Source organism: Lissotriton vulgaris, chromosome 8, assembly GCF_964263255.1.
Source record: "Lissotriton vulgaris chromosome 8, aLisVul1.2, whole genome shotgun sequence".
In the NCBI taxonomy this organism is placed as follows: Eukaryota; Metazoa; Chordata; class Amphibia; order Caudata; family Salamandridae; genus Lissotriton; species Lissotriton vulgaris.
This window is the reverse complement of record NC_141696.1, coordinates 1426143294-1426215382: the sequence shown is the minus strand read 5'-3', so window position 1 is coordinate 1426215382 and position 72089 is coordinate 1426143294. Positions and strand designations below refer to the sequence as shown.

Sequence of the window (72089 nt, the reverse complement as noted above, 5' to 3'; positions counted from 1 at the left end):
ATCGACACCGGTCCTTCTCTGACTGCCGTTATAACATGTGGGAGGGCGCCATTAAACCAAACGGCATGCTGCCAAGCAGAAATCAGAACTTCCTGTGTCCTATATGGCGCGTACGCCACAGGCACGGCAGACGGAGTGTAAGAGTCAAATACACCATCACCAGCATCATCACCAGGCCATAATTGGCTCGAGAATGGACTATTCAAACGTCCTTTATCTTGGCTTGCCGGAGTATCTTTTGCAACGGCTGCAGGTGGTCCAGAATTCGGCAGCACAGGCCATTTTTGGCCTCCCCGGCCGAGCTAGAACTTCGGGCCTCCTGCAGTCACTTCATTGGCTGCCCATCCAGAAGCGGATAGTTTTTAAGGCCTTGACCTTGGCCCATAAGGCTCTTCACGCTTCTGGAGAAAAATATCTCCAAAAGAGGCTAGCTTTCTATCGCCCTGCCCGTTCCCTGAGATCTGAGTCTCTGTTTCTCGCTGTGGTCCCCCGTGTAAAAAGGGCACATACTGGGGGCCGGTCCTTCAGGTTGCTGGCACCACATCTTTGGAATACTTTGCCAGTGGCATTGCGTAGTACCTCCAACTTGCTGGCTTTCAGGAAGGGCCTGAAAACCTGGCTTTTTACTCTTTAGATATGAGTCTTGGCTTTCTGCTTTTTGGTCTTTTATTTCCTGCTATTTTCTTTGTTATGTTTTCTTGGTACAGGTCAGCAATAAAGCGCCGGGACACTCTTTGGAGTAGCCGTGCGCTATAAAAGACAAATATAACACAACATAACATAACATCAACTGCAGGAAACATGACCCATGAGTAAAACAGCTCAAATAGGTATGCTGATCAGCAGATACAAGAAATCAACTGCCTGTCCTTCCAAGGAGACTAGGAAGTCCTGCAACACTGCCAAACGTCTGTGTACTGGGATATCAACCACAGCTATATCGACACAGTGAAAAAATAAGCACAATGCAATACAAAAAGCACAACTGGGTAGCAATTCAATAGAAAACCGTTTTATATTATCAAGCTTGAACAGACCTATGTAAGTATAGGTAGGTTGTATCCATCACCACTGTCAACCGAAAACAATAGTGAGGGGGTCTTGGACTGATATACCCACAACTCGAGAGTCTCACAATAAGACCACACTCATTGGTGGTGCCATGTTGCAAGGATCCTGCTCATACACAGAACTATGCACAGAGACCTAGGACATCAGTGAATCGTGGTGTGCCAGAAACTCACCTCAGTACCTAGATAAACCCCAACCAGCTAACATCAGTGTCACATAAGCTCTTTGTCCTATAGCAAAGTAACCAATGATTGGACAACCTAGAACACGCAACTTAGTACAAACTCAGGAACGGTGGGAAATGAGAACACTCTTTTGTTATACTCTCATACCAGTCCACAACAGGAGTAAAGAAGAGACACAGTAAGGTTAAAATATTTCTTTTAACGACTTGATCTCAGGTGCAGTATCTTAGCCAACATAATCAGACCTTTGATTAAAAATAATATGGTCAGCATGGTTACAATTTCATAAAATACAAAAGGAGAAATCATATTACAATGATGGTGAAAACAGGTCCTATAGTGCCTAGTTTTAGCACCCTCCCTATATAGGAACTATGTATTATAAACTAAAGAAGGTTTCTTATGCTTGTCTGGGGGACCCCATTACCTTTCCGCTCAGTAAGAGTAAATTACATCTGGATCACCATAGGCTCTCTGCATCCATGGAAACGGAAATCTTCCAAGTGTGTGAAATCTTGGCAAGTTTGGGTATAATAGGAGCGCCAGAATCTTAGTTGGCCCACAGCTGCCAAATTGTTGTGTCTAGAAAGCGTACTCGAACATGCTGAAAAACAGCTACCATGTTTTGATAACCTTGATGGCTTCAGCACTCACTGTGTAGACTAGGCGCATGATGTAAGTCTAGAGATGTTGAAAACAAAACCTTTTCTCATGTGTAGGCCTTTGTGAAAGCTAATTTACAAAAACAGCTATGCAGTGTCGTGTGCAAAAGCAGCAAAAGGTAAAATGATGATTAAACTTCTAATAAGCCATGCCACATAACATGCGCGCAAAGCAAAATCCTAAACTTAATCCCATTTTGGTATTCACCGAAGGCACTTACTCATTTTGGAATTCACAGAAGGCACTTACTCATTTCGGTATTCACAGAAGTTAGGAGTCCTAACTTTAGGACTCCTAAATGCCTTCAGTGAATACCAAAAGTCTTAAAGTTAGGATTTTTCTCAGTTTGAGAGTAGTAAAGTTAGGACTCCTAACTTTAGTACTCCTAAACTGAGAAAAATCCTAATTTTAAGACTTTTGGAATTCACAGAAGGCATTTAGGAGGCCTAAAGTTAGGAGTCCTAACTTTACTACTCCTAAACTGAGAAAAATCCTAACTTTAAGACTTTCGGTATTCACAGAAGGCATTTAGGAGTCCTAAAGTTAGGAGTTCTAACTTCTGTGAATACCGAAAGGAGTAAGTGCCTTCTGCGAATACCAAAATAAGTAAGTGCCTTCTGTGAATACCAAAATGGTAGTAAGTTTAAGATTTTGTCCTAAGTTAGTTCTGTGAATCGGGCCCTCTGTTCCTACTATCAGATCTTTGTAAGCCAATGATGGATTGGCATTGGAAGCTACATCAGGTGATCAATCAATTGAGAGCTGTGGGAAAATAAGTATTTCTACAGGATCCTGAAAGACTTTAGCTCACTAAAGATCGACAAATGCAGATTTGCTATACTGAATCTGATACAGTCCAGATTCTTAGACAATGGCAGGGGTAGTGGATTCCCTCCTGATGTCCTATGCTATTAACGTATGTTTTTCTACTCCCTTTTCATAGGTAGTATTGAGTCAATATGGTCTTTAGTCTTTAGTCTCATGTGCCCCCCAGGGTTTATTTTTCAGACCTTAGAGGCATATGTTTGTAGGCGTTTGCGAATCGCAAACGGCAAAATTCGCCGAATGTAGATGCCACTTAGCAAAATAAGGAATCGCAAATATTGCGATTCCTTATTTTGCTTATAGCGTTCAATGAATCGCAATGTTGCGATTCCTTAAATGGTATGTTGGGGTGCTTTAAAAATTGCGATTTTTACATAAGGAATCTCAAAATACCACCTACTTCAAGTAGATGGTATTTTGCGAATTCCTTCAAAAATGCATTTTTTTTATTCCCTAAGGGCATGTATGTGTGCACATGTACTTTCAGGCACATTCCAGGGGTGCAACAGGTGTCCTTTGGACACCCTGGCACCCTTGGAATTGCGATTCTCAAATAGCGATTTTCTCATAGGAATGAATTGGACACTCATTCCTTAATTGCGATTCGCAATTTGGTAATCGCAATTAAGGCATGTTAGAGATTCGCTAAAAAAATTCACATTTTTACCTACATTCCATTTTGCTATTCTCAAATAGCGATTCCATCAAAATCGCTATTTGGGAATCGCAAAATGGAAATTACCTACATATGCCCCTTAGACTCGTATTTCTAGGGAGGTTTTTTTCTGCTATGAGGCATGGAGCAGCAACCCACAAAGACTGTTTGGTGATCTGACAGCTGTAGGGGAGAGATTATTTTTTTCCAAGTCACTGGGAGCAAATCGGGGAAGGGAATCTGTCACTTAACTTTGATATCTGTTCAGGGTTCTTTTATTGTGTGGGTTCTTTTGGGGGTTGACAGGGAGCCGGGGAAAATGAGTTGGAATGATTGCATGGGTACTCTGGATATTGATATTAGCCCTGTTATTGATATTTTTCAGAAATGCTGGATGGGCATTCTCTGTGTTAAGGAATATTTACTACGTCTCAGCTTAAGCTAATGTGTTGGAATGTGGCCAATCTTAACTGACCTGTTACTGGCCTCAGGTGTTGTGCATAACAGAGACCCACCTTTGGTATAAAGACCGGTCTCTTTTGAGGAAGCTCTGATACAACAACATCATTAGTACCAGGCAGTTGATCTCTATACATGGGGACAACATACTTAGCTCTAGACACCTCTATTATACATTTCTTAAAACTACCTCCGACCCAAAGGGTAGGTCGGCGATTGCACAGATTTCTTATAAGAAGTTTATTGCTTTTACTGTATACGGCTGAGTTTAAAACTATTAGGGTGCTTGGGGTATCTACTACTTATTGGTGGCCTTAATTACATAATGAACTATGTAGCTGATCCGACCAATTGAACTTTCCATCCTTGGATGGTCGAAACTAGAGCATATTTCCCCAAGATAGCTCAGGTGCATGGTTTAGTTGGTCTGTGGAGGACTCCATATCCTGTGAAACCTGGTTATACATTACTCCTTGCCTCACAAGCAGCATTCTAAACTCGATATGGCTTTCATCAGGCAAAGATTAATTCAACTGGCCAAGAACAAGGTTTGCCCAACGATAATTGTAGACCTTACCCGGTCCTGTTGACGTTGATGTTGCCTAACTCTGGCAAGGATGGGCGTTGGTTTATGTCCCTCCTTTAACCCCTTCCATGCTCATGACGAACCCCAGCCGTCATGCACTACGGTGCTCGTGTGCTGATGACGGCTGGGGTTCGTCACGGCCCGCCCCTATTCGTGCTGTTTACAGCACAGCAGGGGAATCGCGGCCGCATCGAAGGGGTTAAGGAAAACGGGTTGCATTTAAACAATATATATATTGCCTTATTTTAAAGCAATCAAGTCTGCTGACCTCAGCAGGCCACCATCTAAGTGATTTTAGCAGTAGACAAGGGGTTGCAAATTGCAACCTACCTCATTAATATTCATGAGTTAGGCTGATTTGCGACCCATAAAGAATTGCTAAATGAAACTTTATTTTTCATATATTAGGAATACCCTTATCTCATTGCGGTTAGCAGAAATTCGCAATTAGGTAATCGCTATTTCCAATATTGATACATGTGGCCCTATATCCTGATTAGGATTACAGACTGCCATAAGTTTGAACACCTAAAGTTAAATAGGAAATTGAAATGCAATCACAATCCCTTTGAGGTAATAAATCACATTGCTACCGATCTGTAACAAATACAGAATTTAAACTACAACTGAAGCTTGGGAGGCAAGTAAGAATACAATAGAATCTTGCATCCAAAATGGAAGACTGGAAAGAGGACATTTCTGCTGGGGTGATCTCCACACACAGAAAGTAAATGGAGCAAGCAGGGAGACCATATTATCCGTATACAATCTCATGCTGAAATCATTTACCCCAAATTGTCTTCACATTTAGCACTTTCAAAAAATGTTAGACTAACCAAAAGAACTCTGAGAAGATGGGATGGTTTGAGGCAGAATGTTAGATATTGAAATTAGAACTACGAGGTGTGCTCCAAAGAGAATCCAACAGGACATAAGGTTGGCAAGACACAGTAACAACTCACGCAAATTTCTTTACAAAGTGTGCATACAGGCCTTTCGAAGGAAGATTAGGGAAGGTTTGGAGTAAGGAAAAAACATGTAGAAGCCAACATCTCTGAGGCTGCATAGGTAAAGTATTTTAACACCGTTTGTAATGCTATGGCTGGTCCATGCCAAGAGTCAATCTTCCTCTGTATCACTTCCAGAACCAGTAGCAGTGTGCCTAGTCTATGCCACCTGGTATTGTTCACAAAGACAAAATAACGGAAGGTATTAAAAGCCTTTATAGATAAAAGACCCCAGGCCCCAACATGATCCCCCTGGAAATGTTTCTTGCAGGCTTATATTGATGGGCATAAATCCTCACAGTAGTTTTTAGGGTAATTGTAGTATTTTAACACTACCCCAACTCTTGGTTAAACAGTATTATTGTCCCACTATATAAGAAAGTCCCACAAAATGACCCAAAGTCATATAGAACGAGAAGTATACTTGACATGGACTGTAAAAAAAAATCTGAACTGGTATTTATGGCCTTTGATGAGTGGGTCTGTAATAGGAACATCCTTTCACCCATTCTAGGTTGTTTTAGACAAGGGCTGTCCACAATTGACCAGTTTTCTACTTTTCTGCACTTAATCTACAGGACCAGTACAGTGAAAAAATGCCCCAGTATGTGGCATTTTTAGAATATTAGTCTGACTTTTGTCTGGTCTCAAGAAGCCACCTTTGGGAAAAACTGTGCATATTGGCCCTAAAGCCAGACATTTAGCCTATAATTCAAGTGTTATATTCTGGAGCTTCCATTCAGCTGAGACTAAGTCAAAGGGGGCACATTAGCAGGACATAATACACAAATAGGGGAGTTGAGAAAGGCTGCCTTCTAGCACCTCTTTTGTTCTCTCTTTATATCAACAATATATATGAAGAAGTAATGAAAGTGTCTGTTAGAAATGGGGGTTTCTAGTTGGCAGGTTGTTACCCGGTCCAAGTGGGGACCCTTCTTCCTAGTCAGGATAGGGGAGTTACAATTCTGAAATAACCCCTGCTCACCCCTTTGGTAGCTTGGCATGAGCAGTCAGTGTTATCTCAGAGGTAGTGTGTGAAGCATTTGTTCATAACAAACAGTAATACAGTGAAGACACTAGAAAAGGACGCCACACTAGTTTTAGAAAATAAGCCAATAATTATTGTGTAAAAAAAACCTAAAACAATAAGAATCCAACATACAGTTATTCAAAATATTCATAAAGCAAATATAGACTTTAAAACCAGTTGCTTGAAGTCGATAGCTCCATTCAAGGGCACCACTGCATCATGAACACAAAAATCCACCAGTTCTGGGCAGCTGCAGCGTCGGGGGCCAGCTATGGTGTTGGAAAGACCAGCAAAACAGTAGCTGCAAAAACAGGAAATATATGTCAAAACATTACATGGCCCCACTAAATCAATACCCAGTTTCTTTCAAGGTCCAGAAGGACATTGAATAGGTTTCAATGGTGGTGTGGTCGTTTAAAGAGATATATCAGACATGGAACACACAACACAACTCATGACTAAGAGATTAATTTAACCATCCATTTGTGGCCACCAAATTGATTCACGCACCCTTCGTTTTGTCACCGTAGCCCCTAAACGTCTTCATGCACTTTTGGCAGTATAGTGTCTCAACTCAATTGGAGTTATCAATTTGTTACCTCTCAAACGCAAACCATCCTAAATGGTTAACTCATCCAACACAAAAAGGTTGTAGATTCAAATCCAATTACTTCTTTCTAGGCCACCCTGCTGTAACATGTTCCATTACGTCTTTCATTACCCAGTACATTATCAAAAAATTTCCATACCTCTTCAGTGAACTGACTGACATTTTCCACCTTGATTGCTGCAATCAAACAACAGTCATCCTCACTCTCTCTCGCCTGTCACCTCTTCTTTCCCAACAATTGTATTTTTTGACAAATAATCAGCCCTCACATTTCTCCCTCCAGAAATGTGAACCACTTGAAAATTTAATTGAAGTAACCTAGCTGCAAATCTTGCAATTCTGGGAGTGCAACTTTTACAATTGGTGCCATTCAAAATAGAAACTAATGGTTTGTGATCCATTTACAAGACAAAACTTCTCTCCGAGGAGATAGCACTTAAATTTTTCTATGCCCCACCAACAAGCCAAGAGTTCGATTTCTATCACAGAATTGTGGACCTCAGCATCTCGGAGGACTCAAGACGCAAACCCAAGAGTGTTTTCTATGTCATCAGCTCTATGTGTCAACACAGCACTAACACCAAGCTTGCTCACATCCACAGTCAACCAACATTTAGGGTTATTATCATAAGGTTTAAGCGCACTAATGGTGATCAACTGCTGTTTGATGTCATCAAAAGCTGCCATGCACTCATCATTCCACTGAAATTCCATTCTTTCAACACATTTAAAATAATCCTAACCCTGAAGGCAAAATCTGGTTGCAAAGACCCAAAAGGATTTCACCCCTGCTTTATCCACCAGGGAGGTGCTTCAAGAATGGCTTCAACAAATCCCGGTTTAGGACATACACTATCCTCCGAAACAATGTGTCCTAAGTATTCCACTAAAGGGTTTACAAATTGACATTTTCCCCTCTTGAGCACTACACCAGTTTATCAAAAGCAATACGCACTTGCCTCTAGATCTGGTCATGCTCCAAGCAAAAATTCGTAATGGATCAATGCATCATCCTGAAAAACAGAGACATTGGAAATTCCCTTTAGTAATTCAAACTTTAGTCTCTGGAAGATGGAGGCTGCTGCTGACAAGCAGAACGGCATGCTGCAGTATTGGAACATACCCAAAGGGGAAACAAACGCTGTGAACTGGCGTGATTCATGTGCCCATTCTACTTGATGGTAAGCAGATGCTAATTCCAATTTGGTGAAAAAACTAGCCCCAGAGATTGTTGACAACATCTCACTGATCTTGGGAAGAGGATGTGATTCTACCCATATCTCTTTGTTGAGTGCTATATAATCCACCCAAACTCTCAACTCACCATTCTTCTTCTTGGTGACTTCCAGGGGTGGAAGCCACAAAGAAGACTCAACAGGCTCAAATATTCCTTTCATCCGTAAGCCCTCCAATTCCTTTTTCAAACTCACTACATACACTGAAGGGACACCCCTCAACTTATGCTTCACAGGTATAGTATTTACCTTTGTTTTTAATTTGTGTTGAAATCCTACAATTTACCCAAGTTTCCCTAAAAATACTTTAAGAGATTTCATTCAACAAATCCTCAATGTCATTTGAATCTCTGATCTCAGTGACCTGTTCATTTGTACCTGGGTTCAGAATCATACCAATGAATCCTTGGTGGAACCATCCTAAGATGTTCAACCCCCTTTAAAGCAGCATACATTTTTCCACAACTGCATCTCCCTTTAAACACTAAACTAAGATAAAATCCTAAACGTATTACTTTTGGTGTTCACAGAAAGTATTTAGTAGTAGTAAAGTTAGGACTCCTAACTTTAATACCACTAAATGCCTTTTGTGAATACTGAAAGTCGTACCGTTAGGATTTTGTCTCAGTTTGATAGTACTAGTGAAGTTAGGAGTCCCAACTTTACTACTACTAAATGCCTTCTGTGAATACCAAAAGTAGTATGTTTAGGATTTTATCTCAGATTAGTTCTGTGAATCAGCCCCAATGGTTTTGTCAAATAAACCAGGGAGATCGATTTTTCTACCCTCATAAGAAAATGGAGATCTATCAGGTGTAGACAATGACCGCCAAGGCCAATTCTGTTGAAAGAGCTCTTTGGTGATCATGGTGATCCTAGCTCCAGAATCTACCAAAAGATAACGTTGTTTTTCTCCCACCTGCACGTACGCATAAGGGTCGCCACACATGGCCCACGACAAAAAATATATCTTGGACTTCACTCAATAAATTCTCGACATCAAATTAACAACCATCACTCACAGCTGAAATTATGCTTCCTTTGTGTATCACACTTGGACACTCCTTGGCAAAATGCTCAGTTTTTGCGCAAAGTCTACATTCAATTTTTTTTGCCCAGTAAGCCCTAACCCCCCTTTTAATGTGATAGATGTCGGCACCTACAGCACATGTTATTTTGTTTGAAAAACAAGCTCTGCTGTGCAGGAATATAAGGTAATGATGCTGTTGCAGCAGACGCTTTTTAAACATTTTATTTTTCTCATCTTTGGAGTGCACTGCATTAACCTGTTCAACCGTTTTGTTCTCTAGTTCTCTTGCTGGCTCAATGCTCTTAGCGATCATGATCGTTTCAGTCAAAGAAGGATTCCACAAGTAAAGCAACTACTGTTTCATGGACTTATCGGTGCAGTGGCAAATAAACTGATCTTTAATAAGTTGCTCTGCAAAATTCTCAAACTAACATTCTGCTGTCAACTTGCACACAGCAGAGATATATGTATCAACATCTTTTCCTAGCTTTGGCTCTCTTTTGAAGAACTTGTGCCTCGATAACACCAGACTGTGAGCAACTTCAAACCTTTGTACAAGTTTCTTTATGGCTTACTCATAGACATCCAGCTCATCTTCCCAATTAACTTGAATATCAGGTAGATGTTTAAACGTGGATCTACCCTCAAAAACGAAGGAGTTTGAAAGTAGATATCTTTTCCTCTCTGATCTAAATCTGGAAGCTGAATTGCTCCCAAATAATTCTCAAAGGCATCATGCAACTGCCTCCACTGTATAGGTGGATCTTTGGTGTCTCCAAAAAAGGAGGTGTTGGATTTACTGACTGCATAGTACTCAAAAGAAACTTGAAGAACAATACATGGTGAAAGTCACAACTAATTTATATGTAAATGTTCTTTTATGAAAATGTATATATTATCATTAGTATTTTTTTAACATCTAATATATATTTTTCTGTAGCGCTAGGTAGAAGTCAAAATTGTATATACATTGCCTTAAATATTTCTTATCATGCCTGATGCGTACGGTACGAAAAATGTCACACTTCAATGAAATTGTAGCACAACTGTCCCAATTGTACAAAATGACTGCTATTTCTTTCTTTTTTCTGTAGTCGATAGGCATTTTCCTGGATGATACAATAATCCAGAGACCTTCCCAATCTATAAATATTGCTGCTGTGTATATTCTAATCTTTAAGGCCGATAGAGGGCCCTTACTTAGGCCTGGTCCAACGCTCCTCCTCCCGCTAATAGCTGCCGGTTCCTGCCTTCTTTCTATGGGAATGGATATGGTCATCTGACCCTCTCTTGCCCCGTGCAGTTGAACTCGCAGGAGTTCCTGCACAAATTTTCCTCATGTGGTACGGCTCACCAAATCTGTTCCCCGAACCAGGAGACAAACACTGGAACCATGCTTGCTGCGGCATCTGGCTGAAACACACACATGATGCGGGTAAGTGCCTTCTCTTTCGATATTGTTAACCAGTCTATGGGTTCTCTTTTTCGAGTGTACACCGCCCCATCCTTGTCGCTACGTGTAAAAGGTGGCAAACAACGTCAATGTAGATAAATGACTTTAATAAAGACAGGTCAAAGTACCTTCGACCGCTCCAGGCAGGCAAGTTGAAACCAACCACCACTCTCTGGAACACACAACATTACTGTGTTCAGAGCAGAACACAAAGGTTATAAGCAATACACATAAACGGTGCACTATTAGAAGACTATAGTACGGTAATATTTTCAGAATTGAACCCAGGTACAAAGGAACAGGTAATTTTCTGAATTGTAAACAAAACAGGTGATGGACAGAATGTGGATCAATGCCACACATTCACCCCAGTCCAAAGATCTGGGCCCAAATCCATCGTTTTTTTGCACTCCACACCACCCTGGGTTAGACAATGGCGATATGCAAATCAGCCCTGACCCTGTGCCCCATGGGAACAGTCCAGTCGGAACTACAAAAGCCATGTCCTTCCCAGAACGGATTCAAGCATCCGAGGACCGGATGCTTGATTCCGCAATTGCCGCCATAAGTGCGCTGGGGATGCTCAGACGTGGGTCCCAGGCACTCCACACCACTGGAGTCAAGCTAGCCGGGCTGATGAGGGGTGTTACCTCGAAACCGGTCCGGTCCTCGGATGCTTGATTCCGTTCTGGGAAGGACATGGCTTTTGTAGTTCGGACTGGACTGTTCCCATGGGGCACAGGGTCAGAGCTGATTTGCATATCGCCATTGTCTAACCCAGGGTGGTGTGGAGTGCAAAAAAACGATGGATTTGGGCCCAGATCTTTTGACTGGGTTGAATGTGTGACATAAACCACATTCGGTCCATCACCTGTTTTGTTTGCAATTGCCGCCATAAGTGCGCTGGGGATGCTCAGACGTGGGTCCCAGGCACTCCACACCACTGGAGTCAAGCTAGCCGGGTTGATGAGAGGTGTTACCTCGAAACCGGTCCGGTCCTCAGATGCTTGATTCCGTTCTGGGAAGGACATGGCTTTTGTAGTTCGGACTGGACTGTTCCCATGGGGCACAGGGTCAGAGCTGATTTGCATATCGCCATTGTCTAACCCAGGGTGGTGTGGAGTGCAAAAAAATGATGGATTTGGGCCCAGATCTTTTGACTGGGTTGAATGTGTGACATTGATCCACATTCGGTCCATCACCTGTTTTGTTTGCAATTGCTGCCATAAGTGCGCTGGGGATGCTCAGACGTGGGTCCCAGGCACTCCACACCACTGGAGTCAAGCTAGCCGGGCTGATGAGAGGTGTTACCTCGAAACCGGTCCGGTCCTCGGATGCTTGATTCCGTTCTGGGAAGGACATGGCTTTTGTAGTTCGGACTGGACTGTTCCCATGGGGCACAGGGTCAGAGCTGATTTGCAAATCGCCATTGTCTAACCCGGGGTGGTGTGGAGTGCAAAAAAATGATGGATTTGGGCCGGGATCTTTTGACTGGGTTGAATGTGTGACATTGATCCACATTCGGTCCATCACCTGTTTTGTTTGCAATTGCCGCCATAAGTGCGCTGGGGATGCTCAGACGTGGGTCCCAGGCACTCCACACCACTGGAGTCAAGCTAGCCGGGCTTATGAGAGGTGTTACCTCGAAACCGGTCCGGTCCTCGGATGCTTGATTCCGTTCTGGGAAGGACATGGCTTTTGTAGTTCGGACTGGACTGTTCCCATGGGGCACAGGGTCAGAGCTGATTTGCATATCGCCATTGTCTAACCCAGGGTGGTGTGGAGTGCAAAAAAACGATGGATTTGGGCCCAGATCTTTTGACTGGGTTGAATGTGTGACATTGATCCACATTCGGTCCATCACCTGTTTTGTTTGCAATTGCCGCCATAAGTGCGCTGGGGATGCTCAGACGTGGGTCCCAGGCACTCCACACCACTGGAGTCAAGCTAGCCGGGCTGATGAGAGGTGTTACCTCGAAACCGGTCCGGTCCTCGGATGCTTGATTCCGTTCTGGGAAGGACATGGCTTTTGTAGTTCGGACTGGACTGTTCCCATGGGGCACAGGGTCAGAGCTGATTTGCATATCGCCATTGTCTAACCCAGGGTGGCGTGGAGTGCAAAAAAACGATGGATTTGGGCCCAGATCTTTTGACTAGGTTGAATGTGTGACATTGATCCACATTCGGTCCATCACCTGTTTTGTTTGCAATTTTCTGAATTGTGGCTTAAAAGCCTTCTTAACCATTAAAGAGCATTTTAAATTACAATTCTTTGAGAACAAATATGACGTTTCAAGCTGTTTCTAATCTAATGTTAAACCTTCTTTTATTTCTTTTATTACTTTTACTACTGCTATCTAACAAGTGTTACATTTTTACTCATAATTCTATCAATTTAATAAGTATCAAAATGTTTTATCTTTTGTATTGTGCAAAGTTTTTTTTTAAATCACGCAATAAAGTTTTACTACTAATCTTATGTTAAACCTTACTGCATGTAAGGGGTAGCCCACTGCTATCCTATGGAAGAAGTAGACCTCACAATATTGAAAAATGCATTTAGGCTTTCTACCTATCAGGACATGTAAAACATAAAAATTAATTTCCAACTTTTTAAATACACTGTATCCTGCCCTATAGACTGTTTAGAGTTAACTCAGGGGTGACTCATATGTATTAAAAAGGGAGGTTTAGACCTGGCAAAATATTTATTATGCCAGGTCTAATTGACAGTTTAAAGTGAACACAGGCTGTGATGGCAACCCTGGGACATATTTTAGAGGTGCAGGATAACTAGTAGCATTGAACTTACATGCCATAGGTACACGTGGTACCACTTTATCAGGAGTTTATGAGTAAATTAAATGTGCCAATTTAGTGCAGGCCATCTTTACCATGTTTAATGGAGTGAGCATAACCATGTTAGCACTAGTTAGCAGTGGCAAGGGGCACAGATTCTTAATGTCATCAAAAACGAATTTCAGAATACAGGAGAGGAGAGGCAAACCATTTGTGGGTGACATTCCAGAGAGGGCCAAGTCCAACCCTACTTGTTTAACAACTGCATGCTTCCCTTGGCAAAATGACTTAATCAGGAAGGTGCACTTTTACAAGCATGCTGAAGACACTAACTGGATTTTTGGCTCATCCAAATATTCGAATGACTCAAACTCAAACAAAAAACACAATACAAATAAGTAATAGAAATCCCTATAAAAACCATCACCAGACTTCTGTAAATCAGCATTGGTTCTGCCTGTACAGACAGGCCATGTTCCTATAAAACCTATACAGGATCTATGCGTTTGGACAACATTCACTGCAGGATTGGTGTCAGACTGGTACTAGACATCCCCACTGGGTATGTTGGCCTGTGTACCAGCTAGATCGCAGTGTCACTTGAAACCCCTCTACCCAAGGAGAGAATAGTTCTGTGGAAACAGTGTACTACCTTTTGCTTAGTCACTCGTGCTCACTTAGTCTCAGAGAGATACACAGAATAAACAGTGGGGACGTTTTCAATAAGTATTTCTGGTGTAAAATAGGTGTGCTGAAAGAATCATTCGAAAGTAACAGATATAGATGATTAGAAGCACTAGGAAAGTAAAAGGATGGAAGAGTTCTACCATTTTGCTGAAATCATAAATACAGGTAAGTACATAAAATGCATGATAATAAAATACCTACTTCTGCAACCCTAATTAGATGTACCTTGCATGTATGTAGGTGTTAAGCTAAAAAAAATCCCTCTAGGATAGAGTCAACCCCCATTACCTGAAGTGAGAAACTGTGGGACCCCATCCTGGTTTCGAGTTGAACACCCCGCAAGGGATGTCAGACCGCTGTGAGCTGGAGTATCGGCATGCAGGGGATTCAGCATCTCATGTCAGTGTGTCAACAGGGAAGTCCTGATCTCCTCTCCCTATCTCAGCAAGATATCATTTCTATATACCCAGAGGTATTACCAGGGGTTCTACCGTGCTGTGCCACTGTCGGACGAACGATGACGTCGGAATTGAACCTTGTACATAGTTGTTATGCAGGAAATGGTAGCCCTGCTGAGATTCCAAGAATCCAAGGATTGTCATGCATAATGTATGAGACTATTAGTTCAGGGAAAACCCCACATTCTGTAAGCAGTACTATAACTAGGTAAAGGGTCAGTCCTAGCAGCCTGTTATGTATGCAGTATGAATATAGGGGAATAGTTGGGATGTTACCCAAGCCTATATGGCGGTAACTACATGGAATATAACACCCACTTCTCATCCAACTGCACAATTGAATATAATTCTAACAGACTTCCTGTGTAGGTACTGGTACGCAAACATATTTAGTAAAAATTATAGTTCCGCAAAAAAATAATTCAAGTGTTTAAAAACTCTAAAAAGTGCTAAATAGAAAAATTGACACTCACGCCATATCTCTAATATGCCCGTATATATCGTTCAAACAATTACAATCATTGGTAAGCCATGCACATCATAAAAGTGTCAATTTGTTTTGGAGTTCCAAATGTAGTTCTTATTTAAAAACAGTTTTTATTTCCCAGCTCACAATGAACCAAATGTTTATGTGTCCTGGCTGGTAGACCCAAGATTGCTGTTGCCTGCCACTGCAAACGACGATCCCTGTAACACCTCGCAGACACGTCGAGCAAAGATGATCTTCCGTATTGCCTGCAGCCGATGCTGGGGCAGCCTGTACTCTGTCTATGGCCTTGATGTCAGTGGAGGAGTCGGTATCAATTCCTACAGGAGCAGAAACTTCCTGTGGAGGCTCTAGGAATGCAGCTATCAACATTGGAATACCCTGGGGACACTGCAGAACATTGGCCATTATCGGGTCCAGTAGTGCATCAATGTACGGATGCACAATCGATGGAAGTGTCAGACAGAGATCCAACAAGAATTCTTCTCTGCAGAACAGACATCGACGAACAGGTAAGCTGCAGTCCATCCAGACTGGTCTAAATGACACGAACCAAGATGCACTCAGTTCCCATAGGCGAGGTTTGCCCAGATGATGTACCATGTGATCATGGTATTTGCGCTCCAGGAGCACTGTTTCCATCTCTTTGTTGGCTGGGACGTCCATTGCGTAACAGAAAAATTACAAATAGGATACCTGCTATTAGAAATAGGATCAGAGAAGTCCTCCAAAAATGCTTCAGAATACGGAGTGCATAACGTTTGGTATAACTCCGAGGACTGTATGAAAGGTGCTAAACAGTCCCAATCATGTGGTCCTAAATAGGTGTACTATACCTGTCGTATCAGACATGTTAAAGATACAATTCACTATTTCTGTGAAATGGAAGGGGCAATTCGTACTTATGAGTGCCTGTATCTCGGCTGAGGACCTTGTGATGAGGAGATCATAAGTATCCCGGCTAGAGGTTAAGGGCACAGTTTTTTGTAAAAGCATGCCTTTCATTCTGCTCAGAGTATCAAACCGTATAAGAGAAACATTTAGTGAAGGCCATAACGGTGCCTCCCTGACTGCATGTGTCAATGGAAACAATACTTGCACACAGAAAGTAACCCTGGAGCTCACAGTTACCAGCTATGCGATGCCCAGAAGCATGCCACAACTACCTTGATCGTTCAAGATCAAGTAACTCCCATTGGAAAGTAGCTTGAACACTGGAGTAATCACAGCTGCTGGGGTACTGCTTAAGTGGCAGGATAGGTTTCCTACCTACCATTGCAGATCTCGTGCAACATAATATTCTGGAATATGAGGGAACCACTCAAAGCGATCTTGCAGTTTGTACCGCTTAGAAACAGTTCTCAATCCCTACTCATGCATCGAAATCTGTGTGGTAATTCCCAAGATTTCGTGATATATTACCTGCCCATTTCTTCATACCTTATTGTTCTTGGCAGTACTAAAACTGGAAAGTTGTGACCGGTAATGTTAAAAGGACATGGATCAACCATTCTGTGGACGGTGATTCTGCCACAGTAAAAGGTAATTTATCCAGTTTTTTGATATGCAGCATTGTATATTTCGCTTCTCTCTGTGCCATTTTCATCTGTTTTTCTGTTAGCGAAAACAGTGACGTACTGTTAATAAAATGCCAAGGCATATAGCCTGCGTTCAATGTTAGCAAAGTCCAGCTCAATATCATAATAGAACCTAATTGTGACCGTCTGTGCTGTAGTATGGACACATCTTGCTCTTGTAAATCAATAGCAGAAGATACAATGTTGTCCAGTGAATAAATCCTGGATGGCAACGTAGTCATACCATTGTCAACTACGGCAAATGCCTTTTCTAAATTGATCCTATCTATTTCTCGTAGTCTGTCCGCTGCTTCTTGTTGGGAGATTTTCCAAATATCATTTAAGATGGCATATTAGAAACGTTTCTGACGTGGCTTTCTGGGACCTAATAAAAAATCCCTTAGGTCCGGATCATCTGTTAAGGATAAGTGTTGTTTCACCTGTGTTAGTTTTGAGGTTCTTAGCAAATGGAGGCATACCTTCCCAACATTGTATGATGTGACTACCCCCGGATGTTCTCTTTGTATGTAGCATGGGTCTGGCCTATGGACACTGAACCCTTCAGTTGTATCCCTGAATCTTCCCTGTCATCCATTATTGTCTGTGGGCTAAACCAACCATCCCTTCCAATTGGGGTCTGAACTATTGTACTGTAAGATGTCATCTAAGGTAGCCCCTTTCAAAGTAAAATTACCCTCGGACTGTGATGGTGTTGGAAAATGAGGTGTATTTACATCCTTGTTCTTGGCCATTCCAAGACAAGAAGTCTATTGCACAGTATTATTTAGAAATATCATCTGCTGAGGAATAAGGCATGCCCAAAATAACGCCTCTGTTCCCTGGACATACCAGTTTCTAGAACCCTAGACAGATTTTAAGTCTTTAGAGTCCTTCCATAAGTCGAAACCCTGTTCCGACATCTGGGTAATAAAAGAAGCAGAGTAAATCTGGTTGTTGTTAGTTAGCATATTTTTCTGTGAGGATGTCAGTAAAACCTTATAGTAATATGAGGTCAGGTCTGAAATATTAAACACTAAACAATATGAAAAATGTTGTGCAAAAGTTTTCAAACGACTTTTTTGCGATGCTGGACTATGTTCCCATTGGTGGTATGTGAAAACATTTCTTGGGTTACTGGATTTGTGTTGAAAATGATGACAATAATATTGATAACAATACATTGTGTTAAAGACTGATGTGTCTTCTAACATTTAATTGCTAGAAAATGCGTCAGATCGTTCTAAATCAAACAACATAATATTCACAGCTTCAAAATCCCAGTCATCAGAAAATGTACTGGAGGTAATATTATCATTCAAGAAAATATTAAATAAATGTGGTATTTCTAACAGTTCTGTCGGTCCAAATATATCATAATCAACCTTATCCCAAACTATACTGATCGAGCAAGGTCTAGAGGAAAAAGAGACTTGCTCAGAAGCAATCCACTCGTTTAACTCTCTAACAAGTAATTGATAAAGTTTGGTGAAAACTAATGTGCATTACATGAACATGTGGGCTAGGGAAGCCTGTGCATGCATGTATTAATGCGGATAACACTGAAGTAGGACTAATACTCAGCGTGTGTATCACGTGAGCTCTTGGTAGTTCGTTTTTTAATTCAGCTACCTGATCCCGTAGCATTTTGTGCTTAATTTTGCCACCTTTTGAGTCTTTAAACCCATTTTGTCCCGGATAATGAAGATATTCATTGTATGACTGGACTCAGTAGAAAGAATTGCACACTATTAGTGTGTGGAATCCTCGATCCGTATTTATCAGTACCAGTAAAAGAGCTTTTAGTTCTGCTAACTGATCCGTGCAGTCTCCTGGAGACTGAGTCTTTGTACAGCTTGGATGGAACTTACCATCTCACGTATGACCTTTAACAATCACACACGAAGTTCTGTATTGTTGCTTACTTCCTGTTGCTGGTTGTGCAGATCCGTCAGTGTAAATTATATATTCATACTGATCTAGAGGAATTATTTCATTCAGGACAGGATATTCTTGTTAATATTGCAGAAATACTTGTATTTTCAGATGTGGATCATATCTGTATTCTAGATCTGATGCAGTGAGAGAACTAGCCCATTGTATCCACCTCCGATGTAACACTTTAGCATTAGGAATGCTTGCCTTTGTATCAGCCTCAAAGGCTTGTACTGAAATCACAACAATTATTCTTTTCCCCTGAGGTAGTGCTCTTTCTTTCACTACAGCACTCTGTACTGCTGTTAGAATGTTTTCTACGGATGCGAAACGCATCTAAGCATTTGTATACAATTGTAATTTTTAAGCAATGGGCACCGTTTTGCCTTCATTATATGTGAGTTATGAGTGCCCAGATTTTTACTCTCGACAAAGGAAGTGGCACATTTTACCGATCATAAATCAGCTAGGCCTTACACAATGCCGCCCTGCTTCTTTGTCTACAATCTTTGTCCTCTCTCGAAATTTGCTTTAGACTGTCTTCATTTTTATGGCCCACTTTGTAGGTAAGACGAAGTATAATTTTAACAAAAATTTAGAACAAGTTAACTGGTTCACATAATTCAGGGGCACAGCTTGTAAGTGTTTTGAGAAAAATTAATACTGAAATGTAAGATGGAAAATATTGTATATTTGCACCTTTAAAGGTTATGGGCCATATTCACATATTCAACAAATGGAATATATTGGTGGCAGATAATTTTAATCATCTGATATGACGGTTTTAAATGTTTTGGATTGTATTTTTATTCTTTAAAATGAAATGCCATTGAGCTATGTTTGTATTTGTGTAACTGCTTGTTATGGATGTTTTTTCATGACACCGAATAAAGCGATAGATGACAAAAAATACCTTTACATCTGCAATGTTAATGGGCAATTTACTGGTAGACAGTAAGGGTTATCTGGTTGTCTTTCCCCCTGAACCTAAGTACTTGGTATTATGGGATGTAAATAAGGTCCCTATTGTGTTTCAATCTTGGCCTTCAAATAAGTACCTGTCTAGAAAACAGCTATCCGCAAAACTGGTGATGTTGTTATGTTTACTTTCTTGTCGTACGGTCTCAGATGTTCCAGCCTTGGACTTTACAGGTAGAGTTTTTACCCCGGAAGGGGTGACTTTTCATCGTGCTCGCTAAACAAAATGTAATTCTAAATTGTTGACATACCCAGCTTTTTTGCAGTCTCCTAAATTGTGTGTGTGGTTTGCGCCTTTAACAAATATGAAATTGTCACGGAGGACATACAGCCTCATTGAGAATGGCAGTTATTGATTGTCCTCATGAAACATCATAAAGCGGTTTCCTCTCCTACGATTGCCAGATGGGTAAGAGGGGTCATGCAGGAGGATGGCATTGATACATCCCGTTTTGCAGCTCATTCACTGAGAAATGTAGTGCCTCCAAGGCTTTCGCCTTAGAGCAAGACTGGAAGATATTCTCTGCACTACTGACTGGACTTTTTATTTTAATTTAGTGTCCTTTCTGGCAAACATAGTGGTAGATCAGCTTTAGATGAGCCTAATCCTCGCCGCCGGGTCCTGCCATAGAATGAAAAATGTTGTCGCTGTCCTTAAGGAAAGTTTAAATTCTATTAGGGACACAGAGATGAGGATTAACCCACCCTGGATCTCTAATATCTAGAGATCCCACCCTAACAGAGGTGCAAGGCTGCTTATGATGGTGATATCTTACACTGGGTTCAGATGCATGCTGTGGAGGGTTGGATGTCTCATGCCTTATTGAATGTTCTTATCTAAAACACTTGAAAGGGTGACTTGTTAATTTCTCTCTTCTGTGCTGTGATGGTTGATTATGCATAGTTTTTTCTGAAACAACAAAAAGTTCACAAATGTTGTTGTTACTTCCTAGGAACATAATCCAATAAACAAGAGTAGAGCCAGTGGATGAAGGTGGTGTCACAAGAAGGAAGAGAGAGATCTAGAGTTTGCGGGGACCATTATACAGGCAGCAGCACTCCGATTGGACAGACTGTTTCTATTTTCCTTCTAAATGTCTCATGGGAAATATAGTTTGTGTTCGTAAAATAGTTTCTTTGGAAAGGCTGCTGGAAATAAAATGAAGAAAGAGAAACCTGCATCCTCGCCTCAGTGTCTTTAATAGAATTGAAACTTTCCTTTACGATAGCTAGGACTTTTTTTATTCTTCTTGACAAATTTCCATTGTAAAAGGTTTGATCAACCCCAGTTGCAGTAGACTTATTTCAACTCTCGTCAAGCAACCCGTGCCTGATATATGAATAATTTTTTGCAGTTGAAAAGTCTGAGATTTGCAAAATCTTTGTGACCGCAAAAATGCAAGAAGCAATGCATAAAGGACATTTGGCTTGTCAGAAATCATTTTTTTAATTTGCAAAATACCCTTAGCAACTGATTGAGAATTGTATGGAGGAAGAGGAGTGAATGGGCTATCACTCTACTTGTTACAATTAGCAATGATTATATATATGGTTTGTCACTACGACTGTAGCCCCTAACTATTGATAGAAAGCCAACCTGTCAAAGCAGTTATTACCTGTAATGCACAGCATTTGCTTTGTTAATTCCAGCCATGTGCTACAGAGGGAGCAGGCAGTGGTAGGGGATCCCTTCATATTCTCTTCACTGAATGTCAACTTTGATATTTGAAAGCAGCACCAGTCCATTAATGGAAAAATGGTTGCTTAAAAAAAGTCAGCAATCAATGAATGTGAGTGCAAGAATGGAGGTCTGCTGTCTCTCTAATGTTTCTATTCTTGCATTCATATTCATTGGCAGGGCTACAAATGGGCACCTGGCTCCTAAATATTAATGAGACAGAAGTTTTTGCGACTCCCTGTGAATGGGAATATTGTATTGTTACAGATAAATAGATCCGTCGGAGCACACAATGAAGATGGGATAACTAATCAATCAGTGTGTAAAAAACACACCAACTGATTTGCTACCCCACGTTAGTACATTGTGGCCCTGTTGAACTATTTCCACAATAAAATACATAAAATGTGTCTCCCTTGTGACACAGATACCCCTACACAAACTTCAGCCAAAGAGATTTCATTTTGGATCCCTCTCTGAGTTCTGTCCACTGCCCTTCAATATGACTGGACCATTACCAATGTACATACATGCAATGACCATGGCCTGGCCTCTATTCCACATCAAACAATGTGTGGAATTTGTCCCATGCTTAACAGTTTATTGATTGATAAGCTTTTATTCGATATGCAAGATATCTTGTAAGCGTACACAGAATACAGCCATTTACAAAACTACAAAAAACATTGTTTAAAAAGCAATATTAAATGCACATTTAAAAGGATAAAAGGACATGTATTGCCAAATAAATTAGCTAAAAGTGAATTAAACCGCTACTGCCAGTCTCTTGCATCGAATCAACCAAAACTGTTTTAAAAATTTGGCTATGCCACATACAATAGGGGGAGAAGTATCCGTCATTAGGATGCGCAGGGCTACTAGATAGCTACGTGTGCCCATATTGCGGCAAAGGGGTTTAAGCCAAAAACTCCTGGGCTTTGCATAGTCCGGACATTCGAATAGGATATGCGAAATGGACTCTATCCTAGTGCGACAACATGCACAATTAGGGGACGTGTGGGCACCTGATTTCCACTTAGATACCAAAGCCCCGAGTGGAAGGGAGCCCACTCTAAATTTAAAATACAGTGCTCTGTCAACTGGAAGAGTAATTAGGTCCAGGTAAGGCTCGAAAACTACTGCATCTTTTACAGTTAAAAAGGCAGCTGTGGATTTGCAGTGTTCCGAATTTGTAACTAACTGTTCCGTAACCCAATTCCAGTATAGTCTCTTCAGAACCTCCTTAGGTGGAGCCGATCTTGATAACCAACAGTCCCCCAGTCCGATTTCCTCCAAAAGTTTTTTGGTATCTCTCAACCATCTAATTTTTGCCCAACCGCCCAGGCTCATTATCTCCGCCAACCCATCGGCATATGATTTTAACTTTTCACCCCTCCAGATACGTGTCCATAGAAGGAGTGGGCGAAGCCGGGCTTGATCTTTAATGTTCTTACAGCCTGTGTCCAACAGTACCGGTACTGTTGGGGTGCTCGGAGGGATGGCGATTATGGATTTTAAAAACTTACTCTCTGCTGTTGCCAAGGGGTCCAGACAGCAATGCTCCCACAGTTCTGCCCCATACAAGGCTGATGTTACTACCTTAGCCTTGTAGATGTCAATTACTGTGGTAAGCGACCTCCTCGTCGATGAACGGAATTCCCTCAGGAGGGCAACTCCTACTCTCTTGTGGTTGAGGACCATCTTAGCAATGTGAGGTGACCAGTTCATGCTATCCGTAATCCGAATTCCAAGGTAGTCAAATTCGGATACTTTCTCCAAGGCAACAGAATTAAGAATAGGAGGGCGGCCCAATTTCCTTGGAGGATTTAGGACTAAGAACTTAGTTTTGTCCACGTTGATTACTAGGCCCTTTGCAACACAGAAATTCTGGAAACGGGTTAACAGTTTCTGGAGGCCTTGCGGAGTCTTAGAGATCAAGAGCGTGTCGTCCGCAAAAAGCAGGGTGGGGATCCGCACTCCTCCGAGACAGGGTGCGTCGGCTGGTTCTTGCTCGAGATATTCCACCACCCCATTCACATATAATGAGAAAAGGGTGGGCGCCAAAACGCATCCCTGCCTCACACCCCTAGACACTGGTATTTTTTCTGTTAGCTCTCCATTTCTTCCCCAGCGGACCTGAGCAAAGGTATGGGCGTGGAGGCTAATAAGGAGGGACAAGATGTAAGGCGGCAACCCCAGCCCATGAAGCACCCTCCATAACTCCTCCCGGGGGACTAGGTCAAAGGCAGTCCTCAGGTCTATAAAGGCCAGGTATAGACCGCCCTTGCCTAGCTCCACCACCTTCCACCCCAGAAGAGCCAACCTAAACACCTGCTCTATCGTCCCCATTCCTGCCCGAAACCCTGCCTGGAAGTCTGATAATATTTTATTTTCCTCCACCCAATGAAGAATCCTACCAAGTATAGCTTTTCCTGCTATCTTTTGGGTGGAGTCTATCAGGCTTATGGGGCGGTAGTTCCCCGGGATTTCTCTGCATCCTTTTTTATATATCGGGACCACCACCGCCCCCTTCCAGGAATCGGGCACTGGCCCTCCCATCATAATGTCATTAAGGAGAGCTGCAATAACCCTTCCCCACTCCACTGGGTGTGCCCGCATGAGATCCCCCGGTAGGCCATCTGGACCTGCTGCCTTGCGGGGGGCTACCCACCCAATCACCTTTTCGATCTCTAAGGGTGTAAAGAGATTATAGGTATGGGGTTCGGATACAAGTGGGGGGATCACCCTAACATTTAGTTCCCCATCTGCCTGGAGGTATAAGGCCCCAAAGTGTTTTACCCAGCTTTGTGGGGGGATATTACAGGGTCTCATGGTTTCCTCGGGCCTGTTCCTGGAGCCTACAAGGTTCCAAAAGCCCCTTGAATCTTTACTTTTGCTAGCGTGGAGTAGGTCCTCCCAAAATTTCTCTTCCCACTCCATCCTAGCAGTTTTAAGGGATCTATTGTAGGCCTTCCTTGCTTCCAGTATACCGCTATGGGATTTGCGCTTCACTGCCTCGACAAGCCTTGTTTTATGTGCTCTACATGTTTGAGTGTACCACCCATTACCTTGTTTTTTACGACGGTTATTTCCTGATTTACTAGGAGGGATGGTAAACACTTTTGCCAAAGCCTCTACTAGAGAGGCAAAAAGTCCACTCACCCTACCTACCCCTACCAAAAGAGACCCCAGTGTTGACACTGCTTGGTTTAAGAGAGTTGAGATTTCACCAACCCTTTCCTCAGAGAGGACCAATTTGGCCCATTTTAGCCGCCTTTCACAGAGAGAGACTACAGACTCATCGGGGGGAGCTAATACGGGGTTAATGGGACCCTTTTTTGCAAGGCACCACCACTGGGCCATGGTTAAGGAAAGTGGGTTGTGGTCACTTTCAATCGTCGGGACCACAACCATATCCCTCACATGGTTCCAGAGACATACATCTAGTAAGATATAGTCTATTCTAGAGGTGTGTCCTGGTCTGTTATAAGTGTGGGCCCCCCCCTATCCGAAATTGTCCTTCCATTCACTGCCCTTAGATTTAGTTCAAGGCTCAGGGAGTATAGCTGTAACACCACTTCTGACCATCTCCTAATGGGTGGGATCTCTAATACAGGGATCCCTATCCTGATATCCTCCTCGTCCTGGTCAAGAGCAACGTCCGAGCCCAAAGGCTCGAACGTACAATTCATATCGCCCGCGACCAGGATACATGACTTGTGTGGAGTTTTATTCAAAAGGGTCTCTAGGAGAGATAATACAGAGGACTTCCTCCCGCCCTTAGTCCCTCTGGCGTAGACATTATAGATATTTAATACTATTCTTCCCCTTTGGTCTCTTAAAATAATATTTTGAATATCCGGGCAACCTGTCTGTGACTCCTCTATTCTGCAGTCTAAGGAGGCTGCTACCCATATTAGCAGGCCGCCAGAGTGGCGTCCTCTCCCTGTTTCCGAGGTTAGCGCGGGTACAGAGTAGGAGGAGAATCCCACCCTATGTACCGACTCCAAGCTCCAGGTCTCTTGGAAGATGCATAGGGAGTGCTCATCAACCAAGGCATTCCAATCTGGGAGGGTCAACTTTCTTGCGATCCCTGCAACATTCCAGCTGAAAACCTTAAAAGCTAGGTCCGTCACAACTGATGTGTCACTGGTCGCGAGAACACTACTGTCTGTGGGCCTCATAGAAGGAACTTGCAAATAGCAATCTAGAGGGGTGGGCAGAGAGGCTACCAACCCACTAGTGTTTACAGTTAAGGGTGAGGGAGTTCGGGATGGTGATGTTACTATTGGGTCTAATCTATTCACAGTTGCTTTAACTGTACCTACATCTATAAAATCCCTTGAATCGCCCTCCTCCAGTCAGCAACTCCCTAGCACCCACGGAGGGTTCTGCCCATTGCCCCCAAGGCCCCCAGCCCAGCATGCATCCCAGTTTTGACAAAAACCAGGGACACTAGGACCCTTCCATGGCGACATAACACTTTGCCTCGGGTAGAAATAGGTTAGGTCCACTGCTTTAACACCTGCTGAATCCATGTTTTTTATAGGACTACAGATGGAGCTTACTACTCTGGGGTCTTGGAAGTTTATTATTATACAGTCCCCCTCCTGGGCTTTTTTCCCCTGCCCTACCCACCCCACTCTACGAACACTTAGGATAAGCCCATCCACACCAGTCGGAATTGGTTTATTTGACTTTAGCCAGTGGATGCACTTATTCTTAAGGGATTGGTGGTTCTCCAACTGGCCTTCCTTCAGAGGGGGAATATTTACCAAAACGACGACAAATGGTTGACAGTCTGGCGGGAGGTTTACAGGGGGTATCCGGCGTGTAAAATTTCGAGGGGCCACTGTGGTAACAGCTGGAACTATAGTTTGGGGAGCAGTTTTGGTGACCATTCCTGTCGCTGTTCCCTGAGTTTTATCTTGTGAGCCAGGTGTTTGGCTAGTTTTTGTTTTACCTCCGCTTGCCAGGGGCTGCACTTGTGGGATTGGCTTAGGTGTAGTTTTGACAGCCTCTAAGGGTGTTGGCGTTCCCTTGGGTTGGGGCCCTGCTTTAGGTGGGGAAGGAATTTTAGGTGTTAAGTCTTGCACTCCACTAGTTTCAGCTTTATTTCTCCTTTTTGGGGGATTTGAGTCTACATGTGATGGTAAGGAAGCTACTGGGGGCACACTCCCCTTTGGTCCCATGTCCTGATTATCACTCACTTTTTTTTGCTGTTTAAGTGTGGTTTTAAGTGAGTAAAACCCATCGAGGGTTGATTGCTCTAATGTATCTATTCTAGCCCCCAGGCCCTTGACCTGAGTCAGTAAGGGCATCAAGAGACTATTTACCCTCTCCAGAATAATATCAATAGTCACGGGATCAATAAGCTTGGGGACATTATCAATACTGTTACTAGTGGGTGGGCAGTTGTTTAAACCCGTGTGAGCAACCCCTACCTCCTCAACCTTATCCTCTGGGAGCAGGCCCCTAGCATCTTTCCCGCCTTGGTCAAGGGACTTTCTTGTTCTTTTGTAGAGCGCAGCCTGTCTCACCAGCCTGCCCTTTTTATGATCACCCGCCTTTTTGCTTTTAGCCCTTTTACTCTGCCCACTTGCGTCAGTTACAGTAGCAGAAGGCCCCCCATCTATATTTGCTGTAATGGGGGTGGGCGGTATTGGCAATGGTGTCTGAGTTAACGCTTTGTTTAGGGGCGTGAGAGGTGCCGGTGGAGGAGGTGTACTTGGGCCTCCCTCTTCCTCAATGCTACTAGGAAGGAGCGCGGCCATCTGTTCCAACCTGTCTATGTTTTGCCCTATTTCTAGCAGCTGGGGGGGGGTCTATCGAACAGCCCGGGACTTCAACAGGGGGGGAAGATTGGGCCCGCTCACACGCTGGTGTCAGGGCCTGAGCAACGGCCCCCAATGATGAGCGTCTGGAAGGGAGATAGACCTCGGAGAGACGGCGTTCAGACATAGCTATCTCCTTTTCTATTACAGCCGCCACCCTGGTGATAAAGCGATCCATGGTTCCAATCACTGGGCTCCCGCCAACAACTCCCCTTTCGCCCTCACTCCTGAGCAATTTGCCAGAACAGGTTGACATGGTTGGTGGTAGACCCTAGGAAGTCACACATGGCCCACCAGTACTCTGCGCTGGCGGTAAGGGACGTGGCCCAGCCCAGCCTCTGTCAGCCGCTGACTGCCACAGACTGCCCGCCCTTTGCTCGGGCTTCGCTCGGCGTCCCGCTCGCGTCCCGCTGAGCGACGTGCTGACCGTGAAATAGGGGCGTTGCAGGCGGGGGGCGTGTCTCTTGGTGGGCGCTTCCTCTCGCACCTGAGGAAGCAGGGACTCCTGGACTTCCGAGTCCCTGCTACAGCGCTGGATGATTTGTCAGGGACTCCCACTGACCAGCGTCCCGCAGGCAGATCTCCCTCGCCCAAGCCGCGAAGCGGCACCCGCGGAGCGGGTGCGGCGAGTGGCAGCGGCAAGACAGCACAGCACAGCACCCGGGTTCCGAGGTCCAAGGGACGAGCAGCAGCCTCCGGTAAGCCTCCAGGTGTATCCCAACGAGGCAGGAAACACGCGCCCTTTTCACTCTGGCCAGGCGGGGGGCGTGTCTCTTGGTGGGCGCGTCCTCTCACACCTCAGTTAGTCAGGGATTAGTTAATCTAGTCTGAAAAATGGCTTTGGTTACACCATCGATGAAAAAGCCCTCATAAATTCTACTATTTCTGCCTCCCGACAGCTGTCAGTAGAGTAACCGCAAAATTGACACATGGACTACCTCTACAGTGAGCAACTGAGGCTGTTATTCACAGAGGGTGAGTTGCAGGTTGCATGCTGCGTGGCCTATTTACAAACTGCATTTTGTGGTACATTTCGTACTACTAAGATTTGCCCTATTAGCTCATTACCAAATGCTGTTCAGAAACATTCGTGCAGAAGTTCCACATCTGCCTCTCCTACACATATATGTATACTTTTTAGAAGTAAATGTTGTAGGGGCAGACGGGCATGGCAAATAAATTGTGCACGCGTACTAATACATGGGAAGGGTTAAAGAAGGAGTAAGGAGGGGTTTGAGGAGAGACATACACCCACTTACAAGAGGGTAAGGGCATTCTGATTTACAAACTACCATTCTAAAGTTACTACAAGTCAACAGGAACCAAAACAGTTGTAAACATACTCTAGCTCAAACCTGGAGTAAGTCCAGCACGACACATAGCACATAGCCAACCACTGGTAGTGCAACTCCTCTCAGAGAAAATAATAAACATAAGGACTTAAGGGTATAGAGTTATCCATTTATACTGGCTTCATGCAGCAAGTGCAAGACACTTACTGCAATTTGTGCCAGTTAAGTGGGAGCTGCAGGAGTTACAACTGGAGACTAGCATGATGTACCTTGCTAAGCTTAGAGTGGTTACTGATGGTAAGATTCTCTTCTTTAAGGATCCCAAGACGGCACTCCTGAACATTTAGCAAAAAGGAAAAGGGAAAGAAAAAAAACACCCTCCAGAAAAATGCTCGAACAAGGACACACCAAATCTTGATGAGCAACGAGATGGCTCCTATTTCGGAGCTACCCTGTACTCTACAGCTAAGTAGGGGACAAGGGATGAATGTGAGAAACTGCCCTAAGTGCAAAATTAACAATTGTAGACCATCATGGTCTTGTTCTCGTTGAGGGTCAGTTGCGAAAGTGACCACTCTGGCGGGGGGGGGTAAGTGGGGGAAGAAGATTGGACTTCCCTATGTAGCTAGGCACGTGGAGAACTATTAAGATAGTATGGACCCATATAGGAAGCGTATGACAGATTGGATCAAATGGGATATCAACAGGGGGACAGCAGCCCCAGGAGTGGTCTGGGACACATTTAAGGCGGGAATAAGGGGCGAAACAACTAGTTTCGTCTTGGGAAGACAAAAGAGAGAAAGGGAAAAGAGAGAGGAGGTAGGACAGAGATTATTAAGAGAGGAAGAGAATTTAAGTTGGGCTATAAGACACAATCTACCCTTAGAGGATTGCCTACTCAGAATCATAGCTCTAAAAGCTGAAGCAGTGGAAGGACTCGCTAGGAAGGCTGCAGATAATTTCCTGACTAAAAAGGAAAAGACATACGAACTTAGGGAGTAGGTGGGGCGCGTGCTGGCAATTAGAACTAGGCAGAGGGCGGCTGAAGCGGGAGTAAAAGAAGTAAGGGATGCACAGGGGAATATGGTTGTGGAGACTAATTTAATAAGAGAAGCTTTTAGAAAATTCTATGCAGACTTATACACTCCAGAAGAACCACCGAATCTAGAGGAGATCGATAAATATTTGAGGGATATCTCCCCACCAATAATGTCCGATGAAGATAGGGAAATATTAGATGGACCATTACAGTTAGAAGAATTTGTGGAAGCTCTTGGTAGCTTACCGTCAGGCAGGGCCAGACCAAATTCCGCTTGAATTTTACCAAATATTAAAAAATGTGCTTCTGGCAGATATGTTCCTGATAATGCAACAAGTACAGATAGGGAAACCCAGTCCTGAGTCATGGGGAGGGGCTGATATAATAGTAATTTTGAAAAAAGGGAAGCCACCAGAAATACCGGGGTCATATAGGCCAATCACATTAATGAATTCGGATATTAAAATATACTCTAAAATCTTAGCAAAAAGGCTGGCTGGGATCATTGAGCAACTGGTAACCCCCATCCAGCATGGATTCATTCCTGGAAAAGGGACCACGCAACATGTAAGGACCGTGGTTACGATGTTTGACTTTGCAGATATCTTAGGGGACCCTGTTGCAGCACTCTTCCTAGACGCCGAGAAGGCATTCGACAGGGTCGCCTGGGATTATCTTTGGCAGGTTATGAGGTGGCGCGGGATGGGGGAACCTTTTATAAAAGCTATACGGGTACTTTACAACGCCCCAACAGCAAGAATAAGAGTGAATGGAGGGCTTTCTGATAAGGTAAAAATTGCTAGGGGGACGAGACAGGGATGTCCCTCCTCTCCCCTGCTGTTTGCGCTATATCTTGAACCACTACTGCGAAGACTTGAAGCTAATCAAGAGATACCACCAATGAGGATAAATAGCTGTACGGTGAAGACCTTAGCCTACGCAGATGACGTAGCAATTTTAACCCCTAACCCCACCATAGCTATAAAAGAGGTGGAGATAGATGCTCAGATGTTTGGAAAGATATCAGGGTATAGCTTAAACAGACTAAAAACGCAGATTATTAAAAATAGATATACTGTATGTATTGATGACAGGGTGGTTAACTCAGCAGTATATTTAGGGGTGCTATTAACGGCGAGCTTGGATAAAATAGTAGAACTGAATTTGGCCCCTCTTATTGATAAAGTCAAAAAAGATTTAGAGAGGATGAACAACTTGCACCTTTCTCTTATGGGATGTACAAATGTAATTAAAATGTTAATTTTGCCTAAATTTTTATATTTCTTTCGCTCTATCCCTTTAGTTTTTGAGGTTAGATGGTTTAATTTGTTAGAGAGGGTACTTAATAGATTCATTTGGGCACATGGGAAAACCAGACGGGCCTACAGGTTCATGACCCTCCCAAGAGAAAGAGAGGGATGGGGGGGCCCTGATTTTAGGTTGTACCAAATGGCTGCAGCATTACAGTATATGCAGGGGCTAATTGGGGGTGGAGGAAGCGAAATTGGGGTTACGACTATGTCCACGGAAGTCTATTCCGTTACGCTGGGGGTAGAGGCAGAAAATAATTTCTTAAATAGAGTGGAGTTTGGATACCACAAAAGGACTAGATTTAAGACTGTAGAGGCAGCATGTAGGATATGGAATGCATTTTTAAAAAAAAATGGGACTGGGAAGATACAATAGATATGTTAGGCTCTATAAGAACAAATCTTTCCCGGCAGAAGTATTTGCAGATTCGACAATGTTGGGTTGGACTCAAAAAGGGATAGTGCAGATTGGGGATCTAATGGATGGGGAGGGGATAGTCCAGTTTGCAGATCTTGTTCTCAAGTATGGGATTGAGAGGAAGGACTTCTTCAAATACCTACAGGTAAGGAGCTTCCTCTGTCGTAAGCAAGGTGGTAGTGCGGGGTTTAACAGTAACGAAGTATTGGAGAAAATAAAAATAGGAGGGGACTGCACAATTAGATCTTTTTATGCATGTTTAGTAAAAGGTAAGATAGATGACTTAGAGAAAGTTAGCAACAAATGGGTTGAAAAATTGGGTGGGGAGTCTGGAAACTTTCAAGAATCCTTGGACTTGGGATGTAATATTCTGTGTTTGGGTCCCCTGCAATCGCAGCATTACAAGACTTTATTTTCGTTGTATCATACCCCCGCTAGAATAGCTAAATGGGGAGGCTCCACTGGCACTACCTGTCCACGTTGTAATGCAGGGGATGCAGATATTATCCATATGTTTGCTACCTGCCCTCAGCTCTATACCTTGATTAAAAATGTAGAAGACTTTCTTGGTAACACTCTTGGCATACAAATTAAGTTGACACCTATGATGATATTGTTTGGGAGAGATAATCAGGATGGATTTGACCAGAAGGAATTTATGTTTATAGCTACTGCAGTTCTGAGACTGACAATAGCAAGAGTATGGCTAGATAAGATACCCCCGGGAATGCAAATATGGTTGGCAAATCTACTAGCTAGTTATAATCTTGAGAAAGCTATATATGCACGTAAGGGGAAAAGGGGGAGGAGTCTTGGGCTGAAAATTTGGGAACCAATAGCCAAATGGAAAGAGAGGATGGCACTATAAGATAACGTAACAGAATAGGACATTTAGAATCTTAAATTATGTTTTATAATGTCTTTATATTGTTTATATTGTTTAAAACCTCAAACCAGAGAAATGTAAAATTATGGATGGAGATAAAATTGGAAAGAAAACGTTAAATTGTAGAATGTAAATTGTAAAATGTACAAATGTATGATGTGTAATACAATGTGTATATTAAGAAAAAGTTGGGGGGGAATATTAAAATATATTTAAAAGAAAAAAAGATAGTATGGACCCAAAGTGATGCTGTGCATGGACATATTTACGTACAGAAGAGCTGTTGAGGTGGGGACAGAACCCCTAATGATGAGGGAGGACTGAATGTATATAAATTGGCCCTTGGCTACAAGTCAAAAATTAACAATGTTAATTTTTTGCACAACATTTAAGGTGTCTTAGTGATAGCGTCTTAGCGATGGCTGGGATTGGGGAGGAGCAGAGACCATGCAACATCCTCCCCTATGTGTGCACCACCTTGTGTAGTTTACTGTTCTTCTAAGTTAATGGGATGGACATACAGGAGGGAGGGCGGAGGGAAGCAAAGGTGCTATGCAAAGTGTGGGAATGTATAGCATGGGTGGGATTCACTCCGGGGGGAAATAGTTGGTTCTGTTTTGTTAGGTTGATTTGAGTGTCTGTAGCTGCATGGTAAACAATACGCCGAGAACGTGTAAGATACAGTGGAAGATAGAGTGAAAGAGATGGCTGGTAAGCACACAATGTCACAGATTAGATTCCTTACGTGGAATGTTAGAGGGCTAAATGATTACAGGAAAAAACGGAAGGTAATAGCATACCTCAAGCGTCACAATGTAGATGTAGCAATATTGCAGGAGACACACCCGGCACCAAATAGTGATGCACTGACACAGCGTAGATTGCAAGGTCAATTTATTGCGTCAGGATTTACAACGCTTGCTAGAGGGGACCACATCTGGGTTGACAACAAGGCAGGTGTGAAGATGCATATGGCTGAGATACCCGCCACCCCCTCTCAACACAATCCCCAAAGGAGGGAAACCGGAAACAGTTCTTGAAGTTTTTGGAAGAGGGAGGGAGTGACCCTCCCCGGCCGTATTTATTAAAACAAAGAATTTAAACGTGAAACAGTTTCATATTAATGTACAATTTCATAACCACATTGCGATGTTTGGCTAACCTTAACAGATTCTCTAATACAGAGGTTCTCCTAGCCGAACTAACAACCTACAAAACATTTTCTTGAAATAATGAAATTGTACATCCTAACGTTTAAGGGCCAACGGCAAGGTCGTAACCGGTGTCAAGATCCCTAACCAGAAATACCCCCCCCACTTGGGAGGGGCGACAGCACTGAGGCGTACCCCAAGTGCAACTACCAATTTCCCTTGACTTGACGGGGGCCCCAATAAACTCGACGCCACTTAAAGGTCGTTCGAGGACTCGTGTGAGTATCTAGAAGGTAGCGTAGACCTCCCCCCAAACCCCACACAACTTACCACATCTGCCGTCGCAGACGTCACTGGCCCCGGGAAATTCCCCAGGAGGGGGCTGTAACCCCTCCTACACAGGAAGGGGCCTTGACCGCCTTTCCTTTCCTTCCGGCGGCCTCTCCTTAGACAGGACCGCCTCCCCGTTGAGGGGCCAAAGGCCACCTCTCCCGAGCGCTCCCATCCGTGTTGGGTGACGCCCACTCATAGGGATCTTCCAATTACTGCTCACCGATCATGACCTTACCGCCCGACCAAAATAAATACGACAATGCTAACTAAACCAACAATACATTGGCCACTATGACCAGAATAAGTATGCTTATAAACGGACACTAAAAACCGAATATCTTTAATCACAAAACATACATAAAATCGACCAACTAACCAACAATACATTGGCCACTATGACCAGAATAAGCATGCTTATAAACGGACACTAAAAACCGAATATCTTTAATCGCACAACATACATAAAATCGACCAACTTTATTACACACTCGATATCAACATGATAATACCACAACCTGTAAACGAAAATACAATTATCGATTTATTTTAAAACAACTGGCTGTCCTCAGGGGCTGGTGGGTGGGTCAAAATTGGCTCTTCGTTCCGTCTCGAGCTCACGTGCAGCGAGGAGGTGCAGCTTCAGAGCACAGGAACAAGAGGATGTCTTCCGGTCTTGCGTCCCTTTTTATCCGTCTTCAGGGCGGGCGTAAACCCGCCCCTGCCTGCCCCGAGGGCGTGGCCAGCCGCGTCAGTGTCTAGGCCAGCCCACTCTAGGGCGGGAAAGAGCGCGCCCCAGCTACGCCGCTTCGGGCATACCAGCCGAGACGCGCCTCCCGCCCAAAATGGCTTCCCGGGGGGATCGTGGTACTCTGCCATACGTTCGGGGGGACCGAGTGGTCGCCCCTTTCCAAAATGTGTGCATTGACACAGGTGGTACATTTGTGGTAGCCTGATGCTATAAGGAGGACTTAGTAGTCCTGTTGATGGGACTCCACGGCCCTAATTATGATGACCCACACTTCTATCAGACACTCTGCGCCTGCTTGCATCAGAATGATGCTTTGCCTCCGATCTGGGAGGCGATTTTAATTGTGTGCTGGACCCTGCTAAGAATAGATTGAGGGGCCGAACCAGCAGACCAACTGCAGCCGCAAAAGTCATCATAGACATAATGGGAAGCTTGAGACTGGTGGATATATGGAAACATTGCTCTTGCATGGGAGATGGGTACACACACTGAATGCCATACATACCCAGATAGATTATTGGTTAATTTCTATAAGTCTGGTGTATGGGGTCACCCAATGTGAACCTCTCCCTCGCATATATTCTGATCACTCGCTAGTGACACTGACCTTGGAGTATCGACAATGTCAGACCTCAGCCTTTAATTGGTGATTACTACCATATTCCCTCTTACACTCCATCTTTAAAGCTGAACTGAGCCAGCTAATTAGTGAATATTTCTCTGACAATGTAGGCTCAGTTGATCCATTTGCTACAGTCTTGGAAGCATTCAAGGTTTATGTCAGAGGGATGGTCATATCGAAACACTCAGGTGTATTGAGAGCCCCCCGGAGTAGGTTAATGCTCCTAGAAACAGAAATATCAGAGCCAGTAATTGCACATGCAAGGTTTAGGGATAGGCAAGCATTAAGGGATATCCAGTTGAGTTTAGAAGAGTACAATGAACTAGCAGCCCAGGATGTTAAGCATATGGGAAAGTATGCGGTAGCCAGAGTATATGGAGTAGGGGAATTCCCAGGAACAACAGTGGTGGCGTTGTTGCATCCTAGGAGGGAAGCAGAGGTTCTGTTGAAGGTATTAGATGAATATGATAAACCCCTGCATAAAGTGCACCATATAGCTGAGAGATTTCACAAATACTATGCTGAGCTGTATAGGACCCGAATGACTCCTGATGACGCAGCCATGATGGACTATCTGGAGCACATCAAAATTACATGGCTCACCCAAGAGCACAGGGAGCATTTATGGCTCCACTGTGCCCAGAGGAAATCCATGCAGCGCTGGGAAGTATGCAGCCTGGGAAAGCGCCTGGCAAGGGTGGCTCAACAGTGGCTTTTTATAAGGCATATCAAGATCTCCTGATAACGCACTTAATTACGCTGTATGAAGAGATGGTACAGACTGGAGTAAGGCCCCCATCGTTGCGTGAGGACCTCATCGTTGCAATTACAAATGCTGGCAAACCTTCAAATATGTTCTCTACCTATAGGTCTTTATCATTGCTAAATGTTGACGAGAAAATATATGCTAAAGTTGGCTGATACTACCAGGAGTGGTGGGGCCAGAGCAATTGGGATTCATTCCGGGCCGGAGTCTGCATATCAATCTCAGGACGCTGCTGGGTAAAGTACAGCTACTGGATCACGCAGCAGAAGTAGCAGCAGCAGTCTTTTTAGATACCAAAAAGGTATTTGACTCTGTTGAGTGAGGATTCATGAAAGCAACCTTGTGGAGGATTGGAGTGAGATAAGGTTTCCAGCAATGGTTATGACACTATACAACAAACCGGCGCCCTGTATTCGTACTAGTGCAATAATGACGTCCCAAATTTTGATCAGAAGAGGCAACCGACAAAGCTGCCAATTATCGCCCCTGCTACATGCTCTCATAGCCGAGTCGCTGGCCTGCCCGCTCTGAGAATACCATGGTCATAGAGGGCTATGATCCCAAAGCTACAGGCTGGTCATATTAGCATACACTGATGACACATTGCTATATGTTCAGGAGCCAGAGAAGAATCTCATACCTATGCTAAGAGAAGTTGGAAGATTTGGGGGACTCTCAGGACTAAAGGTGAACTGGGATAAGTCTAATATTTTTCCACTTACCACATCTACGAAGCCGCCAGCGTCAGAATTCCCCTTGCGATGAACCGCAGAGGCTGTGCGGTATTTAGAAATACAAATTCACACAGACCCAGCAAAGGTCATACTGGAGAACTATGGCAAGGCAATACAAAAACTGGAAGATGTGAATCATTGGATAAAACTACTGCTCTCCCTTATTGGGTGTATAGCTATTATGAAGATGATAGTTCTACCTTGGTCTTTAATCCTGTTTTTGAATATACCTATTCTCCTACCTAAATCAGTCTTCACAACACGGCGCACATTACTGTCAGAATTAGCATGGGTGGGAAAACAGCCAAGGGTTCGGTGGGAGGTCCTCACTCTACCCTATGACATGGGAGGTCTTAGTGCACTAGACCTAGAATTTTATTATAAAGCGACGCAAAACTCCTTATTACTGGATTCATGGCTCACAAGATATGCCTAACCAACACTTAGAAAGAGATGCAGCACACCCTTACACACTCCCTCAGAAGCTTTTCAAGGCTCTAAGTTGCCAATATGGAGTTTTTGACTTACTAAATACTACAATGCAAGCATGGTGGGACTTGCTTGATAAACCAGCGAGCACACTCTTACATTGCCCCCATGTCTGGTTGGAGTGGTGCTCCTGGTTTTCACTAGGACTGGAGAAGAGTGAGAGAACTGGTCTGCAAAAGCAAGGGGTTACAAATATGGGAGACCTGTTCCAGGATGGGAGGTGGGGAACTGGGGGGACATCCCGAGGAAGGAACCCAGCCATCAGCCCTAACTCGATATCATTGCCATTGAGCCCGACATGCATTGAGGGAACTAGTAGGGCAAGACTTGCAAGAGCCCCCTGACATGCCTGCACTGTCTGCCATAATACAGAAAGAAGCCCCTGATAAGTTAGTAACAGCACTATACGCTTATGCACAGGAAGCGCGCAGGCCCAGCTTGAGAAAATGTAGATTGGACTGGCAGAGAGACTTGGGTAGGCCCATAGAAAATAAGGTTTGGCAGTACTGCTGTGCAAAAATAAGGAGGTGTCTTTAAACGGGCGATACCACCTAATACACTTTAAATACAAAGTTCGTGTTTATTACACTCCAGAACGGTTGTTCAGATATCCCTTGTGGGTATCTGCAAATTGCCTGCGATGCAACGCATTGGAAGCGGGGTTTATGCACTCCGTTTGGTTCTGTCCAGTGATTTTTCAGTATTGGGAGGGTGTTTTTTACAGGAATTGAATGCCATAGCAGGCCTTGCTATACAGATGGAGCCAATGTTAGCCTTGTTAGGCTATGATAAAGGCATAAATAAATTGGTCAGGAAGCTTGTAGCCATGGGATTTCTGTTGGCTAAGCGCAGAGTAGGGATACGCTGGGCTAGGGGCCCTGCCCCAAAAATTAGGGGACTAGCAATACTGCAATGAACAGTCGGATGCTTTTAATGAGCTTCAGCCACTGGGGAAATGTCCTAGGGATTACTGGGCCCAATGTAAGGCTTTTTTAGCAGGCAAAGGTGAAAATGATGAGGAGGAAAGGTGGATAGAGGGGTGATGTCTGATACAGGGTAGTAAGAATGGGTAACATCACGCAGTGGGGTTGGATGTTTAGTGGGATGACAGTAACGAAACAGATAGTACACCTGTACCTGGATATGACACGCCATGTATGTTGTTGAGGAGCACACTGGCATTGGGAGACGGATTTGCGGGAAGATCAGCCTATGAAACGAATGTCTGAAATAGAAATGTACACTGGAGAATGCTAATTACCACTAAATGCTTTGTAATACTCTTTGTATTATGCAAGATAACATTGGGGGGTGGGCTGCGGAAAACTCAGATGTCTATGTGTAACTGTTCAAATGTTGATAAAAAAATGTTTTTATAAAAAAATATAAAATACAATTATACAATTATTGGCATAATGGTCTCCCTTAAATACAATACTGGTAATGGCATACCAGAATGAATTCTTGGCATACGGTGCACCCCTAGAAAAACCATGCCATTGGCATACCTGAGGAAGATTTTGGCATTGGGGCACCTTTGTAGCTAGCTCTTTGGAGATAGGACTTAACATAAGAGAGGGAAACTGTGGTATAGGGAAGGGGGCACCATGATAAAAAACTGGTCCTGAAATACTAGAGGTAACTTTGACATAATATATATTAATGGAATTAATTGCAAAATTCTGACACTGGCATATTGTTTGTAATTTTTGGCATAAGGGGGCCTCCATGGCATATGAGAGGCCTGCAAGATAAACTGCTGGCTCTGGCACAATGACATCTGGGGGCTTCCATGGCACATGCTGAACACAATGGGGTTTTCCCCTCATTAGGGTCAGGTTTTGTTGCCTTGTCACACCATGTAAGGGCTTGGATACGAATGAGTGTCCTTTCAGAGTCAATGGCTTTTTAGCAAAATTATGTGAAAATTGTACTTTTAAATACACTTTTTTATCCATTAAATTAACATTTTCTCAGGGGGAGAACCCCCAAGGCCTTCTAGAAGAGGTCTGGCTTATAAACAATTCAAGGCGGTATTTCCCACTACTCTCAAAGGTCATGTAAATCCCCTAATGTAGGTGGTTTCTAAAATGGACATTTGTCTCTGTTGAGTTATAGTAATCTTGTAGCTATGGTACTTTAGCTACGACAATCACTGGAATGTCTTCAGGTCATGTTTTAACGCTTCCTGGGGATATTTAAAGTCAAATGTCAAATGATGTCAATTCCTGTGAAGTCATTAAGATGTGATGTAATTTCCGCTACCGCTGACATTTTGGTGAATTGACGTCCATGTGAACATGTTGAAAATTAATCCAGACACCTTATTATTATGAGTGTTAATGAATGTGGCTTATATGGCACTCAAAAAACTTAAGCTGTGTTGATGGTTTAGCAAGGCTGGGGGTCTTCTTGACATTCATATTTGTATGCTTTAGCCAGTGCACTAGCTGGTGTGTTACACGAAACCCACTGTGAAAACGTGTGCACACCTTTAGATAATAATAGGCAACTGATATTTTGTGCTAAATTGGTGTGTCATTGTGCAACAACTATAAGATTAATTCTGAACCATGTCCTTGGAAACGTGATAATGGGTCGATGTGATGGTTTCCTTAATGTAGGACCCCTGGCCCCCGAAGAGCCCGACCGACCCGCCTGACGTACTCCGCCGCCACCCTCACCGCACTCAACACCGGCCGACTCCCAGAATGCCACCTAGCCGCTCCACGAGGTACCCACGGACCTTTCAGCTGCCACGCCTGCAAGTTCTCCTGCATCCGGACCAGCCTCGCACCAGCACCCGCCAAGACGAACACCAGCAGCACCCGCCTCAAGTGCATCCTGCTCAACACCCGCTCCGTCCACAGACACGCCATCGAACTCTGGAACCTCCTAGACGCCACAGCCCCTGACGTTGCCTTCCTCACGGAGACCTGGATGAACGCCTCTTCAGCTCCCGACATCGCCATCGCTATCCCAGAGGGCTACAAGATCGTCCGGAGGGACCGAAACGCCAACCAGATGGGAGGAGGCATCGCCATCATCCACAGGAGCACCATCCGTCTCACGACCAGCACCGACAACACCCTGACCAGCGCCGAACACCTGCATTTCCAGATCCACACCAACCCGAACACCACCCTCAGAGGCACCCTGATCTACCGACCCCCTGGACCACGCACGCAATTCAGCGAGGACATCACCGACTTCGTCAGCCCGCATGCCCTCCCCTCCGCCGACTACATCCTCCTGGGAGACCTCAACTTCCATCTGGAGAACAACAACGACCGCAACACCATCACCCTGCTCGCCAACCTCGCCAACCTGGGACTCAAGCAACTGGTGTCCACCCCCACCCACCTCGCCGGACACACACTCGACGCAGTCTTCTCTTCCAGCACAGACATCAACTTCAGCCACGCCACAGAGCTTCAATGGACGGACCACAGCTGCGTCCACTTCACCTTCAAGAGAACGACGTCCCACCACCACCAGAAACAGGCCGCCCGCAGATGCTGGAACAAGATCACAGCAGACCAGCTCGCCACCTCCCTGAGCCAGCACCCTCCTGCCAGCTCAGCGAACCCCAGCCAGGCCGCAGACAACCTCACGAAGTGGATCAACAACTGCGCGGACGAACTCGCCCCACTGAGGACCCCGCCCAGCAGACCCGGCAGCAAGAAGGCCCCATGGTTCACCGACGAACTCAAGAGCTCCAAGAAGAACTGCTGAGCCCTCGAGAAAGTCTGGAGAAGGGAACCGACACCGGACAACAGGACCTCCTTCAAACTTGCCACCCGGAAACACCACCAGCTGATCCGCGCCGCCAAGAAAACAGCTTTCAAGGACCGGTTGGACAACAACGCACACAACTGCAAGGAACTCTTCAACATCGTGAAAGAGCTTTCCAACCCCAGCGCAGGAAACAACGACATCACCCCATCGCAAGACCTCTGCAACTCCCTCGCTTCATACTTCCACAACAAGATCGCCGACATACACAACAGCTTCAACAACCAACCAACGCACACTATGACAGAACAACCACCCCCCACCACCACCCTCCACGCCTGGACCCCGATCAGCACCGAAGACACCATCCGCACGATGAACTCCATCCACTCCGGATCACCGACCGACCCCTGCCCTCACCACGTCTTCAACAAGGCCGACGCTGTCATCGCACCCCACCTGCGAGACATCATCAACACATCCTTCGACACCGCCACCTTCCCCGAGAGCTGGAAGCACGCCGAACTCAGCGCTCTTCTCAAGAAACCCACAGCGGACCCCACCGAACTCAAGAATTACCGCCCCATCTCGCTCCTCCCGTTTCCAGCCAAAGTCATCGAGAAGACCGTCAACAAGCAGATGGCCGCCTTCCTCGAGACGAACGGATCCCTCGACCCCTCACAGTCCGGCTTCAGAGCCAACCACAGCACCGAGACCGCCCTCATCGCCGCCACCAATGACATCCGAGCCCTGATGGACAATGGAGAAACAGCGGCCCTCATCCTCCTAGACCTCTCCGCGGCATTCGACACGGTCTGCCACCGCACCCTAGTACGGCGCCTCAGCAACATCGGCATCCAGGACAAGGCGCTGGAATGGATCATCTCCTTCCTCGACGGAAGAACACAGAGAGTCCGCCTACCACCGTACAAGTCAGAGGCCTCCGAAGTCATCTGCGGCGTCCCCCAAGGATCGTCTCTGAGCCCCACCCTCTTCAACGTCTACATGAGCCCCCTCGCGGCCATCGTACGCAAACACAACCTCAGCATAATCTCCTACGCCGACGACACCCAGCTGATCCTCTCCCTGACCAACGACCCCGCCGCCGCCAGAGCCAACCTGCACGAAGGGATGAAAGAGGTAGCCGAGTGGATGACGACCAGCCGCCTGAAACTGAACTCGGACAAGACAGAGGTCCTCATCCTGGGCTCCTCACCCTCCGCCTGGGACGACTCCTGGTGGCCCCCCGCCCTGGGCACCGCACCCAAACCGACTGACCATGCACGAAACCTGGGCGTCATCCTGGACTCCTCCCTCTCCATGACCAGGCAAGTCAACAACGTCTCCTCGGCGTGCTTCAACATCCTACGCATGCTACGGAAGATCTTCTGGTGGATCCCCACCGAGACCAGGAAGACCGTCACCCAGGCCCTCGTCACCAGCCGACTGGACTACGGCAACGCCCTCTACGCCGGTACCACCGCCAAGCTCCAGAAGAGACTCCAGCGGATCCAGAACGCTTCAGCCAGACTCATCCTCGACATCCCACGAACCAGTCACATCTCCGGACATCTGAAAGACCTTCACTGGCTCCCCGTTAACAAAAGAATCACCTTCCGCCTCCTCACCCACGCACACAAAGCCCTACACGACCAAGGCCCGAGCTACCTCAACAGCCGAGTCAACTTCTACGCTCCCAAACGCCACCTCCGATCAGCCAACCACGCCCTCGCCGCCGTCCCCCGCATCCGAAGAGCGACTACAGGAGGAAGGTCCTTCTCCTACCTGGCCGCCAAGACCTGGAACTCCCTCCCTCCCGACCTGCGCCTGACCCAAGACCACCTCTCCTTCAGGAAGAAGCTGAAGACCTGGCTGTTCGAGCAGTAGCGGCACCCCCCCCCCCCCCCCAGCGCCTTGAGACCCTACGGGTATGTAGCGCGCTTTATAAGTGTCAATGATTGATTGATTGAATGTACACTGCATAACAACCTTACTTCAAATGCTTACGTGATGTTGTCAACCAAAAACAAAAGAAAGCAATTGAGACACAAAAAGACCTGAGTCGAAGTTAACGTTAAGTAATCGGGGAACATGGGACACTTTGTTTAGAGTTTACAACCATATGAATAAGAAGAACATAAATAAAAACACTTGCAGGCTAGAACTCAATTTGCTATATTATTTATTAAGCCAGCCAATAATATCAGAAAAAGCTGGTAGACATTAACAGCCTCAACTAGATTCCACTGCACATCAAGGAAATCTGAGGAAAAAATAAAAGGGAAAATATTTAGCTGGTAACAAGAGAACATGATATTGGATTATTCTTGAGAACACAACATACTGCGTGCAATAATGGTGCTTCTATTCATGATAACCTAGTGTGGAGTGTTGATCACTGGGTGGGTACAGGTTTATTGCTGTATTATGCAACCAGTGGTAAATTGCACTTGCACATAGTGCCCCTGATGTCTGATTTTAAATATGTAAAGGACTTCCAAAGTTAGATGCAGCTCTCCTGCTCTGTTTTATTTCTGAACAATAGGTGTGATGCCAGGTAATGTTATGGGTGCTAATGGGGCAAAGGTCTACAGCTTCAGATGTTATCAACACTCGATCCTGGTGGAGCCTTTGGGAGAGGGACCACACCTGGTACAGTCTAATGTGGAAAAGGTTGCTTTATTTGGAAACAGGCAGAGCTCACAGATTCAGCAGCGCATTCTAATCACCTATCAACGTTTCTAATCCCACCGTCCACTAAACAATTCCCACCCTAAGGGGTACTTTAGCTACGACAATCACTGTCATGTGTCCAGGTGACGTTTTAACGCTTCCCAGGGTGTTCAGGGTCAAAAGTCAAATGATGTCAATTCCTGTGAAGTCATTAGGATGTGATGTCATTTCCACTACCGCTGACATTTTGGTGAATTGACGTCCATGTGAACATGGTGAATATTACCCCAGACACATTATTATCATGAGTGGTAATGAATGTGACTTATAAGGCACTCAAAAAACTCAAGCTGAGGTGATGGTTTAGCAAGGCTGGGGGTCATCTTGACTTTCATATTTGTATGCTTTAGCCAGTGCACTAGTAAGTATGGGCGGAAAATTAGTTCCGCTTGCAGAATTTGCAAATTTTGGGGAATTTTGCGATCCGCGAATCGCGCGAAATTGCCCAAAAATCCGCAATTCGCGAGTTGGCGGATTTTCTTTCTTGTTCGCGCTTCAAAACTACAATCTCGGGCGCGGCGCATTGACGTGTCCTTGGAAACGTGATAATGGGTCGATGTGATGGCTTGTTTAATTGACGTGTCCTTGGAAACGTGATAATGGGTCGTGTGATGGCTTGCTTAATGTACACTGCATATCAACCTTACTTCAAATGCTTGCGTGATGTTGTCTCTACTCCCCTTTAAGAATGTCCCTATCTTAAATTATATCCCTTTAACTCCAATTTCAAGAAATTAAATTTGACTGTCCCCGCTTTGCTTGACTGGCTGTCTGCAACCAGGCCCAGACTGCCTCATGTCAATCTTGAAGAAGTGTCATCTTGATGCCATCTGAGAAATTGTAGGCGTGCTTTATACTCAAGCATATTTAGCACTCATATATATTCCATTGTAATTAATGTCACTAAAGGAGTGGAGTATTGCATAGCAAAAGTATTTCACAAGAAAATTAGAATGTGATTAATAAAAGCTTTATGTAACACTCACATATTGATGTAAACAGGATAAGCTAATATTATGTGTCTTATCATGAGTTCATTTAATTTGATTGTAATGTAAGGTCAGGGTTAACCATTTATCGTATAACATATATAAAGGCATTTGCTTATAAACTGATAATTTTGCTATTCCTTATACATGTATTAAAGGATGTATGTATTGAATGTGTAGAGAAGTGCACATATTTTGTAACTGTGTGCACTTGTTAACTTGTCCGAAGCGTAGGCCTCATAAAGCAATACAGTACATACTCACGTTACAGACTTAACATGTAAATCGTATTTGACTTTCTTCACAGAATGTATTTAGCCTTGCATTTTGTTTCAACTGCAGGTATGAAGAAGAAATCTCATTACAGTAGAATAGGAGTTTTTTTTCTCCTAGATAATAAGGTATGAGAATGTAAGATTTGGCACCATGAAGCGCGGTAACGAGTAAGGAGTTGAGTTCTCATCGGCAGGGAAGAAGAATGACCAAGGTCGAGCAATTTTTAACTTGCAGATGTGGTAAAGGTGGTGAAAGTATACACTTGTACCAGAGGGATGGACATTTACGGGGAGAAGACCACTTGGGATACTTACAGTGATTGCATTGATATTATGCTGAACGTAGGGAGGGACATGAGTCCCTGAGGGTTTCATGGAGAGCAGACCTGTGGTCTTGCTTAGGTGGCTTTATGCTATTTGACTCATTGTTGGGGTGCCTTCTACTGAAGACTCTGATGGTTGAAATCTTTCTTTCTTCTGGTCATGCCCTTAACCAAATGCTTTAATTTAGGGTTGCCCTTGCTAAAGTTGTTTAGGGAAAGATAGTGTGCTCATGTTCATTAAACAGAATTTTGTGGTGCATTTTAACTTCAATTTATTTTTCCTGATCCTCTGAATCATCATAGAGTGAGACATTTGCTTTTTATTATAGAGAGTAAATCTCTTCAGGAGGTTAGGACGTATTGTACTTTGATATGATTCTTTTTAGGTTGATTTGCGTTGATTTGTGTCTGAATCTATAATTGAACCCTACTAACTCCGCTGGAGTAGTCGATTTAATTAATGTGTGGCTACATAGGTTGCATTGTTTTGAGATGCTTACTAGTGATTTTTACCTTCCCTGCTTCCTTTGTGTAATGGGCTCAGACTTTACCAATCTTCAATCATTGTCTGTACTCCTCCTTCCCTAACCTTCCAATCTCTCCACCACCTTATTCTGATCTCTCTCTTTGTGCCTGCCTCAAGTGACGTAACACGAATAGTATCTGTTAACAGCTCACACCTCGCCCTGCTTGCCCTCAAATAAGCCTTCCTCACCTCCCTGTACCATGGTGGGTGATGGTCCGCTCACTGCACCAATGTGAAGGGATTGATGATATCTCCAACCTGGGACTCAAGCAACTGGTGTCCACCCCCACCCACCTCGCCGGACACACACTCGACGCCGTCTTCTCATCCAGCACAGACATCGACTTCAGCCACGCCACAGAGCTTCAATGGACGGACCACAGCTGCGTCCACTTCACCTTCAAGAGAACGACGACCCACCAACACCAGCAACACACCGCCCGCAGAAGCTGGAACAAGATCACAGCAGACCAGCTCGCCACCTCCCTGAGCCAACACCCTCCTGCCAGCTCAGCGAACCCCAGCCAGGCCGCCGATAACATCACGAAGTGGATCAGCAACTGCGCGGACGAACTCGCCCCGCTGAGAACCCCGCCTAGCAGACCCGGCAGCAAGAAGGCCCCATGGTTCACCGACGAACTCAAGCGCTCCAAGAAGAACTGCCGAGCCCTCGAGAAAGTCTGGAAAAGGGAACCGACACCGGACAACAGGACCTCCTACAAACTTGCCACCCGGAAACACCACCAGCTGATCCGCGCCGCCAAGAGAACAGCATTCAAGGACCGGTTGGACAACAACGCACACAACAGCAAGGAACTCTTCAACATCGTGAAAGAGCTTTCCAACCCCAGCGCAGGAAACAACTACATCACCCCATCGCAAGACCTCTGCAACTCCCTCGCCTCATACTTCCACAACAAGATCACGGACATACACAGCAGTTTCAACAACCAACCAACGCACACCACGACCGACCAGCCACCCCCCCCCACCACCACCCTCCACGCCTGGACCCCGATCAGCACCGAAGACACCATCCGCACGATGAACTCCATCCACTCCGGATCACCGACCGACCCCTGCCCTCACCACGTCTTCAACAAGGCCGACGCGGTCATCGCACCCCACCTGCGAGACATCATCAACACATCCTTCGACACCGCCATCTTCCCTGAAAGCTGGAAACACGCCGAACTCAGCGCTCTACTCAAGAAACCAACAGCGGACCCCACCGACCTCAAGAATTACCGCCCCATCTCGCTTCTCCCGTTTCCAGCCAAAGTCATCGAGAAGACCGTCAACAAGCAGATGGCCGCCTTCCTCGAGACGAACGGATCCCTCGACCCCTCACAGTCCGGCTTCCGAGCCAAACACAGCACCGAGACCGCCCTCATCGCCGCCACCGATGACATCCGAGCCCTGATGGACAATGGAGAAACAGCGGCCCTCATCCTCCTAGACCTCTCTGCGGCATTCGACACGGTCTGCCACCGCACCCTAACACGGCGCCTCAGCAACATCGGAATCCAGGACAAGGCGCTGGAATGGATCATCTCCTTCCTCGACGGAAGAACACAGCGAGTCCGCCTACCACCGTACAAGTCAGAGGCCTCCGAAGTCATCTGCGGCGTCCCCCAAGGATCATCCCTGAGCCCCACCCTCTTCAACGTCTACATGAGCCCCCTCGCGGCCATCGTACGCAAACACCACCTCAGCATCATCTCCTACGCCGACGACACCCAGCTGATCCTCTCCCTGACCAACGACCCTGCCGCCGCCAGAGCCAACCTGCACGAAGGGATGAAAGAGGTAGCCGAGTGGATGACGACCAGCCGCCTGAAACTGAACTCAGACAAGACGGAGGTCCTCATCCTGGGCTCCTCACCCTCCGCCTGGGACGACTCCTGGTGGCCTCCCGCCCTGGGCACCGCACCCAAACCGACAGACCATGCACGAAACCTGGGCTTCATCCTGGACTCCTCCCTCTCCATGACCAGGCAAGTCAACAGCGTCTCCTCGGCGTGCTTCAACATCCTACGCATGCTACGGAAGATCTTCTGGTGGATCCCCACAGAGACCAGGAAGACCGTCACCCAGGCCCTCGTCACCAGCCGACTGGACTACGGCAACGCCCTCTACGCCGGGACCACCGCCAAGCTCCAGAAGAGACTCCAGCGGATCCAAAACGCCTCAGCCAGACTCATCCTCGACATCCCACGATCCAGCCACATCTCCGGACATCTGAGAGACCTTCACTGGCTCCCCATCAACAAGAGAATCACCTTCCGCCTCCTCACCCACGCACACAAAGCCCTACACGACCAAGGCCCGAGCTACCTCAACAGCCGAGTCAACTTCTACGCTCCCAAACGCCACCTCCGATCAGCCAACCACGCCCTCGCCGCCGTCCCCCGCATCCGAAGAGCGACTACAGGAGGAAGGTCCTTCTCCTACCTGGCCGCCAAGACCTGGAACTCCCTCCCGTCCGACCTGCGCCTGACCCAAGACCACCTCTCCTTCAGGAAGAAGCTGAAGACCTGGCTGTTCGAGCAGTAGCGGCACCCCCCCCCCCCCCCAGCGCCTTGAGACCCTACGGGTATGTAGCGCGCTTTATAAGTGTCACTGATTGATTGATTGATTGATTGAAAGTGCACATTTCAAGCGATGACGTGGTGCCATCGAGGCTGCCATCTTACACATCCTTCAACCAGCCATTTTGCCCCTCCCAATCACCCCTGCATGGGGCATGCATTATGCCATTAACCTCTTCGCTGCGGATGACGAGCTGAGCTCGTCATCAGCTACGGTGGTCATGTGCGGATGACGAGCTGAGCTCGTCGTGTAACGCAGCTTTTTCAAATTTGCCGCACACAGTGGGAAAAGCCGCCACAGCGATGCGATTAATAGGCCTCAGGCTTGGTGGGGGAGTGGCTAGGCCAGTCATTCTAACAGTGTCCACATGTTCAGTGTGAGTGGCAGTTTTCTAAGGACTGTTGAATGTATGAAGGGATATATGTAAGTGGAATTACAATGGCGCAAAGCTAAGAACAAACCAATGGAGACTGAGAAATTTGTGAAGAAAATGGAGCAGTACAACAAGGGAGGGTTGGATTGATTGAAAAGAGGTATGCAAATATGGAATTCCGAGGCAGGAGGTAGGCAAAATTTGTTTGGCAAGTGCAATGAGGAAGATGGCAGGGAGGTAGGCCAGGCAGAGGTAAAAGAGGCGTCATCAAGAGGTGCAGGTTGTGTAGTGGTTTCAGGTGAATGCACTGTGTATTGAAGAAGTGTGGCCAATACCCCCATAGAATGTCGCCTACATATTTCTTGCACTTCAATCTGAATTTACAAACCATGACTACAGCAACAAATGCAGTGGGAAACAAGTACACTTTCATCAGAACATTGCACAGCCTAACATCATTCAAGAAAGTCATGCCATGTAATCAGTCTTTTTACCTGGGTTGGAATATTTCATCATTCTCTTTACAGGGCACTAAAAAAACGAAACTCCAGATATTTCAGAAAAAAGTAATCAGACCAAATCACATTTCCTCTAAACAAAAACCGACCCATTCAGGCCTGTCTTTCATTTGTTCATTCCCCTCTGTAGCTTGTGTTGTCACATTCCTGTCTGGGGTATATCAGAGTCTTATAAAAGTCCACATTTCTGTTTATTACAGTCTTGATAGCACTATTCTTGGAAACATTATTTGAAAGTTGGTGGTAATCAAGGCTGCTACCATTTGTTTTGAGTCAGAAAGGTACAGATCAATGTAGAGTACTACAAGTTTCCATTTTTGTGACCCTGGGAAATGACACAACCAAGCACGAGGGCCACATTGAGCGTATTTGATCGATGAGGTGGCCATGACAAGTAATAGGTGGCAGGGGTTTGACATGAAGAATCAAATCCATTTTAGGGCAGTCTTTGACATTCAAAATCATTTTGAATGTCAATTCAGAAGAAGTTCATTGTCCACTATGTGAAATACAGCAAATTAGTCAAGAAAGAGTCAAACACCAGATTGCACAGTTGCAAGAGACACCGAGGCCCAGTTTCTCAAAGAATCACGGAACGCAGCACTCCAGCCAATACTGCACTGCGTTGCGTGACAGAGAGGGAGCAGGAGAGAGTCATATCTACAGAGATGTGGATCTTGCTTCCCCTCTCTCTAGTTCCAGCACTGATTTTAGCTGCCCTTCGCTGGGCGCACACCTTAGCGCCACAGTGCTATGGTGCATGCCTGAGTCCTCCATAGGTGTTGTGCTGGAAGAGCATCCTTCTAGTGCAAAATACAATGCTGAGACATACTTTAAAGCTTTTCCTACATTGTATGTGTGCTGCACAGTGCAGTACGCATGCAAAGTTGGAGAAGCGATACCTGCTTATTAGCTGTGTTAATCTTTGTCTCTAAGCCATGTCTCCTAATGTTAGTAGATGGAGTTTTACGTCAAAACGCATGGGTGGATGCATGGGAACACCTACGTACCACCTACATAACGCCCCCTTGACGCAAAGTAATGCAAAGCAGCATTTTGCGGTGCTTTATGTTACTTTTACATACAGACCAACACAAATACAAATTTGCGTTGGTTTATTAATTCCCAAAAAGGTGTAGATTGGGGTCAGCTTTAAAAAAAAGTCATGCTGACCCTACGCTAAACTTTTGTGAATATTGGCCCAAGAGATTATCTGTAATGTCGGGTATCAAGAGGGGGTAGTACCCAGCTAAAGTCACTGGGACCTGGGTTGGTTAAAGTGATAAATGGAAGGGGTCCCAGTAATAAACGAACAAATTGAAGAACAGAAATACAAATAAATCAATCAAGAAACAAATATGTTCACATTGTTTTAATCACAATGTGAATGTATATACCAAATATATACTTTATATCAAACAAGAAAGTACATTAGTGGTTTCACAGTGCCCCAAATGACAAGGGGGGGAGGGAAAGTGATCCTGTGAGGATAAAGTGAAGGGAAGGAGGAAGGAATTTGCAAATGACACTTTAGTCAATGTATATATAAAACATTACTCCATACTACACAGTCTGTGCAGAAATGAGGACCACATGGTTCAAAGTAGTATTTACACAAAGACCATGTAGTTCGCTCCTTTTTGAAAAACAAGGATGACCCTACGATCACTACTATTTGGAATCTGCCTGCCATTGTGGGCCACTTCAGATGTGGCCAGTGTAAAGCATGCGACAGTGTCATTCAAACTAAGGAATTCACTTACCTTGATCACAAAATTTCACTACGAACACACACCAACTGTAATTCAACAAATGTCATATACGCTATCCTATGTCCATGTTCAAAGATATACATTGGTCAGACACAGCAGAAAGCCAAGTCAAGGATCCTTCAACACATGAGTAGGATTAGGTGCAAAGCTCAAGGTGCACCTTTGGTTGAGCATTTCTCCACGGCGGGTCATACACCTGATAGTTTGAAATGGGTAATCCTTGAAAAGGCTATCTTAGGACCCCGGGGTGGTAATATCGCGAATATTTTAAATATTCGAGAGTTGAAGTGGATGCTAAGGTTTAATTCCATTGAAAATGGGCTCAATGAGCAAGATAGCTCTTTTTCTCAATTGGCAACTCTATCGTCCATTTGAATCTAACCTTATGCATTTTTCTGTAAGACTAATCTGAAGCGTATGTGGCCTTTACCCTGATGTTAGAGGTACGCCACAATCCTTTTATGTGACTGTCAACTTCCTGGACGGCCTTTACCCTCATGTGAGAGGTACGCCGCCCCCTTCCTAAGTATTCTTTGCACTAATTCAGTACTCAATCCAGTGTTGTGATCATTATATGTCTAGCATAACATTCAAAATGAATGGCAAGATTTGTGAACGTTCCCTTATGCGAGGAGTATGCCATTTCTTGTTGTGTCCCTGATACTATCCAGTCTAGCTATATCTAATATGGAATGACTTTCTTAGTAATGACATATGATGTTTAATTTGGTATTTCCTTTTAATACACAAACTGTAAGTGTGCTCTGGTCCGGACTAGTCGGATATACAAGCTAATTTCAAGTGTTAGAGGTTTGCCACTCTCTTCGCAAAATGACACCCCAGATTAGCCCCCATAGGCATTTGGCAGAACACCATGGACATAACTGTTGCACTTCCCAGCAATATCATTGTAATTGTGGTTAATCTGTCTTTGCTCAATTATCCATCCTGATTATGAGAATCAATATAGGTCTCCCTTTTGACACTCAATGGAGGCCATAGACACACTTGTTGCATTGGAGGCTCGATTACCATAACTGTGGGTGATCTGACGTCCTTCGATCACCTTTAAGTACTTGTGCGAGTATTCCTATGTTCAGGCATGTAGAATACTGATATGAATGACGGTCCCTCCCATAATTCTAGTTTTGCTGCAAGGGTTTTTACAATTAATAATGCTTTTGAACACGCGGTTTGTTTGATCATAAATACCGTTTTATGTTTTAAATCCTTTGAATCAAACTTGAGCACTTTAGCGTCAATGATAGTCTCTCTACTATGCTTACACGGGAGCTCGGCACCACGTGACTCCATCACCATGGTGATATCATGACACCCGGAACCGGACTTCGCTATTGCGATTTCCAGCTCGTTGCTGGATGTGATTCACTCCATAACCGGTAAGCGGCATCTAGATGTGCGTTAATACGTGTTAAACTACCCTCCTTCCATGGGCCGATTCAACATCATATCCTTCTTTTACGTTTAGGATAGCTCACAGCCTCCTGTCTGACTCGTCCAGACTCTCTCACGATCGACTGTTGATCGTGTTTGTCATACCCTGAGGTGAGTGCCTACCCGACTTTTTAGTCTTAGTGTTGGGATGCGGCTGGCTTTCCTTCTACTATATTCCGGCCCCCGTTATTTATTTTATTCTTCAGTTTCACGATTACTGACGGCACTTCGAACCAATAACACAGATTGAATTGGGGTCGTCCAGCTACCACCTCGTGGTAAGTTTCCCCGCGCTTTTATCTATGACTGCTTATTGTTTCTATAATCCATTTAATATTCAAACTACTCCTAAATGCCCCTTGTAATTTTAATACCAGTTTCGCCATTACTGACGACACCTTTGGACCGCGCTGATAGACTGAACCCGCGTCCCTTTGAATACCACCTTGTGGTAAGTGTGTATTTATTGTGAACATCCGAGACAGCTCGTGGTCGACTATTACTACCATTAGTTGACCCGTTGCCTATATTTTGTGCCTTTACTCCGAGACTATTCCAGTGTTACTGAGTTTTGATGTGTCCACACGTTGCCACCGACCCCGGTTTGGCCGCTCTCTGTTTCTCTCCGCAGTGTCACGCGAATGAATTTGTTCATCTATCGCTGTTTTGAACTATCATTCAATGTAGAAGCCCTTATGATCAATTTAGTTTATTAACTAACGCTGTTTTGAACTATCATTCAATGTAGAAGCCCTTATGACCAATTTAGTTTATTAACTAACGCACGCTAACTAACTATGTGGCGCAGTAATATTCTTATCCCCTACCATTACCTGACGATAACGATGTGCCGTTTTTCACTCTGGAATAAATAGGGATATTATTCCTATTTGCTAATCTAAGAATTTATTTTAAATAGGTGTGTCCCCTATCCCCGTCCTGATGAAGACCCCACCGCAAGGACAGTAATTGTACCTGCATTTTAGAGGGTCGAAACGTCGACAACCATTTGCATTATCAACTGTGTAGTATGGAGTAATGTTTTATATATACATTGACTAAAGTGTCATTTGCAAATTCCTTCCTCCTTCCCTTCACTTTATCCTCACAGGATCACTTTCCCTCCCCCCCTTGTCATTTGGGGCACTGTGAAACCACTAATGTACTTTCTTGTTCGATATAAAGTATCTATTTGGTATATACATTCACATTGTGATTAAAACAATGTGAACATATTCGTTTCTTGATTGATTTATTTGTATTTCTGTTCTTCAATTTGTTCGTTTATTACTGGGACCCCTTCCATTTATCACTATCTGTAATGTCAGCAAGAACAGAATTGGCACTTGTGAAGGGCCAGATTTTATTTTGACTGGGGGCCTTATTTACAAGGCCCCTGTGCCGACGGGTCATCACTTTTAGTGATGGTCTGGCAGCACACACTGCACGGCCATATTTACAAGGCTAAAAATAGCCACCCTGCAAGTTACTCCGTTGCCTCACCCTGCGAGAGGGAGGTGTGCCATGGGTGTTATAGTGAGTTTTCCCAGGTAGCACCCATGGCATTTGACACAATCCCAGATTTACAAGATTTCGCAAACTTTGGAATCTATCAAAAGCCTAAGCCTCCCTAGGGGTGGCGTTGAGGAGGTGCAACAAAGAACATTATTTGCCCTTGTTTTTTCCTCTTTCAATGTGTGGTGTATTACGCAGCACACATAGAAATAGGAAATTGCCTCCACTGATTGTTTCGGTGCAGGAAGGTTTTCCTTCCTGCACAAAAATAATCTCCCCTAAAACGCAGACTCGGCATGGAGCAAGCGGGCATGCATTGGCGCAGGGGAAAAGGACAGGATGGACTCTATCTGATAGATACAGCACATTTTCTGCCCTTTTCTTTTGATGTGGGGCAGCGCAGCACAAAGGCTGGCGGCGCTTCCCTGCATCAAAAAATTGTGAATTAACCCCCAGTTTCCATCTAGGGTGAGAGCTGCCATATGACCTTGTTTTACAGGATTGCTCGCAGGGACAGCATTGTGGACATGAGCTATTTTTGCTATGTGACAACATTTGTTACTTATTCAGCATGCCATCAGTGTGTTTCTAGGGTGTTATGGCCTACTAAAAAGATGCATTATTTATTTCCAATATGTCAGGTGGAATGTAATGTCGAGGTCTTAAGTGGTTACTGCAACGCTTGGCACAATTACAAGATTAGATGCTTTATTTTTCCCAGATTAGTACTTTGGATATGGTAAGTTTTAAGAAGTAAATCAAGTGGTGGCTTGTAGACAGTACCTATTACTTTCAGTTACATCATCCCCATGCAAATTTGAATTGACCAGTGGTTACATTAATTGCCAGGTAAAGCATAGTGTGCTATTTTGGATTAGATAAAAAAATGTATGTAGCCCCTTTAATAGAACTTAAGTTTACTTCCGGTAAACCACAGGAGCATTTTTCACCTTTTCATATCCTAAAATCCAAGTGTTATCACCTATCGGCTGTCCCAAGAAATATAATTTCCCATCTTGCGAAAAGTAGGAGTAAGTGCTTCTCTAGTGATTGAAAGGGACAAACAAACTCCATAATGAGGAACTGGAGAATGTGTTTCAAGGTAAACATATTTTTTCTATGTATGAAAAAGGTTATTGTGAAAAAAAACAACTCTGCACGTGTCATTCATGCAGATTTCCAATTTCTGCATCGTTGTGAGAATTTTGACTTTGTGTATGTGTGTTCTTATATAGCGCTCAAATTACCCTAGGGCATCTCAGCGCTTGCATTGGGAACCCGTCCTGGCTTTTTCCCTGTGAGATACCCCGTACTGGGTATCCCCAAGGTGAAAGCCAGGTATCCCGCCAGGGGGGTCGGGGGGCATTGTGGAGATTAAGCAAGCTAATTGCCCGGAAGCTGCATAGTGTGAACTCGTGCTTAGAGTGGGCACCGAAGCGAGAATTATCGAGTATGTGGATAATTGGGGTCAAGACTTTGCCGCTCAGGAATCGAACCCTGGTCCCGGGTCTGACCTCTGCTTCAGGGAATGCCTCCTCTAACCAGTGAGCTACACTTCTCCACTTCATGATTTGGGAAGTAACAGGAGTTTGTATCTGAATCGGGATTCCGGGATGTGTGGCAAAATGACACCGTCATGGTTTTCCTTTAAACCATTTCTCCAGATGTAAAGTAACCGAATGTTTCCTCGGAAAACAACCCACTAGTTTGTACCTGCATGCCTAAAGTACCACAGAAACACCATTTTCCTCAATACTTCCCCATTCATTAGGAGAAAACATGGAAGAGTGTGGTGGTTCTGCAAACAAGAACATCCAAACCCCAATGAACCATGAGTTTCAGATGCAGAATTACCAGGGCAGTCCCTTATACTGGAGCAATCAATAGAATCTACATTAATGACTTTTATCAATTGGAAAACGCTCTTTGCCCTCTTTTCTGCTGGGTTTCTTTGTAAATCTTTTCAAATTAAAAAAATTTAAATCATATAAGAGTAATCCTGGTCTTACAGCTTCTTTAATACTAAAATAGGTTTTACGAAATGTGATTCAGTATGAAAGTGAATATAAAACTGCATAGAGGGAGGTACATGGCTTCATACTGTATATTGAGCAGGATCACTTATGTCTACTTTATTGCTCATTCTTACCAGGCTGAAAAGAGCGATCCAAGCCGCTACACATTTAGCCATGCTTCTTCTTCTTTGTGGTTGTTTTCTTCTTCGCGGGGCCCTGGACAGGAGCAGCTCCTGATGTACACAGAAACAAAAGGGTTGAATAGGTCATCTCATATTTTCTGGCACTTATTAAAAGATGGAAGAGTGGAACCAGGTCATAGGAATACCATACAGCGTTGCGTGAGAGGCAGGCATTCAGTCGTAAAACAGCACCTGGCAATTTAATAATCAGTAAGGGCCCTTCGTAGCTGGGCTATACCGGCTATTAAAGTCCCTCTCCCTTGTTAAAGGCCCGAGCCGAAAACGCTTGAGAGGGCCGGTATAGCCCTCTACGGCGGGCTATAAGGCTATACTATCTCCTTTCATTCTCACGTGAAAACTGAGAAACTAAGACTGAGCAAGAAAAACCTGTAGAGATGAAGACACACAGGCAGAATTTGGATGGATGGCCAGAGTGTACCATAGGCAACAGGAAACAAGTAAGAAACGAGGCATCTTATGAAACAAAATAATTGGTTAAAGGCGGGGGTTGTTAGAGCCAGTCACGCACTAGTGTAAATTAAAAATTGGTGCAAATCATGCTCGTGTCCGTGTTCCCTTTAGTTTCCAGTTTGCCCTCATGCACGTGTTTGAGCAGCCATTTGCCACCAGTTGCTAACTGGGCTCTCATTATGGCCGGTCTGTTAATAATCCAGTAACGGGGCCTCCCAGAATTACCAATACTACAAGTACTGGTAAATCCGGAGGGCAGGAGTTGGGGAGTGGGAGGTTTGTTACAAGTTAAGAAATACAAACACAATCAGTAATTCTGGGCCAGAATCTCTAATTAATCCTTTACTTGGGGCTGGACCTGCTGCTATCAGCCCCGAAGGAAACGCCTTGGTTCTTATAATGACTGTAAAACCATCAGAGTTACTGTTTCCCAATTTTAAGGCCTGATCTGTAAGTCAGATTTAAAAAATCTAGGCGCAGCCTTCACAATTCTGATTTTCACCAGCGTGCTTTTGAGTCTGATAGTAGCGATCGGGTCACACCACCTTTTCCGAAGATGCTATTGTAATGCAACATGGTGATTTCTTGCATAGTTCTTTGCAGGGCCTCTAAAATGCTACTAACCATCTCATTCTGAGTGCCGCGTTGGAGATAACTTCAATCTCATACAAAAATACAATTAGCAAACTTTATTGCTTTGTATTTTGAGCCCGTTTCTAGGTTTTTTCAGAGTGCAATGAGAAATAACTTGAAGAAGAGATGTGTGACTTGTATTGTCACATAGTTTTTACTTTATTTCAATGTGGGTACAAATTAATTGAAACGTGCAATTTACACACTAACTTTAATTTACTATTGCATAAAAATGTTGTTTGCACCAAATTTGTATGTTAACGTGGCAATCATGAATGAAGCCTTCAGTCTTGTTGAATCCCAAATAAACAAAAGACTTGGCAGTGTGGGTGACCCATGAGGGTTAGACATCCCCTGCACACCAAGACAACGTTTGCCACTATCAGAGGTGGAATGTATGGGACAGTCTACATTCTAAATTACTTATGAGGTCCTTTAGAGTGGTGGAACAGGTAAACCACCACAATTAACTGATGGTCCCCCTGCGCTTTGACCCACACATTTACGGTCACCTACCTCATTTAGAGGTAAGGAAAGCAGAGGGTTTCCTCGAATTATGCGGCAGCTGGCTCTATTCGTAGATGCAAACACAAGGAGATGATGGACGGAGCGCTGAAACGTTTCAGACATCCACCCCCAGTCACAGATCTGGGTTGAATCCATCACATTCTTTAGCCCACTATGCCACCTCAGTCCAGACCCGGCTATATGCAAATCAGTCTTGACCCTCTGCCTCATGGGAACAGTCCAGCCCGAACTGCCACGCCAGGTCTTCCATGGACCAGAAACAAGCATCCTGGGACCGGTTTCGGGAAAACAGCCCTTATCAGCCAGGCTTGCTTGAATACAGTGGCAAAGTGAGCAAGGGACCACGTCTGGGCATACCCTGCCAACTTAGGGCACACAAAGCAAACACAAGGAATTGACCTATCTGCCACATGGCTGCCAGGTCACAGTGAGGATCACCCCATACTAATGTTGGCTGCGGAACAGTGAGCAGCACGGCAGTCTCAGTCAGGGAAATCAAACACTGTCCACAATGTGCATTTGGGAGTTTATCTTTAAGAACCAAAAAGTGTGCAAAGTCAGCCAAAACAACATGTCATCTGATGAGCACACTCTTCTTCTTTCAGAGCAACTGCTGCACTGATGTTGGCTTTGATAGCAATCATGCTTTCAATGAAAGCAAGGATCTCACGAAAGAGCAGCCAACTTTAAATCACCTACTTACATCCTCATTACAAGTTATGGGGTAAATTCTGATGCCTTTGCAAACAAGGGTTTGCCCCGGGTTGGTTTGCAATTATGAGTTGTGCAACAATGATCACACCCTCACAGTTCTCCCCAGATAGATTCGAGTAGGTCAATCCTGTCAAAATCTATCAGCGAAAAGACCCAGAAAAAGAATCAGCATGTGGATTTTGTGGAGTTAAAAAAAATTCTGCATGTTATTCTTCATTTCATGTTGAAGAATAGGAGGTGCTTTTACGTGTGCTAAATATCGCAGCCCCTGGTAATGAAAATTACTATGTGTGATTAACCCCACCATATTCCACCCAACTTGGAAAAAGGGCCTTAGAGGAGAGAGAACAAGACCCATGAATTGGTGGCATGTCTCTCACTGGGCTGCCAGGTCATAATGATGGTCGCTCTGCCCCAGCCTCACAGGTCTCTAACTATGGGGAGGTCCTTCATGTAATGATGGAAGTGCTGAAGGGACCACACTTTGCTGATTGTGAAAAACCTGCAATAAATGGCTGTTGCCTTAGCACTGTCTTTCAGACTCCAGGGGTCCTTTAGACAGCACCTCCCCACCATGTCAACAAAGGCGCAGACCTCGTCTCCCCTTATGGAGGACCACCCCCTATTTAGAGTTTCCTATCCGATGGTGACAGAAAATTTCATACATTTGACGAAAGTGCATAACCTGACTTGGAATGTACAATAACAGATATGCATTGCAATCAGAAAGCGTATACTTATTTGGGGACAGCATTAGTACAGTTAGTACAGTGCATGTAGCAGCACTGTAGGTGTCCTTTACACACTGACACACACCCATCATGTCGATGATGTGACCTGAAAAGAAAGTGCTTTGTAACATTCCCCAAAACACTGCAGTCCATGATAATGTTATAGATGTTGAAAGGGCGAATACATTACCAGCTTTCTGAAAGCAGGAATTTGCATCAGGAGTGTTTACATCATAACAGCAATTTTCACGCAAGCACTCCTCTTTGCTGAGAACTTGGCCACTTCCGCATTGAATTCGGTCGGCCAGTGCAGTTTTGCATTCTGGGAGAAAGCAAACAGAAAGTAAGAGCATGTCCCTTATCTCCTGTTCTAGAAAATATTCAGTACCAAAGTGCTCATGCTGAAATAAATATAGTTATTTTGCAAACATACAAATAAGATATTTCAAGATATATTTAAAAAGTGCCCAACTATTTTGAATATTAGGGCTGGCATTCAGAGAAAGTCATAAAGAAATGTTTTGTGCAATGTGGACAAAGGAAATGCTTTTTTAAAAAAAGAGCTGTAGTGCTGCTCTGAGTATAAAATGGCCGTATATGTGGATATTTGGTGCAACCCAATCTAAGCTGTTGGAAGGTGGTTTATTGATGGTGGTAAGTGTGCATCTACCACCAGTAACAAGGCCACTCACACTGTACTGGGTCCTGAAGATGGTCTCTAGAAATGTGTCCCTTGCTCAACCCTTGGTGGCTGACACCAAGCAATAAGGCTTAACCTAAGAGACATGTGTGTAAAGCATTTAAAGCAAACCCAAGAAGATGATGGACGGAGTGCTGCATTTTTTTTAGAAACTCACCCCCAGTAACTGGGGGTGAGTGTCTGAAAAGTTTCAACGCTCCTTCCATCATCTCCTTGGGTTTACTTTGTAAAGCATTTAAAAACACCAATACAGTAAACAAGAAAGACACAACAATGTGTATCTCTAAAATGACACCAAAATTACCAGAATCCAATATATAGGAAACCAGAGATAATATTTTTTAAAGAATAAAAACTATCTAGTGTTTGGAAAACAATATTGCCACTCTGGGTCATCTGGTCCTGCTTAACTGGGACAAAGCCAAAGTTTCAGGCCAACCACGATGGAGCCCTGCTTGGATACACGAAGCGGGAGGCCCCATTCAAAATTTTACCAGCACACTTAAAAACTTTTCTAAAGCTTAATCTTCTGAGGGTCCACGCTGCTCTTCACCTGTTCGGATTCAGTGAGTGTTCGCCGACTTGAATTTCAGGGAGCTCCCAGTCAGATCCTGGTTTCTGAAGGTGACCTATGCAGATAGCAGCACCAAGCTCCCTCCCAAGGCTAGGGTGGAGTTGGAATGTGGTGGTATGACAGGCTTAATGAAGGTAGCTGTGTCTCCTGTATTCCCATTACAGGGTTTTCCGGGAAATGATCTTGAAGCATCTGAGTGGCCAGATGCAGAGAGAGGGCTCCATAGGAAAATATTGGAGCTCCCTGAGTGGGTATGTGCTGTGGCCAGGACACAGACTATCCAGAAGGGAAACGCTGGATGCTTGGACCCTGAAGCAATGGGAAAAGCATCCCAGGACAAGTGCAATGGGGCTGATGAGTCAGCCAAGGCAACTCCAGAGAGGCAGCAGGAATCTTACCCTAAGGGGAAGGATACGGCCTCTGAGGAAGGGACACCATCCCTGCCAGAGCTGTCAGGTTTGGAAGAACTGACAGGAGGCAGTGGGCCCTACAGAAATTAGTTTTGTCTGCGACCTTTGAGAGGATTGTTTTATTGCAAGAGGAGGGGGATCACAGTGGATTTTATAGAATATACTGGGAAGATGGGCTGCTGTAAACTGAGGCCAGAACGCTCAAGGAAAGAGCCACTAGTAAAGTAGTGGTGCCAAGAAGTACAGAGAGTTCATCCTGACTTTAAGTCATAATACCCCCAAATACATTTGGGGTAGACTTGGAATTGGTTGGTGAACCATTTCTACTGGCCCGAATGTCTGAGATGGTCTGTAGCCCTGTTTTATTTGGCAGGCCAGTGGCAAGGCAGGGGGAAAGGCAAAGGCTCCCTTGATACCACTACCAGTGGTTGGGACTCCCATTGAGAGGGTGGGGGTGTACATTTCTGGTGTCCTAGATCCACCTACTGCATCAGGTAATAAGTATATCTCAGTGGTAGTGGACCATGCCTGGAGATACCCTGAGGCAATAACCCTTAGAACAGTCGCTGCTCCTGCAGTGGCTAGAGCCCTAGTGGGTGTTTTCACCACAGTGGGTTTCCAAAAAGAGGTTGTTTCAGATAGGGGCACAAACTACTTGTCCAGCTATCTGAAAGCGATGTGGGATAAGTGTGGTGTTACCTACAAGTTAAACCCCCATATCACCCCAAGACTAATGGTCTGGTGGAGAGGTTCAACAAGACCATGAAGGGCATGATCAATGAGTTGTCTGACACACTCCGGGAAAGATGGACGTTCTACTCTCATGCCTACTGTTTGCCTACAAGGAGGTTCCACAGAAAGGGTTTGGTTTAAGTCCCTTTGAGTTGGTGTTTGGGCATGTTGTGAGGGGGTCATTGAACCTGCTGAGAGTGTCTTTGTAGAAGCCTCTCTCGGAAGCTTAAGTCAATGTGCTTGACTATGTGCTAGGCCTAATATCTCACATGATAGAGTACGTGTACAAGGCAAGAAGAACGCTGGAGGCCAGCCAGGAGTTCATCATTCACTGGTATGTTCAGAAGGATGCAATGAGTGACTATTCTCCAGGTCAGTTGATGTGGGTGTTGGAGGGTGTAGCTCCTAAGGCCCCTCCAATCTTTGCAAAGAAGGGCGAGATTACTTACCTGGTATACCTTAACATCCCCAGAAACCCTCATAGGGTTCAATAGATTGAAACACAAGCATGACAGAGCAAACACCTGTTAGAAAGTCACCATTTTGGTCAGCCAGTCCCACTCTTTTAAGGACCCTGCTCATAATTACGGGACCCCCACCCCATGGGACACATAGGGGATACTTGGTGGTTTCCTAATATGTAAACATGATGTAGAATAATACTTCACAGTGCCCACAGCACCAAAATCAAGGTGGATGAGGGGATTTCCTACACTGGAGAAAATTCAAATGGGGAGTTTTCCCTCACCAGGGGTTATAATACATCTTTTATAGGGACCAGGCTTACAGTAAACTGACCCACCCATCCCTGGAACACCTAGAGGAGACCTTGGGGGTACCTGATATACATAAATAATGTAATCACTTCTATACCATGCCCCTACCACCAAAGTCGAGTTTCAGCAAATTTAGCCGCTGTGCTTGGGGGTGGGGGAGTGCACATCGCCCCGGTGCTCATGACGAGCTTGGTTCTTCATGCAGCACAGTGGCACTGGGCGGGTCATGACGAGCTCAGCTCGTCATAAGCACAGCGCAACCGTGGCTCATGACAAGCTGAGCTCGTCATAAGCAGGGGGGGGGGGGTTAAAAGCAGTGCTGCAACTCGCTGCAGCTTTTAAAATGACCTACGGCTCTGAGCAGTGCAAGCATGCAATTACAAAAGAGGCTGCTGGCCTCTGAACGGCCAGGCCCTAATATATACTAGGGACGTATAGTTTTTACCCCTTAGCCTTATTACCTACTAGGGGCTTATAGGGTAAGGCATTCCAATTTTAAGTGTACCTCAATGCATGTGTGTGTGTGCTTAATATAGCAGTGGCCCTGGGCCCGATTAACAGGGCTCAGGGAACAGTCAGAGTCAGCTTCCATCAGTATCAGTCAACACAAACAATTGTGGGTGAACAGGCCAAAAGGTGACTTTCAAACATAAATCAAAATAAAAGCTATAATGGATATGTAATTTCACTTAATATTCACTCCTGAAAAAATACCATTAATCATGAATACGTATGACCCTTAAGTAGAAAGAGCAGTAGCAAACTCCTTCTGTTTAGCATATAGATTTATTTCTATTTATCTAATCTACTTTACAGTCAGATCAATTCCTCCATACATTATAGGGTGTATTTCATCACACTGTGGTCGGGCATCTTTTGTGTGTCACCAGAAACGATGTTTGGGAGTGTCTCTCTCAAATTGACATTTGTATTTGCACAAGTGAAACCATTTTTATGAATCTGCCTCTGGACGTTTTGTAAAGAAATGATGCTATCGATTTCACACTGCATACAACCTTTATACAGTTATGATAGAGATTTCACTCTTATAACATAACAGAACTATTAGTGGTAAATCATTTATTTATTCGAATGTTCACATAGGTTTGTGTTTTGCCAAAACATAATCTTAATAGTTTTTTCGTTTTTTTCTGTATCTTTTAATGGCACGTTAAATCAAAGACATTTCATAGCTCTCTCATCTTGAAAATAAATCACAACCTCGAAATAAATGGAACTCCAAACTGCTCTGAGCCTTTACAAATATATATGAAAAAAAATCCTTTAGGCCAAGCTATATTAATGTAACACAGCCTCTTTTCTTAAAGGTATGTGAAAATAAAAACGAAATAATATGTAGTGCTATTTTAAAACCACATCCATCAGCGCTGCTTTTCAAAACACTTTACAGCTCAGTTAATCTATTTCAAAATTAGCTCATTCATACTAATCGGATACATTGATCATACATTACCTGTACTTCGTTGTGCATTTGTCATGATGGCTCCTATAATAAGGGCCAGGGCGAGAACATGGAGCACCTTGTGAGCCATGGTTTAGTGTAGTCTGAATTCAATCTTCTTGTGCAAATTCAGAATGTGGATTGCTGTTCCATAAGTTAATGCCACTTTTATATCCTTACATGTGTCTGCTAAATGATTTAATGTGTTTGCTTGAGTAGCGTCTCTGTCACATCAGCCACATAATGTATTATTAAAACGAGTCAGCAGTTGCACGGTGCATTAACAAACAACAAAAGGCACTTTTTTGTAGTATAATGAGGAAACTAGGTTGTGCCCATCTCTCAGTGAATTTGATACACCTTTCAATGCTTGCTGCAAATTTCAAGCTAGGTTCAGAGTGGCTTGTGGTGTACAACACATTTACGTTGGTGCATTATATAGTATGTCAGAAAAAGAAGATGGCAGTGGTAAAAACAAACTGCATGCACATCCCAAAATAAAAACTTTATAAATAAAATAAATAAATAAATAAAGTCAAAGGTGGGTACCAAGGGGCAGATTTATGTTAACTGGCGCATCCCCAGGGATGCGCCAGTTAACGTGTGCCAGAGCTCTGCCACCCATGGTGCGCCGCATTTATAATGCAGTGCACCATGGTGCAAAAACGGCACAGATGCGTGACGCATCTGTGCCGGAAATGTGGCGCTTTGCTGGAGTTGCGTCGCAAGCGCGACGCAGCTCCAGCAAGGCTGGGGGGTACATCATCTGCACAATGCTGCGTCAAGACCTACGCCTGCTTCAAGCAGGCGCAGGGTTTTGACGCAGCATTGCCCTGAAAGTGACTGAGTGAAATCTCATAGATTTCACTCAGCCACTTTTAGGAGGCGTTCCTGCGCAGGAACGCCCCCCCGGCGCAGGAACGCCTCCTTATGGTGCAGTGCTTTACAACGTGACGCATCTCCTAGATGCATCACGTTGTAAATAGGGCGCATTGTTTGCGCCGCAGTTGCGTCAAATAAAGTGACGCAATTGCGGCGCAAAGAAGCGCAACGGCCTCATAAATCTGCCCCCAAGAATACAAAAGTCCTGTGTGCTCAAATGGAACAACACTCTGACACCTAAATAGTGTATACAGCTGTAAATAGAAACAGAGTTTTCATATAGAAACACATTTACAAAATCCAGAGCACTACACAAATAGACATTGCGATCTGTCTATTTTTCACAGACCAACATTTATTCACGAATTAGTCCAATCCAAAATTTCTGAGAAGAAATGGTACAGCCAACACATTTTTCCACATGATGACACATACACACCTAGACACTTGAAGAGTGGTTACAGGTTCGCTGTCTCCAAACCGGGCCGATCCTAGCCCGTGGTGCTTTGCTGTCCCTATTTAAATGCTTGGGGCATTTAAACGCTATTTGCAAGGTCTGTTAAAATGTCAGACCTTTCTTGAAATACATCAGTCCTTGGGGCTCTAAGGACTACTTGGATTTTTTTGCAAAACATACATACGTGACTTACCTCGTCATCACTTCTTAGAATCTATGAGCTTTTAATGAGCCGTCATCACGGCAAACACGTGACGGTTGTACCATTTCTACTCTGACCTGTTATGTGGAATCCTCTCGAAATTTTCAAAAGTAGTTTGCTACTCACTTTAGCTGCTGTCTTGAACATTTCGGGGTGATCTGTCAAGAGGAGGGCAAAGAAAAAAGGGGGTCCAAAAACCCTTTTTCTCTATGTTAATTTCCATAGGAAATTTTGGACATGGCTATAGCCCAAACTGCTTAACAAGAATTACACTAAATTTAGCAGAAAGGTAGCTGTTGATCTAGAAAGTGTTCTTTTTGTTAAAAGGTCTAAATCCTTCCATCCTTCCTTCCGTGAAGTAGTGTGGCTCACTGGTTAGAGGCGGCAGACCCGAGAGCAGAGGACGGCCCGGGACCAGGGTTCGATTCCCGGCGCGGTAGGTTTCTGGACCAGGGTCAGCGGACTCGATAATTCTCTCGCCTTGGTGCCCACTCTGATCAGCGATCACACTCGGCAACTCTGGGCATTAGCTTGCCTCATCTTCACTAACGGCCCCACCAGACCGCCGGGGATGCCTGGTCTCACCCTGGAGATACCCATTAAGGGACCATCTCTCAGGGAAGCCAGGGAGGGTTTCGCAGCGGTCGAAGCGCCTTGGGACCCTCCGGGTAAGTAGTGCGCTATATAAATGCCTATACATTTACATATACATTTACAGTAGATGTGGATAAATGTAAAGCCATTTCCAGGTATGTCTAGGGATGCGGAGGATCTGCGACCCCTCTCTATCTCGTACAGAGATATGATTGGCTGCCAACACTTTAAACCAGGTAGTGTTGGCGACTATCTTGTGACTCCGTGAGTCACAGAAAAAACATACAAAATTCTTTTTTAAAAAGAAAAGGAAGCAGGAACGAAACACCCTGACCCACTAGGCCTCTTGGAGGGGGTCCCACAGGGACCCCACAGGACCCAAAAAGCATTTTGCAAAAAGATTTTCAGCTGGATCTGCGAATCCTGCCCCAAAAAAATGAAGCATGGGCTTCCGTGCTTTGTTAATTATCAGCCCTCAGGTGCAGCAGGTTCCGGGGCATTATACAAAAAAGGAGGGGGGCAAACGTCCCCCTTTTAGGGCTTATTTTGCCCCAGAGACTACCACCTCCAAGGGGCTTCTTTAAACAATAATGCGGGAGTGGCCGGTTTGGCCTTTAAAGCTACCGCAGGGGAGGCGTGGCCAAGATGGCGGGCTGAGAGGTCGCACTTGCCGAGAGCTCCCGGACCCCTGAAACCCTGCACCGCTCGTAACCGCTGATTCCCCCCCGGATCATGCGGTGACTGAGCCTGGAGACCCCGGTGGCGGTGCGGAGCGATTGTTGAGCCTTGACTGCCCCTTAGGAGGTGCGATTCTGACCAAAATAGCCTGGGGCGGAGCCCGCTGGGCGGCCTGTGTGTGAGCCGGGAGCCGCGAGACCTCCGGGCCTGGGATCCTGACGGTGTACCCTGCCGCCTGTGAGTGGCCCGCTGAAGTGCCTGTGCCGCGGTGTCGGAGTAGGAGTCGAAGGGGACTTCGCGAGCGGAGCTGGAGCCGACCAGAGGTGGATGACGAGAGCGGAGCTGCACGGAGGAGATAGACGGAGGCGGAGCCGGCATCGAGCTGCTACGCTGGTCCGAGGCTTGAGGGTGCTCGCCCCGTGAGGCCGCTCCGGCCCGACACTGGTGGTGGAGGAGTGGTGTTGTGCCCCCGGAGCAGATATTCCCCCAGGATTGCCAGCCCCGGCGGCCCCCGCCCCGCGAGTCTGCCCTCCGGCTATGTTTCTCGCCACTGGACCTGAGACGAGGGTAGGCCTCACTCCTTGGGCGTTGGCCTATTGATAGTAACGGGCGGCCATTTTGTGGACTCCGGCCTGGCTGCTCGGCCTTGCTCGGGATCTTTGTGTGGCGGTGCTTCCTGACTGGTGTGTAGCTGCGCTGGCCCTGTTGATCTCTTTGCCGAGCGACGGCCACCGACGCCCCCTGTGCAGCCAAGATGTCGAACGCTAGGGGACAGAGAAGGGGTGATCGGACTTTGCCGGACATGTTGGGGCGCGGTGCCCTGCGTAGCGGAGGGAATCAACCCACCACGACCTCCCCGGCCCCGACCAGGGGCGCTGAAGGCGGAGAACCCCCGGTGACACGATCATTCCTCGAGTCGCTCTTCAGCTCCTTGCGGGAGGACTTTCAAACGTTGAAGCATGAGGTGGCCGGGGAGGTCCGTGAGGTACGGAGAGAGGTGGACTCCCTGGGGGAGCGGGTCAACACCGTGGAGGAGGCTGGTCACTCCAGAGACGAGGAGATCAACCATCTGCAGCATGAGGTCCTGCGGCTGCGGGAACAACAGATTGAGCTGCAGGCCCACGCCGAGGACCTCGAGAATCGATCCAGGCGGAATAACATCAGGGTCCGTGGCGTCCCGTCCGGCGAGGAGGGTGAAGACGTGACTGCATACCTGGTGGCCCTCTTCCGTGCAATTTTGGGGGAGTCGGAAGACTTTCAGATTCGCATCGACAGGGCGCACCGGGTGGGTCACCCCCTCAGAGCCACAGCACCCCCCCGGACATCCTGGCCTTCCTGCCGGACTTCCCCCTGAAGGAGCGGATCCTCCGCGAGGCGCGTAGACAGCAGCCTTTCCGATTCCGAGACCACCCGGTGGCCCTGTATCAGGATTTATCCACGGTCACGCTGCAGAAGAGAAAATCCTTCAAAATCGCCGCGGACTTCCTCCGGGAGCAAGGGAAGCAATACTCTTGGGGACACCCTTTCCGCCTGATTTTTAGATGGAACGGAACATTGCACCAGCTCCGGTCCCTCCAGGACGTTTGCGCGGTGTTGGGCCTCACTGCATCTGATACGGACACCCCGGCGCCGCGCCGCAGACGAAGCACTCGAGACGGCTGGCAGCAAGCAGGGGAGTGGAGCTCCCCGCCTCCGGAGCGACCGGGATCGCCCACGATTCGGGCGGACATGGCGGCCGCCATCCAGGAGGCATCCAGAGTGGCGGCGACTGGCGAAGTGGCCCTGACGGCCTGAATTTACTCCGGGGGGAGTCTGCACTAGCCTTTTCTTATTACAGGTGCAGGGGTTCTGGGGGAGGGCGGGGCAGGATGGCGAGTGTAGGAGGTGGTGGCTGGACGTCCACTAGACTGACTTTCCACGGCCTTGTCCGATACGGACCGGACTGGGACAATGAATTCTTTGCAAAGTTTGAGAAGCGGGGAGTGGGAACGGGAACGACAGGGGGATGTTTTGAGTTTGGGGGCTAGTGAGGGGGTTGGTAGCTGGGAGTGGTACGGATTCGGGTGTGTGGGGTTCCAAGGGGGGGGGTTCTTCTAGTTGTGGGGTGTTGGGGTTTGGGGACTGTACTGTGCCATAGAGATGTCCGTGGTTGCTGTGAGCTGAGGCCTCGTGAGGTGGCCTCCATGTTTGCTTGCTGGGCTTTGCCTATCTGTGTGTGCTTCAATGATTCCCCTCCTTGATGGCTCTTAAAGTGGTCACTCTAAATGTGAAAGGGTTGAATAATCCGGTTAAAAGGCGGGCGGTATTGTCTCTGTTGGAGAACTCCCGGGCTGATGTTTGCCTGCTGCAAGAGACCCATCTGCTGGCTAAAGACTGTTCTAGAATGCGTACCCCCAGATTCCCCACGCAGCTTTTCTCCTCTAGCGCCTCTAAAACAGCAGGGGTGGCGCTCCTGTTCTCCAAGGGGTTCAGGGGGGAGATCTTACACAAAGTGGCGGAGCAGAAAGGGAGGCTTTTGGCATATAGGATCAGGGTGGGGGGTTTAGTACTGACTGTTGGCTCTATCTACGGCCCCAATGACCACCAGGATCAATTCTTGCACAGGGCACTGGAAGACGTAGCATCCACCTCTGATAGGCACATAGTGCTGGGGGGGCGATTTGAATCTAGTTTTCGACGCGGCAATGGACAGGTCTGTGCAGCGGCGCCACCAGTTGGGTGAGCTCTCGGGCTCAGTTCGCACTCGACTTGAGGAGCTGGACTTGCATGACATGTGGCGCCACCTCCACCCCACCACCCGCGCATACTCCTACTTTTCACATGCACACAAGTCCTATGCGCGACTGGACCATCTACTTGTGTCGGGTCCGATGCTCGTTTTAGCCTCGAACGCTGATATGGGGGTCCTTTCTCTTTCCGACCACGCGCCGGTGGAGGGTACTTTCAATCTGCCCCCGGTGGCTCGGCCGAGAGGGGTCTGGCGGCTTCGAGACACGCTACTGCACAGACGGTCGACAGTGGACCAGATCCGCGCGGCCATTGTGGACTTTCAACGCGTGAACGATAATGACGATACCTCTCGCGCGACGCAGTGGGCAGCCCTGAAGGCTGTGCTCCGAGGCGAATTCATAGCTATCTCCTCGGCGGAGAACAAGGATCGACAGCTCAAGAGGGATGAGCTTACCCGGCAGGTGCGGGAGCTGGAGCAGGTTCATCATAGAACGGGGGCCCCCAGAGTCTGGAGACAGCTGAAAGCTGCCAGGAAACTCTTGGCTGCCCTGGACACGGACCGGGCGGAGTACGCGATGCTTCGTCTGAAGCACAAGTATTACACTGGTGGCGATCGATGCGGGCGGCTCTTGGCCAACAAGCTTAGGGTGCAGCACCAACAGCACCGAGTGAAGGAGCTGGCTGACTCGACCGGAGGTTCTGTCACGGCAGATGAGCAAATAGCGGACGTCTTCCGTGGCTTCTACGCAGACCTCTATACTGGTGAGGCCCCCTCCGCCCAAGCGGAGGCGGAATATCTAGAGTCGGTACCGCTCCCGTCGTTAACGCCGGATCAGGCTCAGTATCTGGAACGTGAAATCCGTATCGAGGAGGTGGTCACGGCGATATCCCGGCTCAAACCGGGCAAGGCCCCGGGACCGGATGGCTTTATCCCTCTGTTTTATAAGACCTTCTGTCAGGAGCTGGCGCCTTTGCTGACCCGCCTTTTCAACACCTTCGCGGAGCCGGGTGCCATTCCCCCCGAATTTCTTCAGGCCACGGTCTCAGTGATCCCGAAACCGGGCAAGGACAGGACTGCCTGTGGATCCTACCGTCCTATCTCGTTGCTGAACACGGACTTGAAAGTGTTCACCAGCATATTAGCAGCACGCCTGGCACTTCATCTCCCGGGCATGGTTGACTCGGATCAAGCGGGCTTCGTGCCAGGCAGGCAAACAGTGGACAACACAAAGAGGGTGACTCATATTCTTGAGAAGGCCTTCAGGATCCCCGGGGAAAGGATGCTCCTCTCCATAGACGCAGAGAAAGCTTTCAACAGGGTACACTGGCCCTACCTAGAGAAGGTCTTGGGCAAGTTCGGGATAGGCGAGAAGTTCTGTCATCTGATCTTCAACTGCTACCGGTTCCCGTCCGCGGTGGTCCGAGTGAACGGAGGCAGCTCCCGGCCCTTTCCCATAGAACGGGGTACGCGACAGGGGTGCCCACTGTCCCCTTTGCTCTTTGCACTTTACATGGAGCCGTTTGCTCAAAGGGTTCGGCAGAACCCCGACATCGTTGGAGTCAAGATGGGTGCATTTCATCATGCGATTAGCCTGTACGCAGATGACGTCATTCTGACGCTCGATGACCCGCGGAGGTCACTGCCGGCTTGCATTGCGGAATTGGACCGCTTCGCCGAGGTGGCGGGCTTCAAGGTGAACCTCGGGAAATCAGCCGCCCTCGACATTTCGCTCACTAGCGCCACCAGAGCGGAACTACAGAGACTTTACCCTCTGAGCTGGTCCAAGGACCGGATTCCATATTTAGGGATCCTGTTGGCGCCCTCCCTTCCGGCGATGGTCACGGCCAATTATGCGGCTTTGAGCACGAAAATCAGAGAGGAACTAGGTCGGTGGGATAAGGGCACGTTGTCGCTGCTAGGTAGGGGGGCCGCAGTGAAGATGACCCTCCTGCCTCAGGTGCTATACCTGTTTAGGGCGTTGCCGCTCCAGCCCCCCACAGGGTGGCTCGCGGAGACCCAATCGGCCATTGCGTGGTTCGTGTGGCAGGGCCGTAGACCGCGGATCAAGAGGAGCATCGCTACGCTGGCGCCCGAATCTGGGGGGCTGGGGATACCGGACTTACGGAAATATTTCCAGGCCGCCCAACTCCGCTATCTGGTGGAATGGAGGCGGTGGGAGTCAGACAAACACTGGCTGTTCCAGGATCAAGCGGTGGCAGGCAGGACGTTACAGGAGGTCCCATTCTTGAAGCGGGCTCATCGACCCCCTAACCTTTACGCATCTTTCGTGACGCGTGTCCCGCTTCGGGCGTGGGACTCGGTGGCTGTTAGGCATGAGCTTACTACTTTTCCCTCTCCCTTTACGCCGTTCATTGGCAATCCGGACTTCGGTCCCGGAACGGAGCACGGTGCTTACGAGCGCTGGCGGGCGGCCCGCTGCTGCGCTTTGTATCATCTATACGGCCCCGAGGGAGTCGTCCCCTTCCAGGACTTGCAGCGGGACTACGGCCTCCCAGAGGCGGAGCGTATGAGATATATGCAGGCGCGCCACTGGGCATTACAACCCCAAGTGCGCGATAAGGCAGACCGGGAGATCACGGTGTACGAGCGTTGGTTAATCACTCGCACGTCGGACGCTAAACTAATCTCAGATTTGTATAAAATGCTGCAGCCCCCCCCCTTTCACATTCACAACCCCCGGTCGGGAGCGATGGGAACGGGAGCTCGGACGAGTGTTGAGCCACACAGAATGGGACCATATCTCCTACCGCTCACGCCACTCGG

The 72089-nt window shown here is 45.8% G+C and overlaps 1 protein-coding gene across 1 annotated transcript; it reads right to left on the bottom strand.

Annotated features, from left to right (window-relative positions):
* Positions 1-42927: 42927 nt before the first annotated feature.
* LOC147698865 (putative gastrointestinal growth factor xP1) lies at positions 42928-63900 on the bottom strand. The gene is made up of 4 exons (XM_086933525.1): positions 63774-63900; positions 59298-59429; positions 55983-56081; positions 42928-43025 (listed from the first exon to the last, which is right to left on the bottom strand). Exons 1-3 carry the CDS (start codon positions 63850-63852, stop codon positions 56017-56019), a joined length of 276 nt encoding a protein of 91 aa, XP_086789651.1. The 5' UTR covers positions 63853-63900; the 3' UTR covers positions 42928-43025; positions 55983-56016.
* Between the last annotated feature and the right edge of the window lie 8189 nt (positions 63901-72089).

What these genes read in the sequence shown, in the direction of transcription:
- LOC147698865 (XM_086933525.1), bottom strand. Translation starts at nt 63,852, where the DNA reads ATGGCTCACAAGGTGCTCCATGTTCTCGCCCTGGCCCTTATTATAGGA. An exon ending in AAATGCACAACGAAGTACAG is followed by an intron (nt 59,430 to 63,773) that starts GTAATGTATGAT and finishes GCTTTCTCCCAG; the next exon opens with AATGCAAAACTGCACTGGCC. An exon ending in TTCCTGCTTTCAGAAAGCTG is followed by an intron (nt 56,082 to 59,297) that starts GTAATGTATTCG and finishes TGTGTACATCAG; the next exon opens with GAGCTGCTCCTGTCCAGGGC.